This window comes from Triturus cristatus, chromosome 6, assembly GCF_964204655.1.
Source record: "Triturus cristatus chromosome 6, aTriCri1.1, whole genome shotgun sequence".
Classification (NCBI taxonomy): Eukaryota; Metazoa; Chordata; class Amphibia; order Caudata; family Salamandridae; genus Triturus; species Triturus cristatus.
In genome coordinates, this window is record NC_140589.1 from 1,849,890,791 (window position 1) to 1,849,962,879 (window position 72,089).

At 46.8% G+C, this 72,089-nt stretch overlaps 1 protein-coding gene across 1 annotated transcript; it reads right to left on the reverse strand.

The window, feature by feature from the left end:
* Positions 1-2,765: 2,765 nt before the first annotated feature.
* LOC146822185 (uncharacterized) lies at positions 2,766-54,542 on the reverse strand. Its single transcript, XM_085609976.1, has 4 exons — positions 53,937-54,542; positions 33,256-33,326; positions 23,596-23,648; positions 2,766-3,857 (listed from the first exon to the last, which is right to left on the reverse strand). The coding sequence occupies exons 1-4, from the start codon at positions 54,540-54,542 to the stop codon at positions 2,908-2,910; spliced, it is 1,680 nt and encodes a 559-aa protein (XP_085466102.1). The 3' UTR covers positions 2,766-2,907.
* Positions 54,543-72,089: the final 17,547 nt, after the last annotated feature.

Here is a 72,089-nt window from a genome sequence, read left to right on the forward strand (position 1 = left end):
TTACAAATGTTAGGGGGTCTGTAACTCTCCTCATTGCCCCCTTTCCTTGTTTTCACTCTTTTTTTTCAGAGTGAAATACACAAAATGGCGGCCGCCGCTTCCTGGTTTCGGCCGATTCGAATGTTTACTAAGATCTAAGAGCCAATCAGAATCGCGCTCGCGCACGCCACCGTACGCTTACCGTAAGCGTACGGTAAGCGTACCGTAAGCGGGCTCAGATATATATATTGATTTAAAGGCTATTTTCTCAGAATCTACTGAACAGATTTACACCAAACCTACAAAAGGCACTTCCTTGACCTAGGGACTACCTCTCTGCCAAATTTTGAGTAATTCTGTTCAGCCGTTCGGGCTGTAGCTCGTTCTAAAGGTCCTATGGAAAAATGCATGGGAAAAACGCGTTTTGGGACCCCCCTTTTATCTCAGCCCCCGCTTGACGGATCCCCCCGAGCCTTTCAGGGTAGGAGCGGAGCGTAGCGCCCCACCTATTTTGAGAAATTCGCGAGGATTCGTCGACCGGCGCCAAAGTTATTCAAAATAGAATGTTGAGGTTTTCCTATGGAAACGTGGTCCTAACTATAACTACCTACTGGCGACCGCCAGTAGGTAATATGTTTAGCAGCATATACATTATACAAATACTTAATGGTTTGGTGGATTTCCTCTTCTCATTTTACCACTGAGACTGTCTGCAAGGATACTTAGCCAACTTTAGAGCCTAAAACACAAAGATGTGGCAAGTTTAAGCCTAAGATTTCAATACATTTATAATATATTAGATTCATAAACATCCCTAGCACTAGGCATCAAAAGCTGTAAAAATCACATTTTTTAGTATGCTTCTAATCCTAAACCAGTACATTTTCCAATATCAAAACATGATTCCATTTTACAAGGAAGGTTAATGTGCAAATGTTCCTTCAATGTTTTTCACTGTATTTAGAACACATTTTTCTGCTGGGTAGATCTGTTCTCCTGGTAGGAAGTTTCCACATGCAGTTTAATTCTAACATTAGCATTTTTACCAATGCAGCTCTGATCTAGAGACGTTTGGGGCTATCTCTGTAATACTGTATGTTTTTCTTTATGTTTTCCTCATTTAAGGTGCAGCTATAGCTCCAGCTTTCTGCACTTCATAACAGGCACGGATTTCTGTGCGGTGAAGTGGTATCCCACAGATATTGGTGCGGTGGTACCACTGCTCTATGTATAACAGTTATGGTAAATGTTAAATGAGTGGAAATTCACTAAGTCTGATTTGTCTCTCAAGGGCCACTTATTTCTAGTTGCACACATGTTGTATGAAACCCCAAGATCACATAGGTGACTATCCATAAGGTTACAACCTTGGGGTGTTTCACTCCTTGCCCTTCCCCTGGGACATCGCGTTCACTGCGGAAACTCTGCCTGCGCGTGGATTTTGCGTTGTCGCGGTCTTCATGTGTGAGCGCAAATATCGGATGCTTTTTGTTCAGTGAATCAGGGACTGTCTTTTGCTTTCCCAGAAAACATTTGTTATGCACTGAAGTGGAATTCAGGCGTGCCATGCATTTTGGGAACCAAGCCTTACAAGGATGCGTATAGTCCACACCGTGTTTACGGCTGCACTGACCTGATGGGATTGGCTGTCTTGAGACACCTAAGCAGATATTCTACAGCAAATAGAATGGTGACCTCTACATGGCTAATGGCCTCATGCCATTTCAAATATGTTTTATACATTTCACATCATTTTTAAGACAAGTAATTCCCACCCATTCTTGGGTATCCTTCTCCACTCTGAAGAGCTGTTGAGGGTTATTTCTCCACCTCATTCCCATTATGTGGAGACCCTTTGTGAAAGCTCAGATTGTTTCATAAAGGACTAAGGGGCATATTTATCAGACTATGGTGCGTCCCCTGGCTGCGCTGCATCACCTGTCTGTGCTGGGTCACATGTCTGCGCTGCATCACCTGGCTGCGCTGTGTGACCTGGTGGCACTGCGTCACCTGTCTGCGCTGTGTCACCTGGCTGCGCTGCGTCACCTGGCTGCGCTTCGTCACCTGGCTGCGCTGCGTCACCTGGCTGCGCTGCATCACCTGGCTGCGCTGTGTCACCTGGCTACACTGTGTCACCTGGCTACGCTGCGTCACCTGGCTGCGCTGCGTCACCTTGCTTCTCTGCATCGCAGGGAAGGAGCAGGAATGCACCGTAATTAAAAGAATATGATGCGTTCCTGTCCTTGTCCCTGCGCTGGCGCCGTTTTGGCTGCCTCGCGCCAATGCAGGACCCCTTGCACCATGGTGCAAGGGTGCCCGGGTGACATGCGGGATTGCTTTTGTGCAGGAAGGGGCACCTTACTGCAAAAAAACAATTCTGAGAGGCAAACTCCTCTTTCTATATGTGCTGCAGAATACAGCACACTTAGAAAGAGAAAGTAATAAGGAGAAATAAAGATATTTCTTCCTGGTATGCCTTCCCTGGGAAGGCATATCTCTTTGGCACATTCCCAGGTTTACCAGTTCTGGTAAATCTGGGACTGCGTCAAAAACCATGGGAATTGCGTGGGAACACCCACGCAACACCCATGGATTGCCTCCCGGTGAAAAGTAAGGCATCACAGCGATTTGCGCGGTGCTGCTTTTCTCAAGATTTATGAAGCCCCTCAGGGCCACGCATTGAGGGCTTACATGCCTTCATAAATCTCAGTTTTGAGTTTCATCGCTTCTGCACCATGTTGCGTGGTGCAAGAGCAACGCAACAGCGTGTGTAAATATGCCCCAGGTACACATAACACTGTGAAAGGGAGTGTGTGTGATGAGCACCGCCCTACAGCACACTCTCCACTCAGTTCTGCATGACCAACAGGTCCTGCCTACAGTCCACCTTCTGCCAAGTGTACCATTAGCCATCATCACATTGCTTTCTTAGGTAGTAAAAATCTCTACATTTTTTATTGATGGGCTATTAGGTGGTTTGCAGACAGCAGAAATGGCGGACTTGGCTCCCCGCATCAACTCCTGCCTGAACTTTTCGATAGTTAGGGCATAAATGCACATGTTGCTGAAGGAGCTGAGGACGATGAGCATGTTGGCGAGCATCCTGACCACATTCACCGGGTGGTAGAAATTGTATCGGTTGACTGGAGGGTAGGTAAGCCGCTCCACCACTTTTATGACCATCTTTGGAAGCCAATGGCCCAGGAAAGAGATGGTGATCAAAGCAAGAAGCATGATGGACCTCCTACGTCGGGCCATCTCTGGGTCATCCTGGCTTTTTTTGGCTACCGCACTCTTTAACCCTTGGCGGACCCTTGATGTAATGACAATGTTCCACACAGTCAGGCCATTGGTGAGCATTAGCGAGACGAGTGGGATCACAATCCAGACAGTCGTCTGGAAGTGGTCATAGACGGACAAGATGGGGATCTTACTCAGGTCTTTTCGAATAGTGCAAATATCCATTGATGTCCCATTGGGCCCCCTAGTTGGGACTGGTACATAGATCCAGAACGTAGGCATAGCCATGAGAAAGGCACCAGTATAGACGCAAAGTATCACTCGTTGCGTGGTCTTGGCGGTGCAGTACACAAGCTTCAGTTTACTGCAGCACACAATGACATACCGGTCAAAGGTGAAAGCCACGGTGAGCCAAGTGAGAGAATACACACATGTGAAGTAGATCCAGTTGCTGACCCCACAGGAAGGCTTTGGCCACCACAGTGAGATGTTGACATAGAAGTAGAAGATATCCCTGAAGACCGTGACCACAAGAATCAAGAGGAAGTTGGCTACGGCCAGTGCCACAAGGTAAAAGATGATCGATTTGGAAAGGTCCAGCTTTCCCTTCCAGAAGACGGCTATTGTGAGTATGCTAGCTGATTGAGGAATGGAAAGAAAAACATTCATTAAGAATATAAAAATAGTGCCATATATATAGCATACACAAGATCATTGTCATTTAATAAAGTATACAATGTATTTATTGCAGACAGTGTTTTGGTACAGTGAAAACTGTGGAGTCTAGTTTGCTAATGGACATGCCTATGTGGCATGGTGGCATGGGGCATGCGGCCTGCACAACATTTTCAGTAGCGGAGTGCAGTGTTTCTTTTGGATCATCTATTACTTGTAACCCATCTGAGGGCTTTCAAGTCCCATCTGTGTCAGGGAACCCCGCTATATGCTACAGCCGGACAGACAGACAGCCATTTATGAGTCTTTATACATGTGAGGTGTACTGATAACAATGTGGAGGCACAGGTGACATAACAAATTATAAACAATATATTTCAGGGTGAACCACAAATGTCACTAAATACACTTGTGCTTACCCTCTGGTAGCTTGGCATCAAGCAGTCATGCTTAACTTAGAGGCAATGTGTAAAGTATTTATGCAGTACGCAAACAAAACATAACACAATAAAAACCCCAAACCAATTTAGAAAAAATAAAATATATTTTAGTGAATAAAATTATACCAAAACGACAAAAATCGCATAAGTAGAACCGTAGTTATGAGTTTTTCAAGTTTTTCAGATTTAGCTTCAAGTAGCACCACAAAATACAAAGGGCCACACACAGGTATCTGGTCAAGCTGGACCGGGTCAAAGTCATAAGTTAAAGCCATCCACAATGGAGTGTAGGTTGGATAGTGTAGGTTGGCTGCAAAGACTAGGTTCGCCCCAGTGAAGTGTTTACCTTCTAAAAGTCCAAGTCCACAGGACGAGCCTCAGCCGGATCTTCGGAAGGTCATAGGAGGCCATTGTTCTCACGAGAAGCACACCATTGCAGAAGCTTCACATTGGCGGGAGCCATGAAGAGCAGGTCTCCATCAGAAATTTGCATTGGTGGCAGGCAGTCATTGCTGAGTCAAGGAGCCCACTCGCGAATAGCCCCAAACGTCTTTATTTTCAATCCTTTAACTCAGTTTTGCAGCAGGAGGAGTACAGTCAGATGCTACCCATGGGCTCAGGACCTGGGGGCACCTCTAGGGGATTAGGAATCAATCCAGCAGAGGCCAGCAGCAGGACTAAAGCAGTTCCAATAGTGCAGGTCAGCTGGGCAGTTGCAGGTAAGGTTTCTAGAAGCTTGTGTCCCTGTAGTTCAAACAGGAGGTCAGCCAACTGACCTTTGGAGTCACTTCTGGGGATCTTGGGTTCAAGGCAGTCATTTCCAGTCTTCCTTCAGAAAGCAGGCCAATCCATCTGCTGAATCTTCCACAGTTCCAGAAGTGTTCTGCTGAGAGGATCTTACGGTGGCACTTTTATCCCCAGTGCCAGCTCGTGCGTGGGAGATGCCCCCTTTTTCTAACCTTCCCTGGGTTTGGCTCCAAACTGTCTAGGGTAAAAAGGGGCAGGCAGGCCTAGATGTGAACTGCATTTGTCAGTGGCAGGGTGGGCAGCCCTTAGAAGTCACAAAGGGGGTTGGCAAGCCCTGAGGCTACCCTTTGAAGCTCAGGAAAGGCTAAGTACATCCCCCGAGGACATCCTGTTCAGGAGAGCAACACCCTGTCCCACACCAAACTCACTTTTGTTACCATGTCTGGAAGAAATACACAAAACACCACAGGAAAGCCATGCACAGTCGTGTGACACTGGCAGAAAGGCACATTTGGTTTAGGCAGGATAACATCAACTTTCTAAAAGTGGCATTTTCAAAATAGTAACTTAAAATCAGAATTTAACAATAAAGAGAATTTTAAATTACAGTTCAATGTCCGGAAGAAGCATTTCTCTATCTGTCCCCAAATAAAGGTTGTCAATTAAGTCTCCCCGATGTTAGTCTATGGGAGAGATAACATTGCAACAGTGAAAAATGACTTTAGGAGTTATTTACTGTCAGGACATGTAAGACTTAACTGTGCATGTCCTACTTTTTAAAAACCATGCACCCTGCCCTAGGAGTGGTTACGGTCTGCTTTCGGGGTGACTTTCAAGTATTGAAAGGAAGGTTTAGGCTTGGCAAAAGGTTTATTTTACCAGGTCGAAAGTGCAGCTTAAAACTGCACTACAGACTGCAGCAGACATGTTTTACAGAGATACTTTAGTGGGTGGTACAGTGAGTGCTGCAGTCCACTTATACAATTTAATTTACAGGCTTGGGTACATCTAGTGCCATTTACTAGGGACTTATAGGTACATTAAATGTGCCAATCAAGTGTAGGACAATTTACAGTGTTTAGAAGGGAGAGCACAAGCACTTTATCGCTGGCTGCCAGGAGAAAAGTGTACAGAGTCCCAAAGGACAGGTTTAGCAAAAGAAGGCAAATATCTGGGATGACCCGGCAGAGAGGGCCTGGTCCAACAGTCAAGTCAGCCATGCGCACATTTTTGAGTCACCTGAACCTGTATTTCCATAAACAGTGAAGACATTGATCTGTGGCCACTTTCGTAAAGGTCACTCCGAGTTTTTCATATTTTTTGTGACTCACTTACCGGTAATCTTGAACACGAAGGGCCAGAAGTACGACCCTAAATTGCATGCGCAAATGGGTTTGCGACCCGTTTGCACATGCAAAATGGCCTAGGGCCATGCACAATTCCTAAATAGCGAGTTGCAATTTATTTGCGACTCGCTATTTAGGAATTGCGAGTCGCAATTAGGAAGTGGCGTTCCCTTCCTAATTGCGTACGCAAATCAATGTACGAATGTTTTGTGATCGCAAATTACCACCCTCTTCAAGAGGGTAGTAATGCAGTCGCAATTTGGAATGGGTCCCCAGGGGATCCCTCTAAAAAAATGTTTTAAGGGCAGGCAGTGGTCACAGGGTCCACTACCTGCCTTTGAAAAATGAACCTAAAATGTTTCTTTTTTTATTTTTTATTAAATGCATCCGTTTTCCTTTAAGGAAAACAGGCTGCATTTAAAAACAAACTGCTTTATTTAAAAGCAGTCCCAGACATGGTGGTCTGCTGAGCCCAGCAGGCCACCATACCGGGGAGGGCCTGTCATTCTCAATGGGCTCACAAATTGCGAGAGGCTCATTAATATTAATCGCAAGGAGTGTTAAACACACTGTTGTACATGGCAAATTGCACCTTGTAAATTGCGACTCGCAAATGAGTCGCAACTTGCAAGGCGTAATTTTGCTGGTCGTACATCTGGCCCTGAGGCACTACTATCCAGTGCCCAAAGTATGTTTCCTATAAGGCCATAGTATATGGTGCAGAACTAAAATCCTGGCATAGAAAGTTAAATGTCATTTGTGAACTGCAGCACCTATTGTGCCATCCATTACAGTGACAGTGAAAACAATGCTTTACGTCTACCCTGTGTGGCCTATCAGGAGCCGCTTGAACCCTGCTAAAGGACTCGTCAAAATCACCCTTTTCACAGGTAGGAAAACCTGATTTTAAATATTAAATACCACTGAGCACACCTTACTGCCCACATGGTAGGGTGCATGATATTTAAGAGTGGGAAATGTGTAACATTAGAAATGGCATGTTCTGATGGAAGATGGCGATTGGGCACAAAATGGCAGGTTCCCGCTAGAGCTCCAGCGTCACCTGGTATCTCCTTGGAAAATTTAGCAGACCCCGAGTTCCCCATTTCAGATCTTGGAAGGATACCGATGCAGAGATAGGAGTGCACCATATGGTCTCCTTTGGGGATCCCTGGAGGTATTTCACTTCGAAGGAGAAGCACAGCCATGAAGGCGCTCAAGATAGTCGACTTCCATTCCCGTTTTAGTGCCACTCGGAGCCCTTCCTCAAAAATTAATCTGAACCTGGGCTCCCCCCACTACCTCCGCAGAGAATGATGCAGAACAGGAGGACACCATCTAGGTACTCTAGTGATCTCCCTACATTGGTCCTGGAGGCAGCTGGCTTTTATTCTACGCAACTGCTTAATCAGTGCGGAAATTAAGTGGCTGATGGTTGACTGCTTGGCCCCAGATTGCAATGTGAGGCTAGGGGGTCCTGGAGGCTACCATTCTGGCATTACTTGAGGTTGCGGCTGCAGGGCTAAGCTAGTAGGCATCCCCATGAAGTTCTTCTCAATTCTGCAGTTGGCAGTTCAAGTTTAATTTTAATGGCTTGGTCCCTATCTACCCGTCAGCAGTAGTCTTGTATTTTTGGCTGTGATGTTTTCACATGGCGGCTTCAATTTTTGACGGCTGACCCTGTTATGACCTGGTACAGACTCATTCAGCCTAACAAATGTTGGAGGACTGATGCATAGCATCAGCCACCTATCTGTCCTGACGCAGCTCTATGGAAATTGAGTTAGGAATGGAGTATACGGATTTTGATGCCATTAAGACATTCTGAGGAGTGGTGTTGGAATTGGCATTGACCTTTAAGTCCTTTGAGTCTACCCTTGGCCACTTTCGCTATACGAGGTCTTCAGAAAGATCCGTATCCACCTTACAGAAAACGTCATCTCTATCACTCTGATTGGATCTGTGATATTGCTAGGGGTTAATCCTCATCCAGAGATTGTCCTCTCTATCTCTCCCTGATGTCTAGGAGTAAGATCACCCATCAGCTCCTCCGTACAGACAATGTAGCTGAAAAGTTGAACCCTGCTACCCGTAGCATGGCGGATGGCACCATGGAAATGTTAATGAGGGATCTTTCAAGCATTAAGACTACAATGAGCCTAATGCATGCAGACACCAAGGCCACAGCAGCTGATCTTAAATCCCTGAAAACAGACCTTAGCTCTCTGCATAAATGGCTCGGTCAAACGGATCATAGGGTTGAGGCTGTGGAGGAACGCCTAAATGTCATGGACACTAATCCTCATGAGGGGAGTGAGGTTTGGCACCTTCACAGGAAGTTAACAGAAGTTGAAGATTGCAGTTGCAGAAATAAAGTTAGCTTTTTTGGTGTGCCTGAGGATGTAGAGGCTTCCTTTCTGTTTTCATTCCAGATATTATGAGGCTGCTCTTTATGCCTCTGTTGGAATTCCAGAGGGCACGTCGGAACTGTGATAGGAGAACTACTCATCGGAATACTTCACAGCCAGTAATTGCTTGTTTCCTACATCATCAGAAAACCCAGCAGGTCATTGTAGCAGCCATGAGACATAATGGTCCTTTTCTTTATCATTGAACGAAAGTTTATGTCACTGGAGGATTCTCACGTGAAACTGTGCTTCGTCAGAAGAAATTATTGCCGTTTTGGCTGACTTTGAGGAAACTTGGTATCCGCTATCACCTTCTGGAACCAGCCACTATGCTCTTTACCATTGATGGGATGGAAATTCAAGGAGCCGGACGCTCTTGATCAGTTTTTCTATTCTCTAACTGGAGCAGACATTGAGGTGTCGCAACCAGGCCCTGACAGTGTACCACAGTAAACTTTGAGTTTTGACCCTACCCAGGGAGGAGACCCGAGTGATCATATATTGGAACGTCAGAGAGAGATTCTGTGCTAAAATGATGGGAGGAGAGGGTGCCTAGAGAAGGATCTGAAGCTGCTGCGAGGGGCCGTGACAAGTCTTGCTCTCCCATCAAACTTTGACTGCTTCTGACCTTTAGATTTACTTATTGAATTTGTGTTTTTTGTTCCAGGGATCCTGATGTGTGGTCTCTATGATACTTTCTGTGCATTGGTTGAAGGGGCACCTTTTTGGTGCTTTGTGATATTTAGGGGGAGCTGCTTGTGTTTGTGTTTCACCCTTCTCACAGTTGCAAGTTCTGGTGGTGTGTATTCTTGTCTTGTTCATTTTACCCACTTGATGATGATGACTGTTTGGTATGACCTTGAACTGGGCAGAGTTCCGGGTGGAGCTTTGGGGTCTGGAGTGGTCCTTTTATGTAAGAGAAATGTGTTCCTAGTATGGCGTGCTGGGTGGCAGAGGGTTGGGAGGTTAACTCGTCTGTTTAAAAAGTAGCTTATATTATTTTATTAACTGGAGCCACGTATTACCTTTTTTTTAGACTATTATATTCTTGCCTTTTAAAAACATTAACTTATATCTGGTGCTTAGCACCTTTGCAGTTTTTGCATACCTCTTGTTTTAGACCCACCTGCACATAATCTTATAGGCCTGCACTTGTCATTGTTGTATTCTTTCTAAATTTAATACTAGTCCATCGCCCTCACATTGTGAATACCATAGGTCTGCCCTTGATTCATATCATTGCCACCACAGCTCAAAAGATTGCACGTACTATCCCTTAATGTTAATGGCCTTACACACTACATTGAGAAGAAGAAAATACTGTCTTACAGTGCCTAGAAATTTCCAGACATCGCCTTTTTTGCAGGAAACACAACTTTCAGCCAGCCCTGGAATTTAATAAATGAAGTAGAGATTGGGTGGGCTGTGTTGTTAGTAGAAGTATACTACCCAATGTCCTTTTGATTCTCTGACTTCTTCAAAAAGGTGTGGAATTGCTATCCTGTTAAAAAAATCTATACCAGTCACTGTCCTGAAGACGTGGACATACCCGTTGGGTCATTATGTCTTTGTGAAATTTAAAACTCGTGATCAGATTTTGATTCTGGCGCCAGTGTACGCCCCCAATTATGATCAGGCATCTTTCTTTTCAATGTTATCCAGACTGCTGATGAAGTTTGGTTCCACCAAGACAATGATTGGCGGGGGCTGGAATCCCCATTTAGATCGGTCTGGCCTGATGGATTGGGCTCATACCAAGGATAGAGCGATCTTACATGATGTGCTGAGTGATCTTGGCTTGAGAGTTCTGTGGCGTTTGACACACCCTAGAGATAGGGAGTACGCGTTTATCTCCTGAGGTCATGGACTTGTTCCCGGATAGACTTCTTTCTAATGTCTCATGCCTCGTTGATCTTCCTGAGTGCTTGTACTATTAAACCTGGGAGAATCTTTGATCATGCCCTGACGGTTATGGAACTAAAACTGGGGTATGGGTCCCCTGCATCCAAGCGCTGGTGACTGAATCTCTCAAATTATTGTACTCCGGAGAGTAAACATAAACTTATTGGCCATGTACGTCAATTCCTATTAGATAAAGAATCCCCTAAGACTTCTACACAGATGTTATGGGCAGTGAGGAAGGCCAACTTGAGAGGTGTGCTCATGCTTGATTCAGAGATCCGCAAGCGATAGACTTGAGGTAATCAAACTTGATTAGAGAGGGTGGTTCATGATCTCACAGAGTCTTATGTACAGCACCCCACACTGACTTCCTTACATCTGCTGGAGGGAGCAAAATATGATCTCAATACACATCTTGCACTGCTTCTCCTGAAGTGGATTCGCTATGAGCAAGGGCGAAAAGGCAGGCAGGCTTCTTGTAGCGCAATTACGCCAATGGGAGGCCAGCTCAGCCATTCCTGTGATCCGTAGGATTGCTCAAACATCTGGTGGAGATTATGGAACCATTTGCACGTTTCTTCTCTGCACTTTATAGCATGGAAGCTCCTGTTGATAATACCTCCGAAGTAGAGTTCCTGCGGGATCTTCACTGCTCCTCCTTGTCTGAGGATGGTGGGCAGCTCCTTGAGGGGGAGAGCATGGAGGATGAGATTTAGGAGGCCATGAAGAGCATGCCCAACAACAAAGACCCCGGAGACAATGGATTCCCGATCAATTTTTACGAGATTAACAGAGAGTTGATGGTCCCACTTCTTTATAGGTGTTTTAAGAAGCTAGAAGGTGGTGCTGTCATTTGGCTGGAGCTTAAGAGAGAGCTCTTTAGCCCTATCTTGAAACCTGATAAAGATCCAACTAATTGTGCGAGTTATCATCCTATATCGCTCATTAACACAGACATGAAGATTCTCGCAAAGGTCCTAGCAACCTGCCTCAGGAAACTCCTTCCCAGCTTGATACACAGCTCTCAGGTTGGTTTTGTGGCAGAGTGTTCTCACCGTAATCATATGCATCCTTTGTCCAAAGTTATATGGCAAGTACGAAATGATTCAGATAATAAGCTGCTGCTCTCTTTGGATGCTGAGTAGACTTTTCACTGGGTTGAATAGGGGTATTTTTTCCACACCTTAAGTAGGGCTGGGATGGGTCCACGATTTTTGTCTAAATCCAGTGGCTATACTCAACCCCATAGGCGCAGATTGACTCTAGAGGTCATTTATCGAAACCTTCCATATCTCGCGAGGTACGCAACATGGGTGCCCACTGCGGCCCTTGTTGTTTCTTTTAGCTCTTAAATCATTGGCGGTGGCTATCTGCTAGTCCGCTCTTGTATTGGGAGTGGAAACTCCTCTTGGTGCTTGCAAGATCTTGCTATATGCAGAAGGTATCTTATCGACTTTGAGTGAGCCAGACACCTCTGTTACCCAACTCATGTCTCTAATCGGTCTTCTCTGGGTATAAGATAAGTTGGTCCAAGTGTGAGGCGTTATCACTCACTCATAGGGATCAGCAGACTCCTCAGGAGGCCTTTGAGCTCACATGGAAGGGCTTGGGTTTGAAGTATTTCGTATTGTTAGGGATTGTTGATAAACAGAGGGTTGGACAATATGGTGGCTGACAATATCCAGCCATTGTTGACTAGAATGGAACAGGACTTCTCAAGATGGTCTGCCTGACAGGTCTCTTTTTGGCGTAGAGTACAGATGATTAAGATGGTGATGGCTCCCAGATTTAACTATGTTTTGGGGATTCTGCCCTTGATGATTCCTATGTGTACCCTTTGCGATATTAATCAGAGCATAAAGAGGTTTATCTGTGCGGGCAGGAACCCATGCCTTAAATCTTCAAGGTTGCATGCGTATACCAGATCGGGAGGTTTCTGGCTTCCAGGCGCACAGCTTAACTATCTGGCTCAACATTTATCGCAACTGGCCTATCTGTTGGCACCTATAGCTGATCAGCCTTATTGGGTGTCATGGGAACAGGACAGTGCACGGGCCCCTGTAGGTTTAGGTATCTTATACAATACTCGGGTATTGGCAGCCCGCTGTGTCTTCCTGCCTTAAGGGCTATGTGAGTTGCTTTGACAGATTCACACCTACTCTTGGGAGTTGATGGAACAGTTCATATAGACGCGCCACTCTGGTACAATGAGGGAATAACTGTGGACCGACTGCCGATCAAATGGGCTCTATGGGAAGATCGGGAATTAAAATAATTGGAGACCTTCTCAATGAGGATTCATTTAGTTCCTTTAAAATGTTAAAATCAGAATTCTCACTGCCCCAGTTGCAACTCTGGAGATATTGGCAAGTGTGGCATTGCTTGAGAGGTAAGCTCGGGTTAAATCCGATTTATCTCTCAACTTCACTGATTCTACACTACCTTAGGTTGTGGGGCTTTTCCAGGGGAGGTCTGTCCAATATGTACCAAATACTCATTGGCAATCTTTACTCGCATGATACTAGCTTTGTGGCTAGATCCTACTGGCAGGAGCAGTTGGGTGTAGTGTACTCGGCGGGTGAATGGAAGGAACTTTTAGAGTATAATGATCGCTCACTCAGAGAAGCATACGCTTATTTCAAACTCTTTCATAATTGGGATTGGTCTCTATTCAAATTGTATAGGGCACATTTGGCTCCGAGCGGTGTATGCTGGAGGTGCCCAAATGTTGCATGTGATCTGTACCATATTTTATGGTCACACTCTACACTAGATACCTTGACGTTTTGTAAGGGAGACATTACACTCAACTCGTGTTATTCCTTTTGAGGAGTCAGACAAACTAGCCTTGTTACATGACTTTGTCGCTTTGGATGGTACAACTTCTCATTGGCCTAGATGGTGGCTGAGATCTGCATATTACAGCATTGGCATACAGCACAGGTGCCCACACACCTAGAGTAGCTAGCTCAGCTTTGATGGCTGGCTACATATGAACACGGTTCTATATCAAATCCAGGTCTACAATGAGCTTTAGGGTCCCTTTTGAGCCTATGTGAACTTTAACTGTCTTCCCTCTTCTGTGGGATTGCTTCTTATATCCCTCCGAATGGTGATTTGAGGCCCACATTCATGATTAGAGTTTGGGATGGAATGCTTGGGGCATGTGGCGTTTATGTTACGTGTACAGGGGGCTACCTCAGGCATTGTTTAAACGGTGCAGGTTAAGCAAGATGGCTCGTTTGTTCCTTCTTTTTCTTTTTTTAATCTTTTTGTTCTTTTGGGGATCTTATACAGTCTTATTGATCTTATATAGTCTGTTTAGAGTGGGGTACTCTGTGATAACACATTATATAACTGTTGTTTTTATGTGTTATGAAAATTTCAATAAAGAAATGTATAAAAAAAGAATCCCCCCCCAAAAAAAGAATTAGCATGTTCCCCAAGTGACTAGGCCCAAGATGACATTGTCACTGACCAGGCCCTAGCTGGCACACAGGAAAAGTCAAAGTATATACTACATACTATAGTCTACAATGTTTGATCTGTACCAGTTATACATTACATTTCAAGACTTATTTTTATATTCGAATCTGATCTAATAGTAAAGATGGATTTTGCCAAATATTTGGGAAAGTTACCTTTATGCTGCCAGAAGCTGTTGAGATTAATTTATATTAGCCCTCCAGCAACTGCCCAGCCTAATACTTGGTCTGAATGAGGTGTGGAATTCCTCGCGGGCTCTGCACAATGGGTTGAACTGAATGGGCAGAGACGACTCCTCTGAGCTCAGATCATTACGTAGGTTGGGACTATGGGCCGCCTTTTCACACCACAGTGCCAAACGCTGCCAAGCAGATCCGTTTTGGTCACAGTTAACATTTTGGTGCACTTGAGAGGGCAAGAATAAGATGCCAGGACAGTAGGGCCTTGCCTTTGCCCTACCAAACGTCTGTCTCCTAGTTTGTTGCGGATTCCATGCCTGCTTCATGATGGATTTTAGTGTTCGGTCTAGGAGGACACTGAATATTACCATAGGGCAGTTCCCTACACGCCCACAACCCTCAGAGCCCAAGTTTAGTGCGGCCAAAGACTCTCTGTCTTGAGAATGCCCTGGCGCATGCCATTTGGGACTGTTGCAGGAAGGCAAACAAACTACTGCTACTAAGGTGCAGAAAGTTTACCCCATTGGTTAGGGAGTCTTCCCCATCCACAGCTTGGTGAACTCTACAAAGCTGGACCCTCGCCCAGCCTTCATCAGAACCCTTTCTGGGCCTGCAGAAGAACAGAAGAGGGCTGTACCTCCTATCTGTGATCTGCAAGGACTGGACCTGGTACCCAACACAAAGATGTTGGCTCCTAGAGTCAGTTGACTGACCTCCCGTGTGGCTACAAGGACACAGCACGCTTCAAGAGACCGTTTCCCTATAATTCCAACAGCTGACAAGTGCCAACTAGAACTTGAACTAGACTTCACAGGTGGGCGCTTCCTGGCACCCTGACAGTCTTTAAGTGCCCCCTCTGAAGTCCTAGGGGGCTTATTAATGAACTCATGTAAGGGCATATTAACAAGGGACAGGGAAAATTAACGCCCGCTATCGCTGGATAATATCGCCTGGTTATCGCGTTATTAACAACGCTAACCACCTAGGTGATAAAATATCCAGCGATAGCGGCATTTTGGGAGGTTATCGCTGGTAATGCAGCGATAAAACTACAAGGATAGGGATATCCTTGTTGATAGCCCATGGTGGACTTAGCCATGTAATCCACCTCCCATTGGATTACATGGCTAAGTCTGAAAATTAGCAGACGTAAAAAAACAGCGTTAACCGTGGTTAGCGCTTCTTTTTTTGTCTCTAACAGGGTTAGCGTGAAGCTTGATAATAGGAGAAATGTCGCTTAGCGACATTTCTCCTATTATTTTGCTCTGGAACGCCCACTTTGCATCTCATTAGAGATGCAAAGGGAAGCGTAGTGAAAAAGGGTGCTAACATGCGATTTTGCATGTTAGCCCCCTGTTGTTGATAGGGCGATATTTTATCTCCGCTTCTTTGGCTTTTAGAGCCAAAAAAGCAGAGATAACGCCCTTGTTAATATGCCCCATAGTTAGTACTTTAGAAAATGTTTGCCCCATAGCTCCAGATGCAAGGGAGCCTGCTGTGAGAAGCACCCAGCCTGCTGTTCCACCGTTTCTGAATACATTTCATATACTCGTCCTCCTGAAAGGCTTCAGCATTTCTGAACAAAAAAAAAGTCGCCTTCTGATCTGGGGCTTTGAAACATTTTCAAGGAAGCACCTCAAAAGCTCCAGAGCCCAGTGGCGTAACACAGGCCCCTGCAGACCCCGCGGTGCGGGAAGGGACCCCAGCTGTAGGGACCCACTCAACAAATCACTCAGGCATGACAGCTCCAGAATAAATCCGGATCGGGGGCCCCTCCATGTATCTTGCAGGGTGGCCCCCTCAAGTTATGTTACTCCACTGCCAGAGCCTTAGCGGGACCAAACTCTGGCAGGTATCTGACGGGCAGTCCCCAGGGGTGGGTACAATTTCAGACTGGTCCCACGCAGAGACAATATTTTCTTCAAAAAAAGTATAAACCTCTGATTGGGTTAGAACTTTGTATTTGTGCTTTTTGGCACTGCTTTCACTTAAATCGTCAAAAAATCATATGTCTTATTCCTCGTATTGGATTGTTGTCATTTAGGTCTAATTTTACTCATAAAACATTTCTCTTTTTTTAAAATTGGTTGTGAATTTTTTGTGTGTTCTGTGTGACTTTTTTCAACTGTGTAGGCAGCGCTTAAAAACTTTACACATTGCCTTATATTTAATTCTTATGGGTGTGTGTCATATTACCAGGGGTTGAGGACAGGGTTGTTTTTTTTCATTTGTGTAGCATCTAGCAGGTGGTGGCCGTATCCCTTGCACTGATGCGGGCAGGGAAACAGATATTGCTCCCGCATGGAGGGAGAAAGCATAAACAGCTGCTCCCTCCGGGAGGAAGCAATGCCAGCCCCTGTAGCATGCGGGGAGCCAACTGTGGCCACGGGGGCCCTGGGGCTCCTCCCGTGGCCCACAATGTGGTATTGGGTGGGTGCCCCGGGTGGGCCCCGGTCACCCAGCTATTTTTAGAGAGACTACAGGGGAAGAAAATAGCACAGTCAAATACCACTCGATGCCCTTGCATACACTGCAGCGATTAAAGGGTTTAATCACTGCAGAGTGTGTAATGGCACCGAGTTGTATGCAGTGGTTTTTAACTTTAGAAACCACTGCATAATTTTTAATTCCACTGGCAGAATTTTAATTTATCAGTAATTCCGTGTTACAAAAGTAACGCTGCATTACCAGAATTCCTGCAATTCTGGCCACGCTTACTCTTCTTCCACCTCTTCTTTCGGACCAAACACAAACTGTGCAACTGGACCGTTTTAAATCAGCACCCTTCATCTGCTGTGTGGGGTGCCGCAGGTGTCCTCTTTGAGCCCCACGCTTTTTAATATTTACGTTTTGGAAATAGCCTCTGTGATTAGAAGTTTTAATTTATGTCCAACCTCTTACACCGACGACACTCAGTTGGTCATTTCAGCAGTGGACAAGGATATCAACTATTCTACCAAACTCCATGACTGTATGGTCTCTCTGAGCGACTGGATGGGTAGGCACTGCCTCAAGGTGAACTCAGGAAAAACTGAGGTGGTGCTATTTGGTAACCTCTCCCCTCAATGGTCACCAGGTTGGTGGCCAGACACATTGGGCATTACTCCCACACTAGTGGCCAAGGCCAAGAATTTAGGGGTCATTATAGATGATAAACTTAACATGAAGTCTCAAGTTTCTAAGGTGATCTCTTCCGGATTTCTCACTATGAAAATGGTACGGAAAATTCTGCCTTTCATTCCGATAAACACTAGAAAAATGGTGATGACCTCCCTTGTGTTATCTAAATTGGATTATTGTAATGGATTGTATATTAATCTGCAATCCTAACAGAGCGCTTCGCTCAGCCAATGCCTTCCTGATGTTCACCCCCAGAATTAAAAGGACTAATTGGGGGGGAAGGAGTTTCAGTTACAACACTATTGAGGAGTGGAATGCCCTTCCGCTCCCTCTTAGGAAGTCCTCTTCCTTGTTTGAGTTCAGGAAATTGCTTAAAACATGGTCTTTTAGAAATTAGTTTTTCTGACGCAGTTTTTGGAGACCGTGAGCGCCTAGACACCTTCGGGTAGTAGTGCGCATAATAAATTGTTGTAACATAACATAACCTTGCACTGTACAGCAGCTGGGGAACATCTGCATTTGCTAGACTGCATCAGGAAATTGACGTTCACTTAAGACAGAGGTATGAAGCTTATTGCATGATTAATTAAAATCATTTTAAATCTTATCTAAAAGCAACAGAATAACATTAATCTTAAATTATGCAATTAATCCAGTGCAATTCACAGATGTCTAAAAAAAAATGTAATCAAGAGACGATATACAGTAAAGATTATTGAAGGTCCAATAACCCTTAATGCTGGGTCCAGATTTATACAACTCCAAAGTTCAACCACAGTGTCTTATTGGGTCGTTACATCTCGTTGCTCCTCTACGTCACAGCTACTCAGTTCTTCAATGGCCAGCTTCAAGAACCTTAAAAAACCCAGAGGTGAGCTGGCCAGAGTCCCCTTTCAAACAGGTTTCACAGCTGAGGTACAGGTGCGAAGGTGCAAACATCTGAATAGCGTAAAAGCCAGTATTTCTGCAGCTCAGTTAAGTTAGGACAGATGCAAACCACATGAAATAAAGACTCCTGTTTCGATCCGATAGACCGCATTTTTGAACCACTCCACTTTTTATCCTGTCGTACCAGAAATCTCTTAGTGGAATGGGGCCAAATCGATACCTCATCAATTGTCTCTTTTGCTCCAATAGCCACGGTTTTTTCAAATATTGTTGGACGACAAGTGAGGTATAAAGTGCAAGTGCTAGATCCGAATGAGATTTTTTTACATAACTCCCCAATGTCCTGTTTGACCGATATCAGCGTGGCTTGTTTATTCTGTAGCTTAGGGTCTGACTTAGATCTCGGTGGACGGGTTACTCCGTCACAAGGTGAGGATAACCCGTCCGCCGAAGTATATCCCATAGGATATAATGGAATTTATATTTCTCGGATGGGATAATCGTCGTTGTTGTGGTGGAGTAACCCGTCCGCCGAGATCTAAATCAGGCCCTTAGATGTTGACTTGCACAGGAGAGCCTTGTTCCACAGCTCCTCGGCGTCCAAATCCAGTGCGGACGATTCTAATATAGTTTCATTGATGAGTTTCCTTTATTAATCGGAGCTCCTAAAATGTTTTGTACGGTGTTGAAGTGGGGATTTTAAGCCTATGTTTATTATTAGAAAGAAATCCAGATTGAAGCATCGATTTCCATTGCCCCAGGGTGAGCTCTGGTCATTGTGGAGCCTGGGATGCTGCTTCCAGCATTCTTAATAGGGAGCGAAAGAAGTTGCACTGAATTGTATCTAGTGAGTTGCCGAATGTGTGTCTGAACACAGCCACTCCGTAAAGTAACAATAACTTCACAGATGTGAGTTATGTCTGGGTCAGTTATGCTCTTTAATGGCTGCATAGATATAGTGCTGAGGAGCATTCTTCAACGAAGCTTTGGGGGCTGAGTTCGACCTCTTTCATCGAACCACACCGCGAGATATTTGTAGTCCGTAACTCGACTTGCTCGTCATCGATTAGCCATCAGACATTCTTTTTTAGCTTTTACCCCAAAATAATAATCTTCCTTTTGGCTGTATCGTTGTTATTACTGTTGCTGTAAAACTGATCCATCCAGCTGTCTTTGGAGCCCTAGTGAGGTTTGATGCAATAGTATAGTGTCATTGGCATACTGCAATGGTTATCTTTCGATCTGCTAGCTTTGGTGGGCACGTTCTCGAAGAATTGAAGGCATCTATCATGTCCGCTTGATAAAGGTTCAAACGAAGGGGAGCCAATATGCAGCCTCGCTTCATTCCTGGAAATTTTGAGAGACATGACCTATTTAGAGGTTAATTTGTTCTTTACCCATGTGTATATAGGCTAATAATTGCTCCTAATAAATGCACAGGGATGCCCCATTTTGCATGTTTGGCCCTTAACTTGCCTCTGTAGATATCGAAGGCTGTTGTAAAATCTATGAATGCTACACTTAGCTGTGTTCCCTTTGCTTTCAGAGTCTCTTCAGCCAGCAAGGGCAGAGATAAAAAGTTAATATCTATACTGCAGCCCTTGTCAAAGCCAGTTGCCAACAGGGTATACGTTTTTTAGCTGCCCACCTCTCCAGTTCTTTCAGGAGGAGTTTCTCATAGACCTTTCCATCAAACTCTAAAAGAGCAAGCAACTAGTCGGTAGTTTTGTGGAATTTTTTTGCAACTTTGCTTGCATGGGAACCAGCAGGGATCCTCGACCAGGGATCCTCGACCAGGGATCCTCACCCAGGGATCCTCGACCAGGGATCCTCGACCAGGGATACTCGACAGGTCTCTTTCATTGCATGAGATGATAAACAGGAGCTATACAGAGGCAATACCATCCTCGCCCATTGGGATGCTGCTTGTTAAAAATAGTGGCCATAGCTTCATAGGGCCAGGAGCTCCATTTCCGCCGATCAAGTTAATAGTTAGTTCGGCCTCACTCAACGTGATTTATAGAGTCGTGGGCACCAGTGGAGGCCGATCGCCGTTGAGGGACTTCCGCTTCCACATTATTAGATGACGCGGTGTTATCAACATATAAACTTCTGATGTTGGCAATCCAGGGGGTTGGCACAATATTCATGGAGAATTGCTTCTTCTCATAATAAATACACTGGTTGATTATGGACCACAATGTCCTTGCATTTTGCATTTGGCCGCCTCATGAAGTAGGATTAGTTGTTTCTCCTCTTTTTTTTTTATGGGCCAAAGTTTCTTCCTATAAAAATATCTTATTTTTTATTTCTCCTTTTAAGGAAGGATCATTCGCGTATTTCCTCTACCGCATAATGTTGTTGAGTTTTGTTTTTAAAAATCTAATATCTGTGTTTTTTCCCTTTGTCTAGGCTCCTGTTGCCAAGCATGGTTTTCTGACCCCGACCTGGTGCACACTAAAAGGGGGAAATGCACCTGCTCTGTCCAGTGCTTTATCTGTCCTTTATTGGGGCAGGCCTGACACTATGTGCATTTGGCACTCACATCTGGATAGGGGAAAGCAACCCAGGGATGAAACAACGAGCTCTGAAGGTGCAGCCAGGGGCACCTGCAGGGCAGGGACACATTCTGAGGGAAAGAAGCTGGTAGGGCTTTCCCTTGCTCAATATGACCATCATTTTGGGTCACAGTCGCAGTGACATTCTAAAAGGACGCCAGACATACTGTTATCGCGAAACACATCACAGGTGCCATACCTCGCGCAGGAGATGCAGAGGAGCCCTAGATGTGGTGGTCTAATCGAATGTTACCACAAGGGACGGGGTGCGCCTCCGCCAGGGTGCAGAGGGAGATGCATGAACCCTAAACTCTGCTACCGGAGGCTGCAATGAGTTCATCTCCCCATAGCCAGGTGGGGAGGCAGTCATTGTCTCCAATATATTTGGGGTACCCTTGGGTGCTCCTGCACCTCGCACAGTGAAAGAAGAAGATGGGGAAAGCAGAGGCAGAGAGCATGCGGCGCACATTCCATATGGTTTGGGATCAGAGTCAACTGGGCAGGAAAAAAACAATAGTCAATGAGACAAAACGCAGACGCTGGAGTCAGGAGGTCCCAGTTCTAGATGCCACCATGAAGAATCGAACAAGTCCCACAGCACTTTCGCCATGAGGCCATACTGGTGATATCACTTTGCATGGCATTGCAGGACTTGTTATTTATTGTTTCTCACTGTTTAAATGCTTATCACAAGTATCACACTGCAATGAGCTGTGAGCTGGACTCTCAGGTCAGACAGAGCGTCCCATATCAGATATTTTAGACGCTTTGAGCTTCTGTGCGTAGTGCCTGTATCCCGCCACCTTTGAGAAGGCGCGAGCCTACCAAACATGTTCGAAGATGCTACTTGTGTCAGGTAAGGGCCTCGATCACCATGAAACCCACCGGCCTCTTGCAACGGCTTCTGTAGGACCCTGGCTCATTCCTCCGCCTGTGGACTGTGCAGGAGCGGGCTCGCTTCCCAAGCACCACTCAAACAGCACAAGGGCGGGACGTGTGTGGTTCAGGTGTTTGGTGTTTGATGTACAAATGATTAGTCCCTATGCAAATGCTGACACATATAAATATGCGGGGCTCAGGTATTGTAGGTGAACTGTACCGTAGGTGCTGGGGCCGCCTTCCAGAGTCATATATCCCTCGCATGTACTTAGACATGCTTCGGGGGATCTTGCATTGGAACATACATGCCAGGTCTCCTAGCCCACAACTCTCCTAGTCTCTTAGACAACTCTCATAAAAGGCTTGCCTTGACTTTACTTTTGCAAACAGACACTGTACTGGTTGTGTTGTTGATGATGTGTCTAGCAGAGAAGTGTCATCGCTTCATCGAATGGACCCACAGGGGGCTGTGAAGTGTTGCTTCCCCGAGCACGGTGACCCTGGTGGACTTCAGGCAGGGCCGGCTTTAGTGCTGGTGGCACCCTGTGCGACAATGTTTGGTGGCGCCCCCCCGCCCCCCAATGACCACCTCCACCACGGATTCTCTCACTAGCACCCTTTAACAGTGACCAAGTCACCATAACCACACTCTCTCAGATGCATTGAATTAGTTATATAGCGCCACTCATACCAGTGTAGGGTGTCCGAGCACTTTGCATCACACACACATTACACAGAGACAATCAATCATACGAGTGTAAATCAGTGTATAGGAAATGTTACTTAAGCCAAAGGACTGAAAGTGTAGGAGTCACATGTCATCCATACTGGTAGGCAGTATAGTTTAAGAGTGCTGGGTGTGGAGAAGCACAAACGCAGAGTCGAAAAAGAAACATCATAGTTGGGAGTTTCTTTAATAATAAGGATCGATTTCTAGCCAAATTAACCCTTTTTGCAATATTAATCAATGTTCTAATAATGTATACTTTGCAGTGTGTATGCAGTTCTGGGATGAAAGTTAATAGCTCACTGTTGTATATTAGGACTTTCAGTTATAAATTGCAAGTAACAAAAGGATGTCTCTTTTGAAAGCAGTAACCAGCTGACCTGTTTACATCATATGCACTCTGTAATCTACTTGATACAAGTTCTTTGCAGCAGGCATATTAACCCTCTGTACTAACTTCACCTAAGTCAAAACCTGAACTATACAAAACGCTGATCTCTCTCCAGGAAGATAATTAATCACACGAGTTTTCTTGACATTTATGTGAGGCCTGGTAATTGCAGGCTGAAAGAAACGCTGCAGCAGGTGCTTCAAAAGCTTAATAAGCTTTCAAACACAGCACCCCCAGGATTCCAGCACCCGGTGCGGTGGCACTGGTCGCACCACCCTAAAGCCGGCCCTGACTTCAGGTCCCGCCTGAGGCTCCTCTGAGCTGGAGATGCCGATGCGAAGGATTGGACGGTGGGGAAAGATGATACGGGGTATTATCGGTGCCTGGATCACCCCAACCCTCACTGACACCCAGTACAGCCTGGACAGAAACAACACGCATGTGCAGGGTGCAAGCAGGGGCAGGGGTGCTGCATGCTGTAGTGACCTGGGGCAGCCAAATATGGGAAGGGGACAGCAGCCGGACACCACTTCCGGTCAGGGAGTGGGGAGGGTACTCTGGGACAACGAGGGCAAGGCAGCAGACGGGCACGGAAGCCAAGAACAGCAATAAAGCATTAACGTGACATACCTGTCTCCGCGTGATGCGTGGGCGGCAACAGACTCGTGCTAGCAGCACAGGGGCTTGAATGAGAAAAGAAACATCCAATCAGTGCTGAGGTACTTTCCCATAAAGTCCTTTTCTATTAGCCAAGGACAACTTTCAGGGCAACATTTCAACAAAATCCCGGGCTTCTTGTCCGGACGCTCGCCACGCTGTCTTTATATTTCTTGTGGGCAGAGGAACCTTGCAGCCGTGTCTGCCCCAGGTTTCCACTGTGCCCCTTCCAGGTGACCTGCAACTCGACTCTCCTTCATTCCTAGACAGAGGGGGCAGAGTTAGTATAGTTGCGATTATAAATGTGGTTGTGGCAGCTTTTTATGTTTTCTTTTTGTAAAATAATATATATTCCCCCTTGTGGGTGTAGTAATCTCCATTCACTTCTTATAAAATGCGTCCATTAATATGTTCTTCCTTACCTGATATTGAACTACAGACATTCCGCGAGCTCCCCTTCTTTGGTGAGAATTTGACACCCAGATGTTGGTGTCTGTGCGCTGCCACCCTTGCAGAGGGCACCGGTGCCCTGTGCCGTCTTGTTCGCGGTTTACACCGATTCAAAAATAGATACAAAAGAAGTAAAATAATAAAAAAAGCAAAGAATGACAGGAATGCAACAAGTAAACCTAACGTGATGAATGCCATGACCAGCTGAAGGTCAGACTAGAGTGAGACATCCCCCGGGCGCTTCAAAGGGTGTCCTGCTCCTTAAAATAACCCCATCGGTGTCAGGGTGGCAGCTTCCCAAGGCCGGGGTAGGAGGGGGCATGACTCCGTGTCCTAGGAGCCCTGGCACCGAGCCTGGACAGTGTTCACGGGAAGACACTGCAGTCCTTTGGGGGAAGGGGAAGTAGGCGGCGGGGGTGGGGGAGGGGGGGAGTGGGCTCTATCACAACCGGACATAACCCCGTGCCCTCCGGCCCTCCCGGCCAGGGCACTGCCAACAAACACAGGACTGGATCTGAAGCCAGGTGTCCGCGTGCAGGAGAGCGCCCAGTGGTACCAGGACAGCCTGTGACTGACTGAAGAGCTGGCATCGGAGGTGGGATGTTGAAACAGCAGCGAGCAGCTGACCATCACCCAAACAATGAGGGCAGGGTCACGCGCCTGACATCTCATGGAAGCTGATGGGTTCGGGGTGCGCTTTTCTGCAATGGAAATTCGAAGGCGCGGTAGATTTTCCTTCCCACATCTTTGAGGGGACAGCTTTTCTTCCTCCCCGGGTGTGTCTGCGGTCACCCAGCTGCGTCTTCTGGGTCGCTCGTGACCTTGCGTCTGCTTTGGTTTTCATTACCCAATGAACTTACAATGTATTTTGGGCTGACAGTTGCTTGAGCCACAACCTCATACGTCTGTTGCATCCGCAGCAGTGGCTAAGAAAACATCAGAGCAAATATGTATTCCCTAACTTCAGAACCCTTTTAATTTGATGAGTGCTATGGAAAAAGAACATTGCCTATGGAAAAATAATATTCTCAAATGTATGCACTGTGTAGAATTGCATCACACACCTAAAGTACTGAATAATGGTATTGAGGACTTCTCGTTCAGAAAAACCCGATATACGGAGCTGGTAAATTAAATAGCCATTTTTTTCACATGAATGTTAATCTTTGCTACATGTCTGTTTTTAATCTCTCACCCTCTACTCCGCTTTTTAAATTCATTTTTGTACGCATAGAAAGAACAGAACAGTATAGTTGCTTTAACGTGGGCAACGTAAATCCCATAAAGCTTCTTTACAGCCTGTGTGATCTGGTGCGTGTTCGCCTTGACCTCTTCACACAGATCGTAAGGCTGCAAAAAACGTACACAAAAGCTGCCGATGGTTTCAAAGGGTCGCGTTCATACGGAAAGCACATTGGTTCATATTTACACGCGGACATCGCCGCCAGAACGTCCCTGTACGTCCCTTTTAGTGACGTTCTTGTGACGATGTCCTCTTCTCCTTATTTACCAATCGGCGTTAGGCCCCTTAATGTGGCTTAACGCCGCCGTGTGGATAAGGCCCGCCCATTGACTGTAAGTGCACCGCAGAGACGTGTTAAGGCTTGGGCAAAGTGGGCTCTGGCCCCGGCCCCACCCTTTCAGGGGCCCCTGACAGAGCAAACGCTGCTCTTTAGAGAGTTTTGCCCTTATGACTTTGAATAGTTTCTTAAACAGATTGTTTTAAATGAGGTATGTGGGAGATGTGTGAGTCCATTCCAAACATTTTGCAGAGAAATGTTGTGTTTCTGTTCATGCACCATCCACCGCGTATTCATATATCTCAGATATTATTTGCAGTATTAGTGAACTGCTGCTGTGTCACAATATTGAACAGACGGGTCACTATGCCTGAAAATTAGAAGTAAATACGTTAAGAATTTGGAGACGTAAATTGAGGTGGTCTGAGGGTAGAAGGCACAGTGAGTCCTGTCCCTCACACTCATTCATCCCTCACCTCATTGCAGGTCATTGGCGCAGGATCACACCGAACCGCAGGCACAGCAACAAAAAGCTGCGTGAAGGACACAGTCCAACCACCCCTCCTCCAAGCAGGCCTGGAAAAGCAGCAGGTGTTCCGCCTCCATCCCAGATCTGACCTTTGTCAGGGGGCAGGGGGCGCTCTACAGATGCCACCACAGTGTGATCCATGGGAAGAGCGGCCATGGTCGACTCGCTGACCTTCGACCCTGGGTGTGGACAACAGGTCATGTATGGAGGCTCAAAGCAGGTGCCTGATCCAGGGAGCCCATCTGCCTCCCTCCCATTCCACTCGCCGCCCCCACGGAAACCCACCAGGGCCTTCGCCGCTCATCCCTCAATGGTGGAGCGATTGATAAAGTACGGCGTCTACACTAGATGAGTCCAACCAAAACAGGAGTTGTGGCTACCTGCGAATATTCACAAAGATGCCATTTGAGTAGGAATAGTGTCTGCAAGATGCAGGAGGGATGCCGTCCACCAGGGAGAGCTCTCACCTTCTGTCCGGCTGTGGGGGCTGAGGTAAGGGTGGGGCTAGAGCTCTGCGAGGGGGGGGGGGGGTAAATGAAGGGTCAGCTCTGGCCTTCTGTCCGGTCTCAGGGCTCTCCGGGGGCAGGGGTGGGGGCTGAGGTAAGGGTGGGGCTAGAGCTCTGCCAGAGGGGGGTAAATGAAGGGTCAGCTCTGGCCTTCTGTCCGGTCTCAGGGCTCTCCGGGGGCAGGGGTGGGGGCTGAGGTAAGGGTGGGGCTAGAGCTCGGACAGAGGGGGGTAAATGAAGGGTCAGCTCTGGCCTTCTGTCCGGTCTCAGGGCTCTCCGGGGGCAGGGGTGGGGGCTGAGGTAAGGGTGGGGGCTGAGGTAAGGGTGGGGCTAGAGCTCGGACAGAGGGGGTAAATGAAGGGTCAGCTCTGGCCTTCTGTCCGGTCTCAGGGCTCTCCGGGGGCAGGGGTGGGGGTAAGGGTGGGACCGCAGCTCTGCCAGAGTGGGGGTAATGAAGGGTCAGCTCTGCCTCAGGGTTAAGTTCGAGTCGGAGTAAAAGTAAAGGTCACATAGACTTTGGGCAGATTCAGGAGCAGGGCTGGGCCTGGGCTAGGATTACAGACCGACCTTTCAATTAACCATTTTCAACAAATATAGCTTTCAATCAAATAGCCGAATCCCCAAAGTGCAGAAAAATCGAGTTTTCTCACTGACGTAGTTTTCAATAAAAACCTGTCAGTGAAATGTGATGGTGGAATGTGCGTTGATGACGTGCCAGAGTCTTGTGGGGTCCCCCTTACCTCTGCTGTCCCTGATCCTCTGCCAGGGGTATTTAGGGCTCTCTTCTCAGCAGTGACCCCAAGACAGGCTCCGGGGAGCAGAGAGCTGTGCGGCTCACCCCGTCCTCGGCCTGAAAGGGTGCACCCGAGACGCGCAGCTGCCCTGCGGCGGGTGTTTAAGAAAGGAGGTGCTAACCTCGGACCCCTGCGTTGCTGTGTCCCCCCCCCCCACGGTTAAAAGTGGACTTTATATCCCCCCCCCCCTCCCCTTTCCCACAACCTGAGCTATTGGGGGTAAGGGAGGTTTGCTTGACCTGGAGAAGCAAAAACTCGGGATTTAGAACGACATGGAGTGGTTAGGGCTGGCTTTACAAGTAAGAATGTATTTCCACCAAAACAAACCCTTTTTTAGAGACATTAGGATAATGAAAGACTGAACAATACCTTTCTACCCCGTACCATGTCGTTTGCATGCAGCTCTCTGACGGCAGTTCATAGCTCAGTGTGGTAGATTATGAATGATTGTAATTTATGAACTGCACAGTAACAAAAGGGTCCCAGGGACAAAAGCAGTAACCCACTGAGCTATGTACATAAAATACAGTTCTCTGATCTGCATGGTGCACATTCTTAGCAGCAGGCGTATTAACCCTCTGCGCTACCTCATATGAGTCCAAACTGCCACTGGACAAAACTGGCATCCCTCTCCAGCAGGTGCATTAATCACCAGAGTTGTCTTGAGACTTATCGTTGCCTGAAAACTGCTGGATATACAAGGAACTCTGCAGCCCTTGCTTCCAAAACTGCTGCACTGCTACAAAAACGGTCCCCAGTGACAAAACCGACCCCCTACCCTTCCAGTCTCCTGGTGAAATGCCCCGGTGCGGCCAGTAGGGCCATGTCAGACCTCACCCTGGCGCGGCCCTGTCGTAGCCTGTTCCCTGATAAGTGAGGCGAGCTGTCCTTAGTCGCACAAGGGTTTGAACACACCGTCCCATATTTTTCCTCGCACGTGATTATATTTTTGACAATGATGTTAAAAAAAGGAGTTACGCCGAGCGGCTCAAGATGTTGACAAGAAATGTCGTGATGATGTCTAAGTCTGTAGGATGCGTCACTTTCATATGGTCCTAGTGTCTATCATGTCTCATTTCATCATAATTCAAAGTGGTACCCAAGGTTTGTGCTGCCAGCCTCCAGGAGTGACTTAACTAAAGACAGGTCCGCCTCGCCAGGGGCCAAGGTCCAAAACCACTGGGGCAAGTTTACATCTGGCGTTCCAGCTGCTGCCCCCAGGAGGGTGGGCGACCGGTCGGGGGTCGGGCAGTCACACTGTGAACAACCCAAGGCCTGATTGTCTCAAAGGCCTTGTTGAAACCCGTCTCTCTGGCAAGCCTTCAGACCAGGTCCAAGCTGGGACCCTCTCGGTGACCGCATGACTCTCATGGTCAGTGCTTAATTTAAGCCGGTGCTCAGCACTGGCACTTTAATGTCAACACCGGCATTCATGACAGTCTGTCACATGGAGCACAAAAACAGTTATTTATTAATTAACCACACCTGAAAATGACTAATGCCTGCCCCCCCTCCCCCCCCCCCCGAGCCATTCTCATAGCACTGGGGGCCTGGGATAGTCTGAGTTGTCACACTTGGAGGAGTGTGATGGCTGCTGGTTGGGTTGGTACTGTCACTGGCCGCGCTGGCAGGGCAATGGATGGTGTCGGATACAGTGGCCTCCTGATGAAGCCCCGGCTCTTATTGTTTCTCAAATTAAACACTGCTCCTGGTGTCTCTCTTTGAGGTTCAATCAGGCGCGCAAGACCCATAGGGCTCCAAGGGCTCCAAGGGCTCCCGCCTCCCCCCACCCCGTGGCGGGTCTCGGCCTGGGCTGCTCCAGCGAGAGCTGCTGTGGGCTCGGCTGGGCAGCGTCTGGGGTCCTGATATCTGGCGCGACTGGGTTTTTCACAGGTCTTCAAAGACCATTTGCCTATTTACAAACCTTTGTAAACTGTTTAACAAGGCTTAGGTTTTTTTCTGGTTTCTGTACCCCCCCCCCCTCACCCTGCACTCACAGGTATCCCTCTGCACCCACAATGCACTTGCGCTGTTCACCCTGCAGTCACACGAGCACACTACTCACCCTGCACTCATGGAACACTTCACTCGCCTGTCCCCCTCACTGCTCAATCTGCAACCTCACTCAAATAAGCCCATCACTAACCATACATTAATTCGTCCCACTCTGCACTTACATCCGCTCCATATGGTCACCTCGCTCACCCTGCAGTCACTTCTCTCACCATAGTCTCAAACTGGTGCATCGCTCACCGTGCACTCACATGGGCACTCCTGCCACCCAATCAGCGCAGAGGGTTATTGTGCCTGCTACGAAGAACATGTACCATGCAGATCTCAGAACTGAGTGTGAATAAACTATGAGGAGCGCTATAAAAAAAAATCAATGTTTGTCAGAAAGGTGCTATAGAGAGATGAGGTGCATTGTTGGTGAGTGGTGGGGAGGGAATTCGTGGAGAAAGAGGAAATGGGGGAGGGGCACCAAAACAGACCGTTGCACCGTGTGCGACCAGTGCTAGGGCAGCCCATGCTGGGAGTCTTAGCCCCCCTCCCCCGAAGTTCGGGTCTAGTTGCGCCCCTGGACTCCACACACTTCCACCTCCCGCTGCAGCGTGTGCGCCCTGAAGCTGACATTCTGGTAGTGTCAACTGACAACGCTGTGTAAAGCAAATTAAATAACAAAATTAAATAGAGTGGTTAATCCTGCGTCGTGAGTGCGTTAGTTTCCCTTCACAGCTGCACCTGACCCTGACTTTGATGGGGGCGCTGTGTTAAAAAATAACTTATGGGTTTAAAAGCAGTGTTTAAAAATAACTTATGGACGGAAGTAAGACCCCATCATTCCCATGCACCAGTGGAGTGCGGCAGGGCTGTATCCTAGCCCCCTTTTTGTTTTCACTTTATATAAACAACTTAGATAGTGAATTGTGTAAACTCAGAGTGGATTCTCCTCAGGCAGGCAGTCGCCCAGTCCCTGTCCAACTCTATGCGGACGACGCGGTGCTCCTAGCACGGACTCCGCGGGGATTACCGAGGCTGATTGATGGATTTGTAACTTTTAAGTCCTCTCTTGATTTATCTGCAAACCTAGATAAATCGTATATCATGCTTGCGGGGGCCAGACCAGACAAAAAATGTTCTTATAAGATAGGAACTTATAAAATTGGTCGGGTCCAGTCCTTTTCCTACCTAGGAGTATTGTTTGACAGGCATGTAAAGTTTAGACCTTTAGTGGACAAACACTGCTCAGAATTGGTGGCCTCCTCTGGGGCCATAATGGGTTATGGGAGAAGGCTGGGAAGATGGTCCCCCGAGCAAGTGATGAATTTGTATAGATCAATATGCTGCGCTAAGGCAGTTTATGGGGCTGAAGTTTGGGGCTTTGTGAATATACATCAGGTCCAGACAGAGGAAAATAAATTCTTTAGAAGGATACTGAAAGTCCCGCACAGTACATCAGCCTACATGGTACATGAAGAATTGGGAGAACCGTATATTGAAGATCAAATCAAGGTCAGGCCGCTTTTGGCCTGGGTGAAGATTTGGTCTAACTCTGAGGCAGGCTTCAGCAGACAAATAATTATAGATTGTCTGAATCGAGACAAAGGGAGCTCTATCCCATGGCTAAATTATGTAAAGTGTACTTTGGAGGCCATTGGTTGTAAGAACCTCTTCACTGAGCCTGGAGCCCTTATTGCCCAGAATAAAACGCTAGTTAAGAAAAAGTTTGGGGAATGGACAACTGCAAGCAGGGCGGCCACTGAGGAGTCTAAATCTACAGTTCTGGCCTATAGATTACTGAAATGGGAGAGTGGAAGGGAGCCTTATCTTTCACTGACTCATAACGCACAGGACAGATTTTATATGACCCGCTTTAGGTTTAACCTTTTGCATCATTTATTATCTGATCCTCTTGGTTTTACCTTAACGGTGGAGCAGAAGGGTACCTGCGGCTGCGACAAGTCTCCGCAGGATACCCTTCATTTTGTTTTGTTATGCTCATTTTATACATCACCTAGGCGTAAGTTCCTGGTGGGAATTTTGAAAAGAGCCAAGTTTAGACATGCCAAGATTGCCTTATTGTTTTTACAAAGGGCCAATGATGCATATACCTTGTCCTGTATTATGAGTTTTATTAAGACGGTGGTAAGGATAAGGAACTCGAGAGAGATGGGTTGATTGTAATGCCCTGTATATAGAGATCCTGGATAATGAAAAGAAATGACATGATTTGAACTGTCTTTTTAATGTTTTTAATGTGTTTTAACTGTTTTATGTACTTTTATGGCATCTTTATAAGTGCCGAATAAAGAATTATTGATTGATTGATTGAACTTATGGGTTTAAAAGCAGTGTTTAAAAATAACTCATGGGTTTAAAAGCAGTGAACTTTGGCCGTCCAGCAATTTCAGGCAAAAATAAAAATGTGAAGTTCAGTCTGGTGATTAATGTTTCTGCTGCTGAGAGATCGGAATGCTGTCTAGTGGCAGTTTTGACGCATCATAAAGTAGCGCAGAAGGTTCTGTGCCTGCTGCAGGGCACGGAACTGAGTGTGAGTGAGCTATGACAAGCGCTTTAAAAAAATGAAACGTGTTTCAGAGGTTGTGTGGAGGTATGAGGGCACTGCTGGAGGGTGGCAGTGCGGAATCAGTGGAGAGGGTGCCCACAGGGAGGGCGTCAATAAAGACTGTCACCCCAGCACCATCGGCGCTACAGCCGGCCCTGCTCACAAGACCCGAGCAGTGGAATGCACGTCACTGCGCAGACTTAACCCCTGATCTTCCGATTACACGCCTTCTTCCTCTGTGAAAATACTGCTCGTGGAAAAACTCTTGGCATAAAACAGACATAAGATGCGGACCCACGGAGCGCAATAGATATGACAACTGCTGAAGGAAGGGCGGGGCCTCGTGACCCACACGTGAACCAGAGCCCCCTTTCCCCCATACAGCAATGGCAATACATAGCATATTGCACCTCTGTGTATTATATATCTGTAGTTCTGTTACTTTAATAACTTTAAATACATCAGCTTTGAGGGTTGTCAGCGGCGCTGGACGCTGACAAGGAAAAGGTCACGGGTGAAAGATGACGAAGAGGCAGAAATGTGAAGAGCGCATAAAGCATACACAAAGATCGCACAAAGCGTGCACAAAGTGTTCAAAGAGTACATACAGTGCACACAAAGCGTACAAAGCACACACAAACTGCACACAAAGCGTGCACAAAGTGTAGAGTACATAAAGTGTACACAAAGTGCACACAAAGCGTACAAAGCACACACAAAGCGTGCACAAAGTATTCACAGAGTACATAAAGTGCACACAAAGCACACACAAACTGCACACAAAGCGTGCACAAAGTGTAGAGTACATAAAGTGTACACAAAGTGCTGCACACAAAGCGTACAAAGCACACACAAAGCGTGCACAAAGTATTCACAGAGTACATAAAGTGCACACAAAGCGAACAAAGCACACACAAACTGCACACAAAGCGTGCACAAAGGGTAGAGTACAGAAAGTGCACACAAAGTGTACAAAGGACACACAAATTGCACACAAAGCGTACAAAGTACACAAAAAGTGGGTGTGTACTCAAGCTTTAACTGTCCCTGTGCGTCTTCTACACCAGATCGCCCCTGCAGAACCCTCCCTACGCCATTTATTTATTTATTTATTTATTTATGTTTGCGATATGTGTACACAAATGCAACTTCCAGGGAGGTTATGTGTGTTTTCATCTTATATAGTTAAAAAGCGCCTCCAACTAAAGCGCAAGCAGGAGAGCGCCACGGCCGGGCCCCGTCTGTACTTCATGGGGCCCTAACTTACCTCAACTGTCCGAAGACTTTATCAAAGCCGACAGCGTTCTCAAGCTGCAGAGGGGTGGCACTTGTCACTTTCTAAAAATACACGAACAAAATGGATTCTAAAATACTAAATAAACAAAAAAGTGTTGTGCCTTCAATTGTATACTCAATATCCCATTTTATTCACAAAAAATAAGAAAGGGCCTAGAGACTTTTTCTTTCATAGAACAGCAGAGTTTAAGCCATGTCCTCGCTTAGTCCGTCCGTCCGTCTGTCTGCCCAGTGCCCACGTACCCACCCTGATCACCAACCCATTCACCCCAGGAGTCAGTATGATGTATTTACTTTCTTTGTAGAGACGCTGTAAGGCGCATATAGGCCTCGAGGCGCCTCGGTGCGGACACGGATACTACGCGGCATCGGCTGCCGGAAGCCGGATGTTACGTGGCTCACCTGGCATCCCGAACACTGACATGACGGGGTAGAAGAGGCGCTGCACGGTCCGGATCCAGGGTTCCTCCATCTCCAGAGCCTGCCCCACAGCAAAATGTCTCCCCCTCTGGAGCAGCGTGCCCTCGCAGTTCTACACTCTCTTCGCCCTACTTCCCCTAACTCTTTGTTTCTCCCGGTTCTGTTGCCTCTCTCACCCACCCCACCCACCCCCTTGCTGTCCAGTTTCCCCTGCTCTCTAGTTCTCCGCCCTCTTCCTCACGGAGCCTCTAACCTTATATCTCTCTCCCCCCTCTGTTCACTCCTCTCTTTCTCCCCTCCAATATATCACCTTTCAGGGTGCCTCTCCCTTAGCGTCGCTCTGGATTGGTGGACCAGGCTGGGGAGGTACCATCATCTGTGGTGTGGGGCCCCCAGAGATCACCGCTTGAAATCCCCCCCACGGAGACTTATGCCAGCAGACACCTGTTCCGGGACAGGGTAATTGTCTCTTGGGGTGGCTGCGCTCCCTACACGCAGAGCGGAGCAAATTATGTGAGTTTAAGAAACTTCTGCCGAGCGGCTGGGCCCCAGGGCAGCAGTTCCATCATTGAGAAGTAATTGGCGCCATTACTGAAGTGAGCCAGTCAGTGGAGTGACAGGGTGCCAAGGGCCCCAAAGCAAGCAAGGAAGGTGGACCTCCGCCCCTGGTTTGATAGTAATAAACAGCTATAATTTAGGAGCAGGGGGGCCTCTGGCCCATTAGCCCCAGTGCAGCTGCACCGGTTGCACTATTGATAGCTTTGGTCAAGAGTCTGTAACTTTGAGGAGTGGCCTGCTGCACAGATGACCCCTTCCAGGATGTCAAAGATCAGAGGTGAAGTACAGGCAGAGGGCCGACCTGGAGCTAAGGTGCTGACCCCAGCACGGGTGTATCTGATCCAATCACATCCTCAGACTCCCGGGCTGTGACATCACAGCGGGAACAAGAGATATGGGAAGGTTAAGACACAAGACAACAGCAGGGTGCCACAGGGGTGTGCCAAGCTGCAGGTTTTTCCATTCGCAAGCTTCCCTTTCTTCTGCAGGTGTAAGATTAGTGCCGGTAGAACAAGAGAGTGGACCTTTGCGTCCCTGCGTCCAGTTTCAAAAGTCACCGTTTTATGGTAACCTGGAAGTAAAATAGTGCATCCATTATCAGCAGTCACTAGCACTCGCGGAGCAATGTTACCTCTTGGTAGAAAAGAATACTAAAGGGCCCAAGGAAACAACAGGATACTCCGCTAAGTACTGAGAGCTCAAATATCACGATCTTTGCAAGAACCTCCCTAGGTACCACAAACCTCATTTCCTATGGCAGAACATGATATACCACAGCACCAAAACAGCCACACACAAGGATCCAACACTCCTCCACTCTCACAGATACAAACAAGACATGACATACCACACCACCAACACAGCCCGCAAGCAAATCCACCACTTCTCCACTCCCACAGACACACAAGACATGATGTACCACACCACCAACACAGCCACACACAAGGATCCAACACTCCTCCACTCTCACAGATACAAACAAGACATGACATACCACACCACCAACACAGCCCGCAAGCAAATCCACCACTTCTCCACTCCCACAGACACACAAGACATGATGTACCACACCACCAACACTGCCACACACAAGGATCCAACACTCCTCCACTCTCACAGATACAAACAAGACATGACATACCACACCACCAACACAGCCCGCAAGCAAATCCACCACTTCTCCACTCCCACAGACACACAAGACCTGATGTACCACACCACCAACACAGCCACACACAAGGATCCAACACTCCTCCACTCTCACAGATACACACAAGACATGATGTACCACACTACCAACACAGCCCTCCACAAGGATCTAACACTCCTCCACTCTCACAGATACACAAAAGACATGATGCACCACACCACCAACACAGCCCCGCAAGGGACCCAACACTTCTCCACTTCCACATATAGACGCAACACATGATTTACCACAGCATAAACACAGCCCGCAAAGGATTCAACACATCTCCGCTCCCGCAAATACACACAAGACCTGATGTACCACACCACCAACACAGCCATGCAATGGATCTAACACTCCTCCACTCTCACAGATACACACAAGACATGATGCACCACACCACCAACACAGCCCCGCAAGGGACCCAACACTTCTCCACCTCCACATATAGACGCAACACATGATGTACCACTGCATAAACACAGCCCCGCAAAGGATTCAACACTTCTACGCTCCCGCGAATGCACACAAGACCTGATGTACCACACCACCAACACAGCCATGCAAAGGCTCTAACACTCCTCCACTCCCACAGATAAAAACAAGACATGCTATACCACAGCACCAACACAGCCACACAAGCAAATCCACCACTTCTCCACTCCCAAAGAGACACACAAGACCTGATGTACCACAGCACCAACACAGCTTCGCAAATAATCCAACACTCCTCCACTTCCATATATAGAAGCAAGGCAAAATGTACCACAGCATAAACACAGGCCCGCACAAGGATCCAACACTTCTACTTCCTCACAGATGCAAACAAGATGTGATATACCACATCACCAACACAGCCCTGAACAAGGATCTAACACTCCTCCACTACCACAGATGCCTACAATACATGATATACCACAGCACCAACACAGTCCCCTACAAGAATCCAACACTTCTCCCCTCCCACAAATATAAAGAAGATGTGATATACCTCAGCACTAACACAGCCCGCAAAAGGATCCAAAACTTCTTCACTCCCACAGATGCCTACAATACATGATATACCACAGCACTAACAGAGCCCCACAAATGATCCAACACTCCTCCACTCCCACAGATACAAACAAGACGTTATATACCACAGCACTAACACAGCCCACGAAAGGATCCAATACGTCTACACTCCCACATATACACACAAGACATGATATACCACAGAACTAACACAGCCCCACAAATGATCCAACACTCCTCCACTCCCACATGTACACATAAGACATGATGTACCACACCACCAACACAGCCGCACAAAGGGTACAGCACTTCTATACTACACTCCCACATATACACACAGGACATGTTATGTTATGTTATAGGTTATTTGTAAAGCCCAGCTTTCACTCCGAGAAGTATCATGGAGCTAAGCAAATTGCTGACAGACTGGATGGCTGAGACTAGGAAAGAGAATTTAGAAAAGTGCTTTGCAGAGCGCATCAGGGGCCATAAAAATCCACGTTTTCAGAGCTTTTCTGATTTTTTTTTCTGATTGAATGAAACGTAGGTGGTTAGGCAGTTGGTTCCAGGCTTTGGTCCCTAGCACTGCAATTGATTTACCGCCTTTTAAGAGTATCTGAAAACAGGGGATTTTAGTAGGTTAGTGTACGAGAGTAGGATCTGCCTCGTATGTTGACCCCACTTTTTTTCTGATGTTTACACTGGTTTCTGGCTATAGTCTGGCTGGGACCCTGCTAATCAGGGCCCCAGCCTCTCTGTTCTCTCCAAACAACTTGGAGTGCATATTAGGTGCACTAGTGATTGGATACTGTGGTACCTTATGAGCCCCTAGTATAATGGTACCTTAGGTACCAAGGGCATAGGTACTTCACAGGCCTACCAGGAGCTGAATCATGTATTATGCCACCCCTGGGAAGCAGACTAAAACTGACACCACAGGCCTGCTACTGCAGTCTGGGGAGGTGGTGCTAGCACTCCTCACTGAGATATAGGTTCACTATATCTCTCCTGCACACACATTTAAACCTATCAGTCACCCCTAAGGCAGGCCCTATCAATCCTGAGGGCAGGGTGCTTGGTTTCCATGTGAGGTGGTGCCTCTGCCTGAGTAGGGTCCCTCTGCAGCTCTCAGAGTCTATTCTCTGGGGCTGTTTGTGAATGCGGTCAAACCATATACTCTTAAGTGCATTATAACCTCACGGTTAATGCTAACTTTGGAATGGCTGTATCAAAACATGTTGTGTTTGGTGTCAAACGCTTTGGAATCATACCCCCACACCAGAAACTGGTGTGGGAGTATGATCCCACCCTTCTAGAGGAATAGACATGTACCTACTGTGGAAACGCGGTAGAATCCTGAAGAGCCCTGGCATCACAAAATGGATGCCACCAGTCACAGACACTGGGCTGCCCTCCTGCTGATGACCGAAACTCGCAGTGGAGGAGGCCCAACAATAGGTATCCTGTCACAGGGAGGTGTGAACACCTCCCAGACAGGGTTTAGTGTATTGGGGCTGGGTGGGTGCACTCCTAGAGTGCTTTGAAGTCCTGCACTGGGGGAGCAGTAGGTTCCTCTGTGCATATGCCAGCTCAAACCGGCTCAGGGGCTACCTGCCCCAGCTCTGGCGCTAAACTGGACAAAGGGAAGTGGGTGTAGCCACCCACTCCCCCGGACCTCCCATAGGTGGGGTCATAGAGCTAGTCCCTCCCTTCCTTCCAGTATAAGTTAGGAAACCCTTGCCATTGCAAACTAGATATCCCTGGACAACGCTCTGAAGAAGAATCCTGGACCTTCGACGTTCCATTACCTCTGGAAGACGGAATAATCTCCCTTGGAGGCAAGGAGTGACTCCCCTGCTTGGCAGGCACCAAATCTTGCAATCAACGGTTGCAAACTTTCCCGCTTCCGCCAGAGTCCAAAGTCCCTGCAGCCCAGGAAGAGGATTTCCTGACTTCTCCAAGGCCATTGTGAGTCCCCAGCGACGCTGAGGCAAGTGGAACCCACGAGTGACGAGGAACCGCAATCCCTGGGTACCGTGCAACCCCTTCACGACGTTCTACGGACCTGTGCATAGGATCACGTGTGGTTCAAGCCTCCAGCAGGAATCTTTCCAAAGATCAGAGGTCTACCCCGTCCCGAGTGACCGTGGGCCCCTGTTGAGTGAATCCTCTCGAGGCGTCTTCGCGATCCCTTGCCGGTTGGCTTGTGGGTCCCCAGAAGACTTTTCTACAGTTCCAAAGGGCTCCTCTGTTTGCTCCAGGCCTGCCATGACTTACCCTTGCTGGGTGAGACCCTCAGACCTTGCTGGTCTGCACCGCTGACTTTTTGTCCTTTCCACGAGACTTGCTGTTACCAAGGCTTGATGGCTCCAATCTGGTCACCGACACCGCAGTAAGCTGCAGACTTCGTGGGACACACCGAATCCAGCTCCTGGTCATCGTCGATGCCTTCTGGTCCTCGTGGCTGAAGAGTCAATACACCCGTGGATCACCTGAAATCACCCGACGACTGTGGGCATCCATCTTCCTTGCCCCGGGTCACTGCCAAGTGACTTTGAACACTGTCCCCTCTGCTTTCAGGTCTTCCTTCTTCTGAATCCAGCCTTGGATTCCACCGGACACTTCTTCTGTCTTCACAAGCAGCAAGTCTTCATTGGCTCCCATTGAAAACGATGCCGCGACCCGACGCCAAAAGACACCTATGCACCCGGCTTCCCTGGGTGAGGTAACTCCAGCACTACGGTGCTCCTGTGGGTGTCTGTGTTCTCACACTGCATGCGTCTCCCATGGGTCCTTTACTTACCTGCCTTGGGTGGTTTTGTGAGGCCCCAGCGCTTCTGAAGGCCCAAGCCTTGTCCCCTTGCAAGTCGTTATCTCTAAGTTTCTTTTTTAGTATATGGTCTGGTACGCCCCTAGGGCCCCAGACATATTTGTGCTTAACTTATTGTGAAATGTTGATTTGTGCATATGTCCCTGACTTCTAATACCATAAAGAGATTAGTAGAGAGTTGTTAGTAATAAATACATATATATTTGATATATATACCTGTGTGGTGTCCTTTCATTTGGTGATTCAAGAGATTATGTGGTAAAACAAGCTGCTTTACATTCCTCTAAAGACTTAGCCTGAAGGCTGCTCTCCACAGCTACCACTAGGATAGCTTTCTTTAAAAGGTTGTCTTAAACCTACTACCATAAGAGTCGAATTGTACTGGTGCAAGGTGTCCACTATAACTAGTGAACAGCATATACCAGGCCAACCTCTCACAGTTAGCGTTCGAAGATCTGAGGGTACGGCATGGCAGATAGCGTGTGAACCTAGGCCGACGATAGTGAGGGCCTGAGTAATGAAAGATTCGGAAGGTAAGTATCAGGATCTTAAACAAGATTCTTTTATGGATGGGTGGCCAATGCAGAGCCTCTGGTGCGGCGTATGCTGATGAGCTCCTGGGCCACTTTAGTACTGGTCGGGCTGCAGCGTGCTGTACCATCTGTAGCTTGGTAAGACCGACTTATTGGCTCCTGCATAGAGGCTGTGGCAATAGTCCAATCTGGAAATGATCAAGGCAACTGCAACTGCCTGTCTTGCCACACAGGGAAGTCGGTCAAATAACTTTTTAAGTGACTTTATCAGATGGAAACAGGTTTCAGCTATTGATAGAGAAAGGATAGTGCTGAGTCGAATTTTACCACCAGATTCCTGGCTACTGTTACTGTATTGGGGGGGGGATATCAGAGGGCCACCATAGGCTAGGGTACAAGATGTTCTCTTTCCCTAGTGGCATCATTTCAGTTTTTTCCGAGTTGCATTTTAAATGGTTTGTTTTCATCCAGCGAAAGACTGCTGTAAGGCATTGTCGGAGACTTTCCTCTGCCAGTGTTGTGTAATATTATCTAAGACCAGGATTAGCTGCGTATCGTCAGCGTAGGAGATAGTTGCAATGCCAAAGGACGATATCAGACTAATCAGGGGGGACATATAGATATTAAAGAGTGCCGGACTGAGAATAGACCCTTGTGGTACCCTGGCAAGTACAGGTTTTTCTGCTGACTGATTGTTTCCAAGAGTGATGACTTGTCTTCTGTTTTGCAGAAATGATTTAACCCAGGCCAGGGCAAGATGAGAAATACCACATAACGCGAGACGGTGCAGGAGGATGACATGTGAGACCGTGTCAAAAGCAGCTGATAGGTCTATAAGACCAGCACAGCATTTTTCCCCTGGTCCAAGGCGGCTTGCAGGGATTCAGCGGTGTATAGGAGGACTGATTCTGCAGAGTGTTGAGACCTGAAACCTGATTGATTGTGGTGTAAGATGTTGTCTCCTTCTAGATAAGACATGGAGTAGAGAGATAGGTCGAAGATTGGTAGGGGTGGTGGGTTCGGCAAGTTGTTTCTTTTGAAGAGGCTTGACGGCAGCACGTTTCCATTCGTTGGGGACTTCATCTAGTAGTAGAAAGGCATTTATTATTTTTTTGATAACTGGGTTGACTATAATAGCGTGTAAAATTAAAGGGGGACAGGGGTCAAAAGCAGTGCCTGATTTCACTGCAAGAATAGCCTGACGGGATTGTTCTAGGCTCATAGCCTGAAAAGCTCTAAGTGATGGTCTATTTATATCTAGATCGGCAGGTGTAGTAACAAGCGGAGTGGAGGGTGCAGGGAAATCTTCTTGTAGTGACTGAACTTGTTGTTCGAAGTAGTCAGCTATGCGGTCGCAAAGATACTGTGATGGGGGAATATCTTGTTTAAGGGATGAGGGATTTGGTAAAAGAGTTAACTATCTTAAAGATAGTTTTTTGATTTGCCTTGGCCAGTTTAAGCATCTCAGTAAAATAAGATTTCTTAGTGGCCTTGATTTGTTGATGATAGTGTTTAAGGGGGATTTTAAACCTGATCTGGTCTTCCTGTTTATATTTTTGTCGGCATCTGCGTTCCAGGATCCTACTTTGGTTGTGTAATTCTTTCAGGTTTTGGGTGTACCATGCAGCGGAGGGTTTTTTAAACAGTCGGTTGTTCTTTAGGGCCGGAGGGGCAAAATGAACCCCCAAGGTGGTCGTCCACTGTGTGAAACGTTGGTTGTCTACAGCTGGATCTCCCCACAGCCTGGGCCTGCAAATTGAGGCTTCCAAATTGAGGTTGGCAAGAGCTGCCATATCTCTCCATCTAGGCCTGACGTTTTGAGTGACGGGGATGTGGCTCTTTAAGTTTTTTGCATGCTGATATCTAATTTCTAGAAGAATAAACTTGTGATCGGACCAGGTTAAACTGACTGTGGGCGTGACTTTAAGGGTCGTAAGATTAGAGCAGATACCATCCAAAGTGTGGCTTGCATTATGAGTGGAGGTGAGTATCCGTTGGTCAAGGCCAAGCGTATCAAGGATTTCTAGGAAGTTCACTGCAGCTGGGACACTTTGTACATCTAGGTGGATGTTAAAGTCTCCTAATGAGGTAAAATTGGCAAATCTAAGAATAAGTGAGCTTGCGGTGTCTCCAATGCTATCCAGGAAACATTTGAAAGGCCTGGAGGGCGGTAAAGCAGAGCCCCTGAGAAGGAGAAGGATTCTTCTAGTTGAAAGCAGAAGCCAATGCTTTCTGCACCTTTGAGGTCAGACGTTTCAAACGCGGAACATTTGAGAGTGTTGCGGTAAATAATCGCCAGCCCTCCTCCTCTTTGTTCCAGTCTATCCTGTCTATGAATAAGATAGCCATGGGGTGATGCACAGATAAAGCCAGGTTTCTGTTATGAAGAGGTAATCTAGGTTGTCATTTAAAATGAGGTCGTGGATGCTTTGGGCATGTTTACATAATTAGGGGGCATTTATGAGGCCTCCTCGTAAGTAGGTGTTATTAGGGCTATTTCCCACCGGTGTATTTTGTGGTGGACTAAAACTGTTTTGCAATTTTTACAGCAGATGGGGCTCTTCCATTTAGTGACATCAAGGTTTTTTTTTTTTACAAATGTGAGGATTGCTGTTAAAAGCCAGAAGAGAGTCTCTAGAAAAACACCTGCCTGAAGGAAATTGGGTAGCGTTTCTAGCGCTGGTCGCATTCCGGATGCGGACGGATGCAGATGGGCTTGCCTTTGGCGCGCCCGTGGCGCGCCCGCTGGCGCGTCCACTGCGCACATCCGCTGCGCGTCAGCACCATCCTCCACTTAAGTATGTGGAGGCAGAAAGACTCGGGGGAAGACTAGAACGTCTCCCTTCTAAAGATGGCCACCGGTGAATGGCAAACCGGAAGTAGGAAAGTCTAAAGCCAGTCCTCCCTCAAATCAATCAGCCGGGTAGCTGAACTGAGGACCGTGTAGAAATGGTGGGATGATATACCACAACACCAACACTGCCTCACAAAAGAGCCAACACTCCTCCACTCCCACAAATACAAACAAGACATGATGTAGCATAGCACCAGCACAGCCCCACAAAAGGATCCAACACTTCTCCCCTCCACTGGATACAAACAAGAGATGCAGCAAGACCAATAGAAAGAGCCACAAGGAAATATAAAAATGCGGGATAACTGTAAAGGTATGCTCCAAAGCACACAAGGCAAATAAATAAGAAAGTAGACGAGCTGAAGAGATGATGCTCCAATAAGATTTATTCTTGAACTTCTGTCAGGATTTCACAGGAGCACGTCTGTACTGAAAGAACTCCAACCGCTGAATGCCAGATTCAGTAGTTAGAATTTGTAACTGCAACAGACATCACACGCGGGCCCTCCTTGAAGGTAAACATACCTTCAAAGAGCGCACGCTATAGAATACAACAATCACCATTAATACATGACACAAACAAGGGACAGCATTTAAAGCAACATGAACATACACTACATCATCTCCCTTTTTTTATAAAAGAAGAACAACCTGTGGAGAGAAAGAAAGGTTAAGACAAATAAAAGTCCTTACATTTCGCAGGGAATGAGCAATTCCTAGAAAGTCTGCTTGATACTGAAGTTGTGGGTATAGGAAAAGAGGAATTGAATTGAATGCTGGGAGCAGGAGATGAGCGTTGAGCAGAGCTGTCAGAAGAAGTTTGAGAAGGTTGTGTGCAATTGGTGGAATTATCAGAAGGTGAGCCAATAGGAAAATGAGAACATGAAGAGTTGTCAAAAGAGTACTTGGACAACCGAATTCTGTTAGCTTGCGCAGGAGAAAGTTTGACTATAGCTCCTTTATTCCACCATCCCTTTCTAGCCAAAAAAACTGAACCTTTTGAAACTTTAATAATTTGAGTTGGTAGTGAAAATTTAGAGACACCTTTAATAACTCTATTTGGATTTTTGATCATGACCCAATCACCAATCTGAAATGTCTGCACAACAGGGTTAACAATAGAATCAAAACCTTTCTTTTGAATTTCCTGTTGTGCAAGGACATTTGTCTTAATGATTTGTTTATCATGACAAGCTAAACAAGAATGATCCTTTTTAGAAAGACTTTTTATCCATGAGGGGCAGATGTTCCCATTAGGATTCCTTTTTTTAAGCAACCTGAAGGGAGATATGCCAGTAGTGGAATGTGGAGTGACAATGTATGACCAGATCTTGTTTCTAAGGAAAGAGTCAACATCAACAATGCAGGAAATTGCAGGCTGTATGCCCTCTTTGATGAATCTATTCATTCTCTCAATGAGACCATTCGAAGATGGGGAGTACAGTACAACCCTAAGATGTTTAATGTCATGCATTAAAAAAAATCCTGCATCAAAGAAGAACAAAAATGTGATCCATTATCAGTAACAATTTCTTTTGGTGATCCCTCGACTAGAAACACCCTGGTAAGAAATTTGATGACTGTATTTGAATTGGGAGTTTCACAAAAATCAAAGTCAACCCATTTTTAGTGATAATCAATGAGTGCAATGATATAGTGTCTGTGATGTGGTAGAACAAGAAAAGGACCAGCAAAATCAATAGCAATTTTAGACCAGGGCTCCTCGGGTAAAGGAACACAATGTAAAGGAAGTTGAGATGTCTTCCAATGTTTATCAGACACAAAACATGTGTCACAATTGTCAATCCAATTAGTTATATCTCTATCTAGGCCTGGCCACCAAAAGTGCTCTTTTAGTTTCCTTGAAGTGGCACCAATCCCTAAATGACCCTCATGAGCTGCATGAAAAAGCTTGTTTCTAAAAGTAGTTGGAGGGACACGTTGGTTTCCACGAAAAATAACATCATTAACAATAGATAAATCATTTGAAACTTGAGCAAATGATTTTAAAGGGGCAGGAAGAGAACGCTCTTAAGGCCAACCAGAGATAATCATGTTCTTAACGGCAGAGAGTGTGGAGTCATCATAGTAAGCTTTGACCCATTCTGATTGTGAAATATTAAAAGGAGACAGGACTAGATCCTCAATGGAGGCAACAACGCATTCTATGTCATCAAACTTTGAATCCAACATATTTTCCTTTAAAGGCAATCTAGAAAGACAATCCGCCCTCAGATTATGTCCTCCAGAAATATGTTGTATAGTGAAATTATATTCATGTAATCTTGAAAGAATTCAAACAAGCCTAGCTGAAGCTCTGCCAGTGCCGTTGCCATTGAGTAAATGTAACAGGGGCTTGTGATCATTAAGCAGAATGAAGTGAGAACCTCAAATAAAAGTTTTACATTTTTCAACTGCCCACGAGCAGGCCAAAGCTTCTCTTTCAATAGTGCTATAGTTTTTTTCAGCACTACTTAGGGATCTGGAGGCAAAGCCGATGGTATGCTCTTTTGAACCCATCCATTAACAGAGGACTGCACCTAGGCCATGTTGACTTGCATCAACAGAAATTGTCCAGGGGTGAAAGATGATAATGCAGGTGCTTCAATTATGACTTTTTTAACTAGATTGAATGCATATTCAACTTCACTGGACCACAAAAAATTTACATTTTTCTTAAGAAGTGCACGTAAAGGTTGAACAATCTGAGAGTAGCCCTGGATAAATCTTGAGTAATATTCTGTCAAACCCCAAAAAGATTTTAAAGAGTCTGTCAGTAGGAATGGGGCCATTGGATATGGCCTGAGTGAGGGAAAATTTTGGTTTGATACCATTTCCAGAAATCGAGTGTCCTAGATAATCTACTTGCGTTGCAAACAATTTACATTTGTCCTTTCCCAAAGTTACACCAACATCTTTGAATCGGGATAAAACTGCTTTCAGGGTGTGAATATGCTCATCCTTATTTTTAGAAAAAAATAAGAACGTCATCTTGATACGCTTGTACAGATGTTATGTCTCTGAGTAAGTCATCCATAAATTTCTGAAAGACACTGGCTGCTGATGCCAGGCCAAACGGAAGCCTTAAGTATTTATAAGCTCCAAACGGAGTGATAAATGTGGTAAGGTCAGAAGAAGAGGGGGACAAAGGAATTTGATGGTATGCACTGCGGAGATCAAGTAAAGTGAAAAAATTGGATCCAGAAATGCCAGTGTGTAAATCTTGTATCTTAGGAAGTGGATGACAATCAATGATTATGTTTTGATTTAGTGAGCGAAGGTCAGCACATAAACGAATACTGGAATCCTTTTTCTTAACAATAACTATTGAACTGACCCATTGTGAAGAATTTGTTGTTTCAATTATGCCTTCAGACACCATTTTATCTAATAATTTCTTAAGATCGTCTTTAACATTTAAAGGAATGGTTCTTAATTTGTGCATGACAGGAATGGCACCTGGTTTGAGCTTGATAAAATGCTCATAATTCTTAATTTTGCCAACTGATTCCTTGAAAACGTCTGGGAATTCTGAAGTGATGCTACTAACTAAATCATGCAAGTTTTCAGACACTAAGGAAATAGAGACGTCATTAACTTGGACCGGACAATCTGAACCCGGAACAAGCTTAAGGGCCCATTTTTGCAAGGTCTTGCCAACCAATGATACTCTTCCCTTTGATTGCCACATACATTTTGGTACAAATACATTCACCCAAACATGACACATCACCTATAAAGTATCCCAACATATCTATGTCTTTGCCACAATAAGCTTTTGGAACAATGTCTAGAGGATGTAACTGCAGACAAGAAGTGGGCCAATGATAATTAAACAAAACATCAGAAATGATGGTTACAGGCGCACCAGAGTCTGCCATCATATTGAAGGAAATGTTGTTAATTATAACTTCACATGTGGGATCTTTTGCGCGATTGGATATAGATGAATCTCCATCAGAATCAATTGAAAGTATGATCTTTTTAGGTAAAATATGTGAAGACACATCAACAGTATTAATATCCAAGTTTTGCAGAGAAGATTCAACGGAAGAAACATTAATGTCGGGATGTTCTGTTGACGAAACAGCACTAACTTGAACAAATCGCTTACTCCTGCAGACTGTGCAAAAATGTCCCACTTTTTGACAATTTGAACATCTCTTTCCAAGAGCGAGGCATATAGGACCGTTCCCAAGATGTGAACTTGAACCACATCTATAGCATGAAGAAATTGCTCTTTTTTTAAAAGGTTTCATGAATTGGCTTTTTGTAGTAATGGTATTAACCTGAGTATCATTTTGCAAATTTACTGAAGGAAAGTTTTCTTCTGAAATGCATTGTGATGAAATGATTGATCTCTCAATGCTTTTAGCCATATCTATGACTTCTGATACAGAGGGATCGCGGCAACTTAAAATTCTCTCTTGTATCTTTTCATGAAAACATTTGTACACAAATTGATCTCTGATGACTGTGTCAGGGTAAGCTCCAAAATTGCATTCCGCCGCTAAATTTCTGAGAGCAGAAATGAGCTCTTCAACTGTTTCATTTGACTCTTGTTTTCTTTTCATGAAGTTATATCGTTCCAGCATTACATTTGGCTGCTCTAGGAATTTTTTATTGAGTCTTTGTACTGCGTCAGTGAAAACATTCCAACCATCTCCAATCCCAGGAGGAGGAATGCCAGCTGGAAGATTATCAAATATCTCAAGGCCTGCCGTAACCAAGTGACCATATAAAATTGCCAACTTTCTTTTTGCAGAATACTCATCAGCATCAATAGCAACCAAGTAGCTTGGGCTAACATTTTGATTCATGTGATGAATTTTAAGTGTGTATTGATTCAGGAACGACACTAGCAATGTTCGCCCACTGGGGCATCGAATCTCAAATATGTCTGTATCTTACCAAATCCATATCCTATTGTTGTTTGATCACATACCATCTCGTAAATGGATTGATTTTTACCTGCTTACATTGTTTACAATTAATGAAATGCAAGATATCGGCATGAAATGCATATTTAGTTTCATGTTTGGGTTGTAACAAACTTCGTTTTACACCACTACAAAATGGCGCTTAGATTCTGAAAGCATTACCTTTTCTTAGTCCCATTTCAATTTTGTTGAATGCGCATATGTAAGGAGGATGTGATTGTATTGAAGCCATACCGTGAACAAGCTTTATTGTGAAACGCGTTGGTTAAGGCTACGATTTTGCCTGGATTAAAATTTTGAATACAGCATTCCTGGGAGTCCTGGATTTCTTTTCGTGATTTTCGAAAAGTAGCGTTTTGGATATGTATATATATATATATATATATATATATATATATATATATTTTTAATATTTAAATTGTGTGCAGTAGCAGTGCGAGTCAGCCAGCAAAACCTATGATTAAGGGAGCAATTCCGAAACGCGTCAGGTGGCTGTTACGATGTCAAATGCTTACTTTGCCATTCTGGAAATAAAGACTTTGCCTGAAGTCGGCTGTGGCACGAGTGCGCTTTCAATGCAGAGCAACTTTGGACGAATTTATTCACGGCGGCTACGGTCGTGGAAAGCGCACCACCCGAGGATTGCAGTGGGGCCAAGGGGCACGATATTCATGGATGCCCTGATTTGGAGTCACAGCTTTGTTTTGAATATCTGGTAAAGAAGCACTTTGCGGCCCATACAGGGTCGTTATTGTATTAATTCATGTAGGCTATGGACACACTCACTTTCCCAGCAGGCATTGGGACGCTACACGCAAGCTCATTGGAGGGCTAATATTTAAATTGTGTGCAGTAGCAGTGCGAGTCAGCCAGCAAAACCTATGATTAAGGGAGCAATTCCGAAACGCGTCAGGTGGCTGCTACGATGTCAAATGCTTACTTTGCCATTCTGGAAATAAAGACTTTGCCTGAAGTCGGCTGTGGCACGAGTGCGCTTTCAATGCAGAGCAACTTTGGACGAATATATTTTTAATAATCTAAAAAGTACCTTTAACTTCGTGTAAATTTCTCCTTTATTCTTGTCCAGAATGTTCTTTTCCTTTTAATACTTAAAAGGAGAGTTTGAACCTCAATATTGAACAATGGGCGTGTATATCGCGGAATGATACACACTCTGCGTGTATAACGTATTTAAATTGCAGGGCTGATCGTTGCGTGTGTTCCCGGACTGATCGGGGAGGGCGTTGTCAAGGAAACACACTTCCCAATGAATTCAAGATGGCCGCCGGTGACGTTACGACGTGAACTTGATGATGCTTTTTGCTGTCGGTGGAGAGTTGATGCCGTTGCTATGATACCACGTGAGCTGGGCGTGAGACGTCAGATGAGTGTGAGCCGAGAAAGGCACAAAACACTCAAAATTTTGTCAGCAGGTCCCCGTAGGTGGTATTGAGATGCGGACAACACTCGAAGACAGCAGCAAGTAACGCCGATCATCAGGAGCGTTGAAAGACGGAGGTAGTTTGTGCAAATATGGTGAAATGCCTTTTGAGAAATCGTCACCAAAATGTAAAGGTATGCTCCAAAGCACACAAGGCAAATAAATAAGAAAGTAGACGAGCTGAAGAGATGATGCTCTGTGGGAGAGCAGGCCGGATATACAGACGCGGAGGCCGAATGTAGTGAGCCAGTGGCTAGGTTTTTATTTGTTTTAGTTGGGGGATATGGGGTTGGATCAGAGTCCCGGGGTTCTTGGCTTGCTTTCACGATCTCGTCCTCTTCTTCTGGTTTGGGGCGGTCTCTTCCTCTGGTCGCTCACTCGGTGTCTGTCACAGTGGATTCCCCAGGGAGGCTCATAAGAGGGACAAGGAAAGAAAACGAGAGACCGTCAGGGATATGTCCTGTCTGTATGGAAGGAAATGACAGACCCGTCACCGCACCCGTGTTCCTCAGGGTATGGACGTTTCTTTAGATATAGCCCCCAAGTCTAAGCGAGGTAGGGAGTCGGAAAGGGCCCGATCAAGGATGTCGAGGGCCCTTTGGGGAGGGTGTGTCTCTCTGTAACGGTGAAGGCAGGGGGGAAAAATAGAAAAGAAAACCAGGACGCTCTGGATAGCACCACTGTACCACCACCAAAAGTAAAGCAACCCTCGGTGACCCCGTAGGCAACCCCTCCCCTTGTCTACCACCCGCTTCCCGCTCCCGTTATCCCGTGGTTTTAGCCACTCACCGGCCCCGCCGCAACACTTCCTGGTTGCGGCCGCTCTCCAGCCTCCTTCTATGGGGTCCACCACTCCTCGTACCACGCTTCGTCCTGGGCCTCGTCGGCGTCCTCTGCTTCTGGACTCCGCCCCGTCGCTCTGGCCTTTCTCTGCTCCGGTTCCGTCCTCCTCCGGTACTTCTCCTCGTCACGCTGTGCTTCTTCTTCTTCTCCTCTTCGGTCTTCTCCCTGTTCCACCGTCGCTGCTTCCTCTCTCTCTCTCCTCTCTCCGGCACCAGTGCGTCCGTCGTCAGTTGCGATGCGTCTTTTCTCCTGTAGTGAAGAAGCACATCCGGGTTTAGTCCCTCCCCCTTCCGGGTCATTCCTGTCGGCGCCAGGACCTGTAGGGGACTGTGGTTTATGGGGTGGGGCCACCCTCCGCAATGGTGTTTGCTGTCCACGGGATCGTTCGAGGCCGGTCTCCCCGGTTGCGGCCCACAGGTAGGAGCGGGGAAGGGTCGCGGGCATGGTATGGTCCGAGGTCCTCTCACATCCCTTTTCCCTTGCTGTCTTTCTAGAGGGGGGGTGACAGGGATAACGGGAGAGAAAGTCCACATTGGTTTGTTCACTACCTTTCCTATGCTGGGTGTGAAATCTATACGGTTGTAAGGACAGAAACCACCGTAATATTCTTTCATTGTTCCCTTTATTTCGGGCTAACCATGCCAAGGGGGCATGGTCAGTGTAAAGCGTGAATTCTCGGCCTTCGAGATAATATTTTAGGGAGTCAATCGCCCATTTGATGGCTAGGGCTTCTTTTTCTATAACGGCATAGTTCCGTTCTCGGGGTATAGTTTCCTGCTAAGGTACAGGATAGGTTTTTCTTCCCCTTGGTCGTTCTTCTGGGATAACACAGCCCCCAGACCCTGATCCGAGGCATCGGTCTGGAGTATAAATGGCAAAGAGAAGTCTGGACTGGCTAACACCGTGTCTGAGGTCAGGGATGCTTTCAAGGCGTTGAAGGATTGTATTACATCGGGGCTGGGATCCCTCAATCTGGCTTCTGTTTTCACTGATTTTCGTAGGAGGTCGGTGAGAGGGGCTGCTATGTGGGAGAACCGAGGTATAAACCTCCTATAATAACCTAGTAAACCCAGGAACGCTCTAAGGGCTTTAGCAGAGCGAGGAAAAGGTACTTGGGAAAAGGCTGTCAGTTTTTTATCTTGGGCCCTAATCATGCCTTCTCCTAGTAGGTAACCCAGATATTGTACGGTTTGGGCAGCTAAGTGGCTTTTCGCCGGATTGATTTTAAACCCATGTTTACCCAATGTCTGGACCACTGCATATAGATGTGATAAATGTTGTTCCCAGGTCTCGCTGTATACTATGATGTCATCAATGTATGCCCCGGCATAGTCTTCGTGAGGCCATAGAATGAGATTCATGGCCCGCTGAAATGTGGCTGGGGCTCCATGTAACCCAAAAGGTAACATAACAAATTGATACAGGCCATCGGGAGTAGAAAACGCCGTTTTCTCTCGGTCTTGTTTTCGTAATGGGATTTGCCAGTACCCAGTGCATAAATCAAGGGTACTGACATACTTAGCTCTTCCAATCCTCTCTACCATTTCGTCCACCCGGGGTAAGGGGTAGGTGTCAAATTCAGACACTTTATTGACTTCCCTAAAGTCAATGCAAAAACGCACCGACCCATCGGGTTTCGGTACGAGTACGATTGGCGAATTCCATTCGCTTACCGAGGGTTCGATAACCCCCATTTGCAACATTTGCTGTACTTCATTGCGTATGACCTGTCTGCGAGCCTCAGGAATACGATATGGCCTTAGGCGTACTACTTTCCCGGGAGCAGTTTTGAGGGCGTGTTCCACCACAGTGGTCTTTCCCGGGATGTTGGAAAACACGTCCTGTAACGGTAAGAGGGTCTTTATCAGTGCGGCGGCGATATCGCCAGGCAGCTCCCCATCTATACACTGGCAGTATAAAGGGTTTTGGGGGTTTTCTACGGTGGCTAAAACAGGAAGGGGTCCCTCCCATTTTTTTAATAGATTTACGTGATACACCTGGGAGGTACCTCTTTGTTTGTCCAATTCAATTTTATAGGTGACGGGGGTTACTTTTTCTAGGATCACATAGGGTCCCTGCCACTGACCCAATAACTTGTGATCGGAAGAGGTCATCATCAGAAGTACGGCGTCCCCTACATTGAAGGATCTATCCTTCGTTTTTTTGTTGTATTGAGCTTTTTGGGCCTCTTGGGCTTTCTCCATATTGTTCCGAACAATAGTACGGATCTGTCCCAGATGGGTTCTCAGGTTTGAGGCGTAGTCAATCAGGGGTGTACTAGCATTAGGTTCTGTTTCCCAGGCCTCCCGGGCCATATCCAACAAGGATCGGGGTTGATGTCCATATAATAATTCAAAGGGGGAGAACCCCGTGCTCTTTTGGGTGTGGCAGCGAATGGCATACAACGCCAGGGGTAACAGGTCTTCCCACCGTTTGGTTTCTAGGTCGAGGAGTTTCTTTAGGGTGGTTTTCAAAGTGGCGTTGTAACGCTCCACCAACCCGTCCGTTTGGGGGTGGTAGGCCGCCGTTCTAATTTGCTTGATCCCTAACTGGGCACACACCTGTTTCATGACTTTAGACATAAACGGAGTCCCTTGATCCGTAAGGACCTCTTTTGCGAATCCCACCCGGGAGAACACTGTAATCATTGCTTTTGCTATGGCTGTGGCGTTCGGGTGTCGTAGTGTGATGGCCTCGGGAAACCTTGTAGCATAATCGACGAGAACCAGCACATACCGACACCCGCTTCGGGAAGGCAAGAGGGGACCAATGATGTCCATACCCACCCTACAGAAAGGCTCATCGAGAATGGGTAGTGGTTGTAAGGGAGCTCGGGGTGGGCAGTACCTGCTATTTTTTTGACACACCGGGCACTCCCGACAATACCTCTTTACTTGTTTGTAAATCCCTGGCCAGTAAAACTGTCGGGTTATCAACTGTTCCGTTTTTTCCTCCCCAAAATGCCCCCCTAAAAGATGACTGTGTGCTAAATATAGGCTCTTATCTCGAAAAAGGGAAGGGATCAATAGCTGGGGGTTACTGTTGGGGTCTGCCTTCCGATAAAGAAGCCCATTCCTGACAAAGAAATAAGGACATACGTGGGACGGGTCTTCCTGTGGCAGGGCTTTATTCCAGGCTTCCTGTAGCACCGGATCTTCCTGTTGGACCGTATGGAACTGACGACTATGTTCCCACGGATTTTCTATTGGGGTCGCCGGAAGGGCGTAGACGTTTTTCCCTTTTTCCTTTCTTTTCTGATTGCGGGACCTCCTGGGTTTGGAAGGGGGCCAGTCGGGGTTTTCATCTTGTGAAAAAGGGGCCGTGTTCAGCCAGTCCCTATCTGATTGCGGGGCTTCCTGGAGCAAGGCGGCAAGTGAGGATAGTCATTCCCTAAGATGATCTGTTCTGGGAGGCGCTGAATGAGGCCCACTTTCAAGGCCGACCCGGGGTCTGTGGAGGTTTGTACTTGCACATGGGTTGTGGGGTAGGTCTTCGTGTCCCCATGGACGCATTGGATGTTCACTGTCCCTTCCACAGGTCCTATTCGGGTCCCTAAATCCTGGGGACGTATTACACTCTGTCTACATCCGGTATCCGCAAGGGCTGTCCTCCTCTGTCCGTTGACAGACACTTCACAACGATAGGGAGGGGTGGTGGTTTTCGGGGGAAGGCAATAGAAGTTCCTCGTCATGCCGATTTCCATCGGTTCCTCTTTCTGTGGGCAGAACCGTGCTATGTGACCAAGCCCTCCACATCCATAACACTGAGGTCCGGGGGTAGGGGTTCGCACCACAGAGAGTCCAGGGGGTCTGAATATAGGGGGTCCAGGGAGTCTGAATATAGGGGGTCCAGGGACTACCGTTATGGGGTCTGGTTTTCTGATGAGTGTGGGTCGGGGAGGTCGGTGGGCCCCGCTTGAGCCGGCTCTCCAATTCGTCTCGTCTCGTCCCTTTTGTACTTCTTGTGCTCGGTTATAGGCACTAGCGATGTCTACAGCGGTCTCTAGGGTAATATGGGCATGCTGTCTTACCCATCTTTGGATGGGCGGATGGAGGGAAACAAGATACTGCTCCAAATAGACCTTTGCCATTATGTCCTCCTTAGTGGCGGTAGTGGGTTTTAGCCAACGATCGGCCATGTCTCTCACTCGGAAATATAAGGCCCGCGGGGTCTCTTGGGGTCCTTCTTTTATCTGTCGTAGCTTCATCCTATAGGTCTCATCGTCTACCCCTAAGCGTTCCATGATGCACTGTTTTATTTCGGCATAAGGGGTGGAACCAAGGATGTTAGCGGCTTGGTAAGACGCCTGTAATTCACCTGATAGGAGAGGGCCCAGGCATTGTCCCCATTTGTCTGCTGGCCAGGCTGCGGCCAAGGCCATGCGTTCGAAGTTATAATATTCTGGATCTTCCCCAGCCACGTATTTTTGCAATATAACCGATGGAAGGGTACTCGGCCCTCTTTGCTGGCCCAAAACGTCCGCAATTTTCCCCATGGCTGCGTCATGAGTCTGCCCCTGGTCGGTGAGGGCTTGCTGCAACTTCCCCCGGTCTTCCTCTACGACCGCGAGGAATTTTTCCATGGCTTTCCCCAGGTTGGCTTGGTTCTCTGCCATTTTTGCGATGACGGCCTCCATGTCTCCGGCGGATCCCACTTCTGACACCACTTGTGGGAGAGCAGGCCGGATATACAGACGCGGAGGCCGAATGTAGTGAGCCAGTGGCTAGGTTTTTATTTGTTTTAGTTGGGGGATATGGGGTTGGATCAGAGTCCCGGGGTTCTTGGCTTGTTTTCACGATCTCGTCCTCTTCTTTGGGGCGGTCTCTTCCTCTGGTCGCTGACTCGGTGTCTGTCGCAGTGGATTCCCCAGGGAGGCTCATAAGAGGGACAAGGAAAGAAAACGAGAGACCGTCAGGGATATGTCCTGTCTGTATGGAAGGAAATGACAGACCCGTCACCGCACCCGTGTTCCTCAGGGTATGGACGTTTCTTTAGATACAGCCCCCAAGTCTAAGCGAGGTAGGGAGTCGGAAAGGGCCCGATCAAGGATGTCGAGGGCCCTTTGGGGAGGGTGTGTCTCTCTGTAACGGTGAAGGCAGGGGGGGAAAATAGAAAAGAAAACCAGGACGCTCTGGATAGCACCACTGTACCACCACCAAAAGTAAAGCAACCCTCGGTGACCCCGTAGGCAACCCCTCCCCTTGTCTACCACCCGCTTCCCGCTCCCGTTATCCCGTGGTTTTAGCCACTCACCGGCCCCGCCGCAACACTTCCTGGTTGCGGCCGCTCTCCAGCCTCCTCCTGTGGGGTCCACCACTCCTCGTACCACGCTTCGTCCGGGGCCTCATCGGCGTCCTCTGCTTCTGGACTCCGCCCCGTCGCTCTGGCCTTTCTCTGCTCCGGTTCCGTCCTCCTCCGGTACTTCTCCTCGTCACGCTGTGCTTCTTCTTCTTCTCCTCTTCGGTCTTCTCCCTGTTCCACCGTCGCTGCTTCCTCTCTCTCTCTCCTCTCTCCGGCACAAGTGCGTCCGTCGTCAGTTGCGATGCGTCTTTTCTCCTGTAGTGAAGAAGCACATCCGGGTTTAGTCCCTCCCCCTTCCGGGTCATTCCTGTCGGCGCCAGGACCTGTAGGGGACTGTAGTTTATGGGGTGGGGCCAGCCTCCGCAATGGTGTTTGCTGTCCACGGGATCGTTCGAGGCCGGTCTCCCCGGTTGCGGCCCACAGGTAGGAGCGGGGAAGGGTCGCGGGCATGGTATGGTCCGAGGTCCTCTCACATGCTCCAATAAGATTTATTCTTCAACTTCTGTCAGGATTTCACAGGAGCACATCTGTACTGAAAGAACACCAACCGCTGAATGCCAGATTCAGTAGTTAGGATTTCTAACTGCAACAGACATCACACGCAGGCCCTCCTTGAAGGTAAACATACCTTCAAAGAGCGCACGCTATAGAATACAACAATCACCAATAATACATGACACAAACAAGGCACAGCATTTAAAGCAACATGAACATACACTACAATAACCTATCATAAGCTCACACAAGCACCCAGATAAAACTAAAAAGCCAACCAAACAAAACAACCGAACACCATCAGACCGAGAAAATTCCAATGCATACCAGTGGATAAAACACAACCACACACTCCACCGACTAACACGCTTCAATGCTATCAACCATGATGCACCCACACTCTCATCTATTCAACGATAAATTAGCCGCCCATGCCAAACAGTGGTGAGACTCATCTACCAGTCATCTCACAAGTAACTGTCAGAGCTATACGAGCCTTACCGTATGCTCACGGAGCGGTCCCGCAGAGACGATATGAACAACCTCCACCATCCTTCACCTCCGTCCAGTGATAACAACTACACCGACCAGGGTGAAGGTTGCGGCCGAGAGAGGGAATCCTAGATGGTATAGTGCGTGTTCGTCTTTATGGAGACCTTAAAACAAGAAAGACAGAAGTCAGAATCTACCCTGCCTGGTGACAGGAGAACGTACCCATTCCCTGCCCTTGGTAATGGATATATACCTGGCTATGAACGATCTGTCGTTATGTAGGGAATGGAACCCAAAAGAAAGGTTTGTATAGGAAAAACCAGGGACCCATCTAGGAACAGCAACCTTTTTTAAGCTTAAATTATATATTTATTGTTCCATGAACTCTCCGACAAAAACTGTACTACTCCTGTCCTAATTTTATGACCCAATGATTCGATGATTTTCTCAATCTGAAATTGTATGTACAACTGTATTGTTTTATTTATTCTAATGTACTTTTTAGGACATTTTGTCCGAAATAAAGTTTTGTAAAATGCAAAAAAAAAAACGCAACCTATTGGGGAGAAATCACAGCATCAGATTATGCATTCCTCTAGGTCACATGCATACACCCTTCCACACAGGAAAGGAAGAAACCAGTTTGAACATGTGTAATCACCTGGGGAAATGGTTCATGCCAATGCTCAGGATATCCTCAGGTATCTCAGTTAACACTCCACTGAAATGAAGACGTCAGGGTATGTGTTCAAGTGTAAGGAACAAGAAACACAGCTGTAAGCGCTCCTGAGAGTATGGAGCTTAGCAGTTTAAAACTGCCACTGGTATTGCTCCCAAAGAAAAGTTAAGCACTCCTGCGCATGAAGAAATCAGCAGTTTGATAACTGCCACAAGTGTAGCTCCCACAAAAAAGAAATACGTGCTCCCGCGCGTGTAGAATGGCAGTCAGGAACTGCCCCATGCGTGGTATTCCCCCGAGAGTGAATACGTGCTCCTGCACATGTAGAATGGCAGTCAGGAACTGCCCCATGCGTGGTATTCCCCTTAGAGAGAATATGTGCTCCTGCACATGTAGAATGGCAGTCAGGGACTGCCCCACGTGTGGTACTCCCCCAAGGGTGAAAACGTGCTCCTGCGCGTGTAGAATGGCAGTCAGGAACTGCCCCACGCGTGGTATTCCCCCAAGGGTGAATACGTGCTCCTGCGCGTGTAGAATGGCAGTCAGGAACTGCCCCACGCGTGGTATTCCCCCAAGAGAGAATACGTGCTCCTGGACCATGTCAATAACCACAATTTAAAAGGCTCTGCTCTGATGACCCTGCAGCTGGAAAACCCATTTCTGTAGGGTTGACATGTCTGAGTAAGAGATGGGTGTGGATTGCAGAAGCCTCATGTCGGTGTTCACAGAGAGTACAATACTTTCAATGGGGCAGGACCAGCATTTCTCAGCAGCAAACAGGCACTCTTGGGTAGTGAGTACCTGCACCGTTCATTCCATTTTAAGCACTGGCAGAAACTCCATTTCTGTGTAAACTTCCAGCAGGGGTGCCAGTGCAGGGTGTGAGAAACACTCCCCTGCACACATGAGACGTCTAAGAGAGGGATCAGTTTCACATGCAAGGGGCACTCCAAGGCATGGACGAGGGTGCCTTTAATGCGTTTTTTCGGTTGCAGAGACATTTCCCTGTATGCAATGGATGCCCAGAGTGAGTGACTGTTGAACATTCACTGAATGACCTCAGTGGGGGACGATCACTGGGTTTCAATGCCAGGCTCCCGTTGCAGGAAGAGGGTGATGGTCTGGGGAGGGTCATTGGCATCTGCACTTGCTCCAGACTGCTGATCTTCTGACCCCCTGAGTGTCTCCTCGTGTCCAGGCCTCCCGGGGGTTACACTGCTCCCCTGAAAAGTTCATGAGAAGTGTAGAAGCAGGGTCACAAACGTGGGGAGAGAGAAATGTATTCTAACTCCCCACTTCAAATACTCGAGGAAAGGATATGTTTGGGTGCCCTTCCTGTGGTCTTAGCAAGCAGGAAGGCTAAAGATACAGGTGTGTTTGTGGGCATGCGTTCAGCGTGTTTACATGCTTCACAGATGTGAAACACAGGTAGCTTCAATATACACTCAAATTGTTTACATGTGTCAAATAAGGTTGTACAGCATGGAAACACAGGTATCTTCCACATACATTCAAGATGTTTACAGACTTCACAGAGGTCGTACAGTATTGAATATAGGTAACCTCAACATACATTCAACGTGTTTACATGCTTGTAGGAAAGTGAGGCTGCTTAGGCTTCTCTATGCAATACCTACACATTACCCCAAATAGGCCCTTTGGAATCCCACTAATTAAATCACCGGCTCAGCCCTCGTAGTGTAATCAGGCTTTACAAGAGGGACATGCATTAAGCATTTCAGAGTACCAACACGGTGATAATTAAAGACACAACTCGAAAGAAATCCAACACCAATTTATAAAAAATAAAGCAGATTTGTATATGAATTTAGACACCAAAACGAGGATAATCAGATGAGTGTAACCGGAATTATGGATTTTTAATGGAAAAATAAATCAGTGCATTTAACTCTTGCGAAACGATAATGTTGCTGTCAATGGGAAAACACACTAGTGACACTCTGGTCACTTGCAGGTCGAGTCCAGTCGAAACCATTGAGTGGTAAGGTCATGAGGGACCCAGGACCAGGCTCCGACAGAGCTCAATTTTACCTCGCTGTTCGGCCTGGATGCAGAGATGACCTGGCTGTCCCTGGTGCTGAACGCGGGAGCCGTGGGTTCTGGTTTAGCTGCTTGGTTGGCGCTGGTGAGGAAAGGGGTGCAAAAAAATCGGAAGCAGAGCCACTGAGGTGGCAGGTTGAATATGCTGTGGGATTCCTTCGAGGTACAGCCACCACCACACTGACTGGCCACCAACAAGCCTTGATAGTAGCGAACACAGCTTTGGGTTAAAGAGAGTTTCCTGTTTCCTTTGGAGCCGGTCTCTGGTCTGGGACGAGTTGTGGTCGTGCAGTTTCAGGGTGGTTTCCACAGGTGTAGGTTACCGAGCCTTTGCTTTGTGCAGGTCCTGAAGTAGCAGTCACAGGTCTCTTTTTTGTCCTTGGTCGCAGTTCAAGAAGATCTAAGTTTCGGCTGCCAGTGGAGCCCCTTAAATCTTAGATTTAGGGCCTTCAGGGGTGTGAGATTTAACAGCCAATGGGCTTCTAGCCCCAACAGCTATTCCGCCCCTGAGGTGACATCTTCCTGTGGAGTGTGACACCTTTTCTACCCAGATGCCTCTATTCTGCTACTTTTTAAAATGGCAGAACCCTTTTTCGGCTGTACAGACCATGGAGCCCACATTAGGGGTGTAGTTAGCCTTCTGGGGTGAACGCCTCCTGACTACCTAATTTTCCCACCTGCCTCGGTTGCAAATGTGCCTGGATCAGGGGGTTGGCTTTTTCCTGCTCTGCAAGAAAGCCTGGTTGCATATCAGACGTGGTGAAGGCTTTCAAGCTTACCGCCTTCATATGCCACTTCACTAGCCATCCTGCCAGCGAGGGAGGTCACACCCCTCACTTAGGCAGGAATTTGTTTCTGGGATTCTATGAGAATTCACATTTCTTGATAGGGTGTTAGATTCCTGTCTTGGTGGCAGCAGCTACAGGCTGTCAGCCAGGGCACAGGAAAAGGCTGGGGCAACCAGGTGGGCAAACTCTAAGGTAGCCACCTGGGTGCAGGTCACATTAAAGCATCTGCACCAGTCGCACCACCCTAAAGCCAGCCTTATTTATATTGAAGCACACAGGTAGCTTCAACATATATTCAACGTGTTTACATGCTTCACAGAGGTTGCACAGCATTGAAACAATTATAGCTTTAACATGCATTCAACATGTTTCCATTCTTTACCGAGGCTATGCAGCTTTGAAACACCGGTAGCCTCAATATACATTCAACGTGTTTACATGGTTCACAGTGAGGTTGTACTAGGGTGAAACATAGGTACCTTCAACATACATGCAGTGTGTTTTAATGCTTCATAGGGGTTGTACAGGGGTGAATCACTTGTAGCTTCAAGATACATTCAACGTTTTTACATGCTTCACAGAGGTTGTACAGCATTGAAACACAGGTACCTTCAACACCCATCCAACGTGTTTACATGCTTCACTGTGGGGTTGTACAGAGGTGAAACACAGGTAGCTTCAACATGGATTCAACGTGTTTACATGCTTCACAGAGGGGTTGTACAGGGGTGAAACACAGATAGCTTCAACATGCATTTAACGTGTTTACATACTTCACACAGGTAATGTACCGGGGTGAAACACAGATGGCTTCAACATGCATTCAACATCTTTACATGCTTCACAGGGGTGTCACAGCAGTGAAAAACAGGTAGCTTCAACATATATTCAACGTGTTTACATTCTTCACATGGCTTGTACAACAGTGAAACACAGGTAGCCTCAACATACATTCAGCATGTTTAGATGCTTCACAGAGGTTGTGCAGCATTGAAACACAGGCAGCCTCAACATGCTTTCAGTGTGTTTACATGCTTCACAGGGGTTGCACAGCAGTGAAACACAGGTAGCTTCAACATACAGAACAACAGTGCTGAACCCTTCTGGCACCCTGTCTTACACTGACCCCTACATCCGTGAGACTAGCTGCCTGCACAACATTTCCAAAACTGCCCTGCAGGTAATTTATATATGCTTGAGAAGCAGGATGTGTGCATCAAGAGTAAGGGTGTTCTGTGGGCTTGTCGGAGCATTTGTGCATGGAGTGGAGTACAGTGTGCATGAAAGTTGTGTGTGCATACATGTTTATTTATGAGTCTTTTTTTCAAGAGGTCACACAAAAAATGACAATGCTAGGGGTACGTAGATAGTAATGGTAGTAATGCTCTTGAGGAATCTAAGGAATGGTCTAAGGAATGCTCCAGCAGGCAGTAATGCTCTTGTAAAATGTAAGGAATGGTCTACGGAATGCTCCATCAGGCAATAATGCTCTAGCGGAATCTAAGGAATGGTCTAAGGAATGCTCCAGCAGGTAGTAATCCTCTTGTAAAATGTAAGGAATGGTCTAAGGAATGCTCCAGCAGGCAGTAATGCTCTAGCGGAATCTAAGGAATATTCTAAGGAATACTCCAGCAGGCAGTAATGCTCTTGTGGAATCTAAGGAATGGTCGAAAGGAATGCTCCAGCAGGCAGTAATGCTCTTGTGGAATCTAAGGAATGGTTGAAGGAATGCTCCAGCAGGTAGTAATCCTCTTGTAAAATGTAAGGAATGGTCTAAGGAATGCTCCAGCAGGCAGTAATGCTCTTGTGGAATCTAAGGAATATTCTAAGGAATACTCCACCAGGCAGTAATGCTCTTGTGGAATCTAAGGAATGGTCGAAGGAATGCTCCAGCAGGCAGTAATACTCTTGTGGAATCTAAGGAATGGTCTAAGGAATGCTTCAGCAGGCAGTAATGCTCTTGTGGAATCTAAGGAATGGTCGAAGGAATGCTCCAGCAGGCAGTAATGCTCTTGTGGAATCTAAGGAATGGTCGAAGGAATGCTCCAGCAGGCAGTAATGCTCTTGTGGAATCTAAGGAATGGTCGAAGGAATGCTCCAGCAGGCAGTAATGCTCTAGCGGAATCTAAGGAATATTCTAAGGAATACTCGACCAGGCAGTAATGCTCTTGTGGAATCTAAGGAATGGTCGAAGGAATGCTCCAGCAGGCAGTAATACTCTTGTGGAATCTAAGGAATGGTCTAAGGAATGCTTCAGCAGGCAGTAATGCTCTTGTGGAATCTAAGGAATGGTCGAAGGAATGCTCCAGCAGGCAGTAATGCTCTTGTGGAATCTAAGGAATGGTCGAAGGAATGCTCCAGCAGGCAGTAATGCTCTTGTGGAATCTAAGGAATGGTCGAAGGAATGCTCCAGCAGGCAGTAATGCTCTTGTGGAATCTAAGGAATGGTCGAAGGAATGCTCCAGCAGGCAGTAATGCTCTAGCGGAATCTAAGGAATATTCTAAGGAATACTCCACCAGGCAGTAATGCTCTTGTGGAATCTAAGGAATGGTCGAAGGAATGCTCCAGCAGGCAGTAATACTCTTGTGGAATCTAAGGAATGGTCTAAGGAATGCTCCAGCAGGCAGTAATGCTCTTGTGGAATCTAAGGAATGGTCGAAGGAATGCTCCAGCAGGCAGTAATACTCTTGTGGAATCTAAGGAATGGTCTAAGGAATGCTTCAGCAGGCAGTAATGCTCTTGTGGAATCTAAGGAATGGTCGAAGGAATGCTCCAGCAGGCAGTAATGCTCTTGTGGAATCTAAGGAATGGTCGAAGGAATGCTCCAGCAGGCAGTAATGCTCTTGTGGAATCTAAGGAATGGTCGAAGGAATGCTCCAGCAGGCAGTAATGCTCTAGCGGAATCTAAGGAATATTCTAAGGAATACTCGACCAGGCAGTAATGCTCTTGTGGAATCTAAGGAATGGTCGAAGGAATGCTCCAGCAGGCAGTAATACTCTTGTGGAATCTAAGGAATGGTCTAAGGAATGCTTCAGCAGGCAGTAATGCTCTTGTGGAATCTAAGGAATGGTCGAAGGAATGCTCCAGCAGGCAGTAATGCTCTTGTGGAATCTAAGGAATGGTCGAAGGAATGCTCCAGCAGGCAGTAATGCTCTTGTGGAATCTAAGGAATGGTCGAAGGAATGCTCCAGCAGGCAGTAATGCTCTTGTGGAATCTAAGGAATGGTCGAAGGAATGCTCCAGCAGGCAGTAATGCTCTAGCGGAATCTAAGGAATATTCTAAGGAATACTCCACCAGGCAGTAATGCTCTTGTGGAATCTAAGGAATGGTCGAAGGAATGCTCCAGCAGGCAGTAATACTCTTGTGGAATCTAAGGAATGGTCTAAGGAATGCTTCAGCAGGCAGTAATGCTCTTGTGGAATCTAAGGAATGGTCGAAGGAATGCTCCAGCAGGCAGTAATGCTCTTGTGGAATCTAAGGAATGGTCGAAGGAATGCTCCAGCAGGCAGTAATGCTCTTGTGGAATCTAAGGAATGGTCGAAGGAATGCTCCAGCAGGCAGTAATGCTCTTGTGGAATCTAAGGAATGGTCGAAGGAATGCTCCAGCAGGCAGTAATGCTCTAGCGGAATCTAAGGAATATTCTAAGGAATACTCCACCAGGCAGTAATGCTCTTGTGGAATCTAAGGAATGGTCGAAGGAATGCTCCAGCAGGCAGTAATACTCTTGTGGAATCTAAGGAATGGTCTAAGGAATGCTCCAGCAGGCAGTAATGCTCTTGTGGAATCTAAGGAATGGTCGAAGGAATGCTCCAGCAGGCAGTAATACTCTTGTGGAATCTAAGGAATGGTCTAAGGAATGCTTCAGCAGGCAGTAATGCTCTTGTGGAATCTAAGGAATGGTCGAAGGAATGCTCCAGCAGGCAGTAATGCTCTTGTGGAATCTAAGGAATGGTCGAAGGAATGCTCCAGCAGGCAGTAATGCTCTTGTGGAATCTAAGGAATGGTCGAAGGAATGCTCCAGCAGGCAGTAATGCTCTAGCGGAATCTAAGGAATATTCTAAGGAATACTCGACCAGGCAGTAATGCTCTTGTGGAATCTAAGGAATGGTCGAAGGAATGCTCCAGCAGGCAGTAATACTCTTGTGGAATCTAAGGAATGGTCTAAGGAATGCTTCAGCAGGCAGTAATGCTCTTGTGGAATCTAAGGAATGGTCGAAGGAATGCTCCAGCAGGCAGTAATGCTCTTGTGGAATCTAAGGAATGGTCGAAGGAATGCTCCAGCAGGCAGTAATGCTCTTGTGGAATCTAAGGAATGGTCGAAGGAATGCTCCAGCAGGCAGTAATGCTCTTGTGGAATCTAAGGAATGGTCGAAGGAATGCTCCAGCAGGCAGTAATGCTCTAGCGGAATCTAAGGAATATTCTAAGGAATACTCCACCAGGCAGTAATGCTCTTGTGGAATCTAAGGAATGGTCGAAGGAATGCTCCAGCAGGCAGTAATACTCTTGTGGAATCTAAGGAATGGTCTAAGGAATGCTTCAGCAGGCAGTAATGCTCTTGTGGAATCTAAGGAATGGTCGAAGGAATGCTCCAGCAGGCAGTAATGCTCTTGTGGAATCTAAGGAATGGTCGAAGGAATGCTCCAGCAGGCAGTAATGCTCTTGTGGAATCTAAGGAATGGTCGAAGGAATGCTCCAGCAGGCAGTAATGCTCTTGTGGAATCTAAGGAATGGTCGAAGGAATGCTTCAGCAGGCAGTAATGCTCTAGCGGAATCTAAGGAATATTCTAAGGAATACTCCACCAGGCAGTAATGCTCTTGTGGAATCTAAGGAATGGTCTAAGGAATGCTTCAGCAGGCAGTAATGCTCTTGTGGAATCTAAGGAATGGTCGAAGGAATGCTCCAGCAGGCAGTAATGCTCTTGTGGAATCTAAGGAATGGTCGAAGGAATGCTCCAGCAGGCAGTAATGCTCTTGTGGAATCTAAGGAATGGTCGAAGGAATGCTCCAGCAGGCAGTAATGCTCTAGCGGAATCTAAGGAATATTCTAAGGAATACTCCACCAGGCAGTAATGCTCTTGTGGAATCTAAGGAATGGTCGAAGGAATGCTCCAGCAGGCAGTAATACTCTTGTGGAATCTAAGGAATGGTCTAAGGAATGCTTCAGCAGGCAGTAATGCTCTTGCAGAATCTAAGGAATGGTCTAAGGAATGCTCCAGCAGGCAGTAATGCTCTTGGGGAATCTAAAGAATGATCTAAGGCAGAGGTCTTTAAACTGGAGGGTGGGCCCCCCTAGGGGGGCCTCAAGTGATCCTAGGGGGGCGCCAGGCTCTGACCTAAAGAAACTTAAGCTGAAAGTAATGCTTTATTTTTGAGCAATCATGTATTTGGTTTCATTTTTAAAACGGTAACAGAATTTACTTGCAATATTTAAATATGTTTTGTGTTTAACTAAGTCTAGACATATCTAAACATTGCCATCTTATTAAAATAATTGTGAAGGGGGCCCCGATTAATTTAATTTTTTCACTGGGGGGCGTGGCATTAAAAAGTTTGAAGACCACTGATCTAAGGAATGCTCCAGCAGGCAGTAATGCTCTTGCGGAATCTAAGGAATGGTCTAAGGAATGCTCCAGCAGGCAGTAATGTTCTCCAGGAATCTGAGGAATGGTCTAAGGAATGCTGTAGCAGACAGTAATGCTCTTGTGGAATCTACGGAAAGGTCTAAGGAATGCTCCAGCAGGACGTAATTCTCTTGCAGAATCTAAGGAATGGTCTAAGGAATGCTCCAGCAGGCAGTAATGTTCTCCAGGAATCTGAGGAATGGTCTAACGAATGCTGTAGCAGACAGTAATGCTCTTGTGGAATCTAAGGAATGGTCTAAGGAATGCTCCAGCGGGCAGTAATGCTATTGCAGAATCTAAGGAATGCTCCAGCGGGCAGGAATGCTCCAGCAGGCAGTCATTCTTTTGCAGAATTTAAGGAATGGTCTAAGGAATGCTCCAGCAGGCAGTAATGCTCTTGCGGAATCTAAGGTATGATCTAAGGAATGCTCCAGCAGGCAGTAGTGCTCTTGCGAAATCTAAGGAATGGTCTAAGGAATGCTCCAGCAGGCAATAATGCATTTGCAGAATCTAAGGAATGGTCTAAGGAATGCTCCAGCAGGCAGTAATGCTCTTGTGGAATCTCAGGAATGCTTCTTGAGGAATATGCGGAATGATCTAAGAAATGCTCCAGCAGGCAGTAATGCTCTTGAGGAATCTGTGGAATGGTCTAAGGAATGCTCCAGGAGGCAGTAATGCTCTTACGGAATCTAAGGAATGATCTAAGGAGAGCTCCAGCAGGTAGGCAGTAATGCTCCAGCAGGCAGTAATGGGCTTGCATGATCTAAGTAATGCTCCAGCAGGCAGTAATGCTCTTGAGGAATCTGCGGAATAGTCTAAGGAATGCTGTGTCATGTCCTTTAGGATAGTCCCATCATGTACATACCAATTAGATACATTTTGTCCCATCCACACCACATAACGGTCCTACTCAGGTGACCTTTTACCTAGTAGCTTACTTCTGTCTCTTCAACACCAAGCTCTCGTACCCTTTCTTAATCCCTTTACCTGAAGTAAATAAACATGTCCTCACGCACAGCAGATGTAAAGGGTCACCACTTTTTTTCATCCATGGCCAACAGCCAGCTGTGCATGATTATTTTTGTTTAGAAAGGATTAGCGAAGGATTAGCGAAGGATTAGTGAATGTTTTCAAAACATATTGATTCTAGAAGAAACCCTGGAGTGACCACTTTAGTATAAAAGACCCTCACTACCCCTTACAAGACAGGAGAATTCCTTCCAGGCTGGACTGAGACTCAGCAGACTGATCCTTCAACAGGCAGCGACCTGACATCTCTTGAGGGTTGCCATCCTGGACGCAGAGACGGGGTCTTTCATTCAGAACGATCAGGTGAGGGGTTAGCACATCCCCGGGGGATTCTGGGCTTCATTAGGATCTATCCCAGCACTTACATGCTGCACCTACATATCTAGGTTAGGTACATTTAGGTAGGCTACGCATCGTAGGAGTACGCCAATGCTATTGTTTAATACAATCTGCTTTTACTCATCTTATTAGCACTATGGTAGAAATGTATCTACTATCTATGTTATTGGTGCTAGCGATCACATTTGTCTGCTCCTATCTTTTGATTGTCGCAGCGAATATGTTTCATACTAGACTGACGCTTGAACAATAAATAATTATTGAAACCGTTCCAATCGTCATTCTATGAGTATTCTGAGAACAGTAAGCATGAGTGATTGAGCAAAAGATACTACATTGTTATACACGATACCTGAGGAATCAGGGTTGTCATGTTCAGTGGTTGCCAGAAACTACCTACACCGCTGTAGAATACAGGGGGGTGGTAGTGGCACTGTAGAGCTAGCTGGTCTAACGGCTGACCCATCCTGTGGGGGTGTCCAGAGTCTGTCTGCACACCAAGCCCTCAGTTTAGGTCATCCAAAACGCGCAGGGCTTGGGCGGTCCTAGAAACTACATGACAGCTCCAGCAGGCAGTATTGCTCTTGATGACTCTAAGGACTGGTCTAGGGAATGCTTGAGCAGACAGTAATGCTCTTGATGACTCTAAGGACTGGTCTAAGGAATGCTCGAGCAGACAGTAATGCTCTTGATGACTCTAAGGACTGGTCTAAAGAATGCTCGAGCAGACAATAATGCTCTTGATGACTCTAAGGACTGGTCTAAGGAATGCTCGAGCAGACAGTAATGCTCTTGATGACTCTAAGGACTGGTCTAAGGAATGCTCGAGCAGACAGTAATGCTCTTGATGACTCTATAAGGACTGGTCTAAGGAATGCTCGAGCAGACAGTAATGCTCTTGATGGCTCTAAGGATTGGTCTAAGGAATGCTCGAGCAGACAGTAATGCTCTTGATGACTAAGGATTGGTCTAAGGAATGCTCGAGCAGACAGTAATGCTCTTGATGACTCTAAGGACTGGTCTAAGGAATGCTCGAGCAGACAGTAATGCTCTTGATGACTCTAAGGACTGGTCTAAGGAATTCTCGAGCAGACAGTAATGCTCTTGATGACTCTAAGGACTGGTCTAAGGAATGCTCGAGCAGACAGTAATACTCTTGATGACTCTAAGGACCGGTCTAAGGAATGCTCGAGCAGACAGTAATGCTCTTGATGACTCTAAGGACTGGTCTAAGGAATGCTCGAGCAGACAGTAATGCTCTTGATGACTCTATAAGGACTGGTCTAAGGAATGCTCGAGCAGACAGTAATGCTCTTGATGGCTCTAAGGATTGGTCTAAGGAATGCTCGAGCAGACAGTAATGCTCTTGATGGCTCTAAGGACTAGTCTAGGGAATGCTCGAGCAGACAGTAATGCTCTTGATGACTCTAAGGACTGGTCTAAGGAATGCTCGAGCAGACAGTAATTCTCTTGATGACTCTAAGGACTGGTCTAAGGAATGCTCGAGCAGACAGTAATGCTCTTGATGACACTAAGGACTGGTCTAGGGAATGCTTGAGCAGACAGTAATGCTCTTGATGACTCTAAGGACTGGTCTAGGGAATGCTCGAGCAGACAGTAATGCTCTTGATGGCTCTAAGGACTGGTTTAAGGAATGCTCGAGCAGACAGTAATGCTCTTGATGACTCTATAAGGACTGGTCTAGGGAATGCTCAAGCAGACAGTAATGCTCTTGATGACTCTATAAGGACTGGTCTAGGGAATGCTTAAGCAGACAGTAATGCTCTTGATGACTCTAAGGACTGGTCTAAGGAATGCTCGAGCAGACAGTAATGCTCTTGATGACTCTAAGGACTGGTCTAAGGAATGCTCGAGCAGACAGTAATGCTCTTGATGGCTCTAAGGACTGGTCTAGGGAATGCTCGAGCAGACAGTAATGCTCTTGATGACTCTAAGGACTGGTCTAGGGAATGCTCGAGCAGACAGTAATGCTCTTGATGACTCTAAGGACTGGTCTAGGGAATGCTCGAGCAGACAGTAATGCTCTTGATGACTCTAAGGACTGGTCTAGGGAATGCTCAAGCAGACAGTAATGCTCTTGATGACTCTATAAGGACTGGTCTAGGGAATGCTCAAGCAGACAGTAATGCTCTTGATGACTCTAAGGACTGGTCTAAGGAATGCTCGAGCAGACAGTAATGCTCTTGATGACTCTAAGGACTGGTCTAAGGAATGCTCGAGCAGACAGTAATGCTCTTGATGGCTCTAAGGACTGGTTTAAGGAATGCTCGAGCAGACAGTAATGCTCTTGATGACTCTAAGGACTGGTCTAAGGAATGCTCGAGCAGACAGTAATGCTCTTGATGGCTCTAAGGACTGGTCTAGGGAATGCTCAAGCAGACAGTAATGCTCTTGATGACTCTATAAGGACTGGTCTAGGGAATGCTCAAGCAGACAGTAACGCTCTTGATGACTCTAAGGACTGGTCTAAGGAATGCTTGAGCAGACAGTAATGCTCTTGTTCAAACTAAGGAATAATCTATCAGATTCTAAAGAATGCTGTTGTTGAATTATTTTTGCTGTAACAGAATATGAAGTATGCCCAGCATGAATCTAAGGTAAACTCTGCTGGAACATAAGAGATTACCCTCACAAAACGAATGCATGCTTTGAAGAATTTAAGTAAATGAAGGATGTGTTTGCAGATTCTAAAGGATGCAGTAGTGGACAGGGGAATTTTAAAAGTATCTGCAAAGTGTACTTGCTATTGCAAATGCCATTAGTTATGCTGCTGTTTTTTCACCACCTTCATCTTAGAAACCAACTCATTTTGAGAGACTCCGGTGAGGGCCACCAGGCTTGACTTTCTGTGGCCACGATGTATCTCAAGTCTTAACACCCAGCGGAATGCTTCAGAGTAGACAACAGTCCACAATGCTCCCTTGTTTTGCCACCACCGAGGGTATAAATTGCAGATTTGATCCAGTTACTACATTTCTTTCACACTGGAATGATAACTGTCCTGCATACGTTCAGGACAGTGAGGGCTTATGGGTTACTCAAGAACCTCTGGCCAATTACATTGAAACCAATCCATTTGAACCTTTCTCTTATCCAGCCGCGTTCCTCTCCCCTCGTCTTTCCCCACTTGGTCATCACCCCACAGTCTTTCAGTGGAGTCTGTAATCAACTGATTGGGATCCACTCTGCAGCACACATAGAAAGGGGAACACGCATCCATGGATTGCTTCTGTGCAGGAATCCTCCTGCCAGCACATGCCCCCTTGCCTGCGTTGGAGCTAGGCTGGTGAAACGGCGCCAGTGCAGGGGGAAAGGACAGGAATGCACCGTATTGGATAAATCTTCCCTTGCCTCGGTCCCCATCTACAGTGTTGGGTGAACTTCTGTCTCAGTGAAAGTGACCCTGGCAGAGAAGGAAACTGACATGACACCTGAGAGAAGCAATTAGGTAATTAGTTCTGACTGCAGAGTACTTTGAATTATGGGCGACATTTTAATGAGGAGGTAGTTAGTGCTGGTCCCCCAGGGCTTTAGAGGCAAAGTGTCAATATCAAGGGATGCTAACCGTGCAGGAAATATCTCCCCGTGAAGGCGGATGTGTGACGACTAATCACACTTAATCGTTTTAGGACAGATGGAAAACGTCAGGCGAACACTCAATTACTGTCGTCGCTGTTGCTGAAAACGGCTCCCTTTGGAGAAAATCCACAGGGTGTTCAGGATACCAGAACCTGGGGAGAGGTGTGAAGCGTGTGCCGCCATCTGTGCTTCCAGCAAGAAATACCAGAAGATGTGGTTATTTCAACTGCCGATGGTGCTTGGAACCACTTTCTAAGTCCCAGGGAGCTCGCAGCGCTGCCAGAGAAGATCTACTTGATATGAAATTGAAAAACACCCTCTTGGTGTTCAAGTTGACTCCCAGTCTCAGTAAACCAGAACTAAGGGGCATATAAATGAGGGTCCTGCGTCATGTTTGCACCACGCAACGTGGTACCTGTGTGACGCCAGACTCCGAGTCAGATTTATGAAGCCACGCACAGCCACTTTTCTGGGCTTTGAGTGGCGTCATAAATGTGGAGTAAGGCAACACAGCTCAAATCGCTGTGTTGCCTTACTCTGCGCAAGGGAGGTAGTCCCTGTGCGTTGAATGTGTGTTCCAATGCAGACCCCCGGATTTTTGACACATTCTCAGATTTACCAAACCTGGTAAACTTGTAAATGCATCAAAACGGTATGCTTCCCCAGGTGAGGCGTAACAACATACCTTTATATCTCCTCGTTTTTTAGGTCTCGCCTGACCCAGCGCATACGCTGGTCTGGCGAGACTTATTGAGAGGGCTACAAAAAGTGCTTCCAGGCCGCTTTGATGTTTGATCGCGCGATCGCGATCACTTTCGCGGCCGCTTGGCATAGCCAATAGGTCTCGCTTTTGGGACCTTATAAGTATTTAGTTATGCAACTGTTGCATGGCTAAACACTTATAAGGTCCCAAAGGCGAGACCTATTGGCTATGCCAATGCTTGTTCCTCTTTCTATGTGTGTTGCACAATGCAGCACACTTAGAAAGAGGAAAACGCCTCTAAGGATAGTTTTTCTGCAGGAAGGTGCCCCTTCCTGTGCAAAAACAATCCTGCCTACGACACAGGCACCCTTGCACCATGGTCGAAGAGTGCCTGCGTTGGCGCTAGGCTATTGAAACGCACCAGCGCAGGGGAAAGGACAGGAGTGCGCTGTACTGCTTGAATAGGGCATTCCTGCCCGATTCCTAATGGGCACTGCAGCCAGATGACTTGCTGCGCTGCGCCAACATCCTGTAAATATGGCCCTAGATGTACAGGAGAAGCAGTGACATTGTAAGGATTTGTGGGGTCCGGGCCAGAGCTGTGGCATCCATTATTGGGATGCAAATGTCCAGTATTTGTAAAGCGCCAACAAGTACCCGAGGGCGTCAAGGCGCTGGGGGCCCTCGGGAAGATTAAGTGAGCTATTGCCCAGAGTCACATGGTGCTGGGCTATTCTGCCACCAGCGCCGGGGTTCAAACCCTGAGCCCCGGGTTCTGGAGTCAGCCGCCCTGGTCGCTGTGCCACATCTCTTCCCTGAGGGATGATTTTAAGGGCTGGGTCATGGTCGAAAAGAGCGATGTCCTAAGGATCTATGGGCGGGGTATCAGTCAGTCAGCTGTATCATCCTCTATTATACAAGACTTGATCCTCTTTTTACAATTATAAATCCACATCAGGCGCACCCGCAGCAATGCTCATGGCGCATGCGCCGCACGTTTCTGGGTTTGTAGAAAATCTAACTGAGATTCCAATGCTGTTTGAGATCGACGGGTCGTGCCTGGCAGAGCC

Excerpts from the sequence above, each read along its gene's own strand:
- LOC146822185 (XM_085609976.1), bottom strand. The coding sequence starts at position 54,542 with ATGGAGGCCGTCATCGCAAAAATGGCAGAGAACCAAGCCAACCTGGGG. Across the intron at positions 33,327-53,936 it reads ATCCGCCCATCCAAAGATGG|AAAGTGACAAGTGCCACCCC; the intron begins GTAAGACAGCAT and ends GTGTATTTTTAG. Across the intron at positions 3,858-23,595 it reads CACGCATCACGCGGAGACAG|CTAGCATACTCACAATAGCC; the intron begins GTATGTCACGTT and ends TTCCTCAATCAG.